Source organism: Electrona antarctica, assembly GCF_951216825.1.
Source record: "Electrona antarctica genome assembly, chromosome: 14".
In the NCBI taxonomy this organism is placed as follows: domain Eukaryota; kingdom Metazoa; phylum Chordata; class Actinopteri; order Myctophiformes; family Myctophidae; genus Electrona; species Electrona antarctica.
Genome location: NC_136795.1, coordinates 29,126,121 through 29,182,143, shown reverse-complemented (window position 1 = coordinate 29,182,143; position 56,023 = coordinate 29,126,121). Strand labels below are relative to the sequence as shown.

At 42.9% G+C, this 56,023-nt stretch overlaps 3 protein-coding genes across 4 annotated transcripts; 1 reads left to right on the top strand and 2 right to left on the bottom strand.

Moving 5' to 3' along the window:
- Positions 1-8,789: 8,789 nt before the first annotated feature.
- On the bottom strand, positions 8,790-12,813 carry LOC306936788 (transcription factor MafK-like). Its single transcript, XM_079520404.1, has 2 exons — positions 12,746-12,813; positions 8,790-9,898 (listed from the first exon to the last, which is right to left on the bottom strand). The coding sequence occupies exons 1-2, from the start codon at positions 12,779-12,781 to the stop codon at positions 9,437-9,439; spliced, it is 498 nt and encodes a 165-aa protein (XP_079376530.1). The 5' UTR covers positions 12,782-12,813; the 3' UTR covers positions 8,790-9,436.
- A 16,143-nt stretch (positions 12,814-28,956) lies between these two features.
- LOC306936167 (pyrroline-5-carboxylate reductase 1, mitochondrial-like) lies at positions 28,957-38,808 on the bottom strand. Of its 2 annotated transcripts, none has more exons than XM_079519651.1 (8): positions 38,635-38,808; positions 37,085-37,156; positions 36,904-36,974; positions 36,411-36,590; positions 34,072-34,293; positions 31,037-31,129; positions 30,445-30,608; positions 28,957-30,183 (listed from the first exon to the last, which is right to left on the bottom strand). In XM_079519651.1, the coding sequence occupies exons 2-8, from the start codon at positions 37,149-37,151 to the stop codon at positions 30,144-30,146; spliced, it is 837 nt and encodes a 278-aa protein (XP_079375777.1). In that variant the 5' UTR covers positions 37,152-37,156; positions 38,635-38,808; the 3' UTR covers positions 28,957-30,143. The 2 variants fall into 2 exon arrangements, with proteins under 2 accessions (XP_079375777.1, XP_079375776.1); XM_079519650.1 differs by having other exon boundaries at positions 28,957-30,193; positions 38,635-38,807.
- A 5,739-nt stretch (positions 38,809-44,547) lies between these two features.
- LOC306936721 (fascin-2-like) lies at positions 44,548-54,543 on the top strand (the record flags this gene model as incomplete). The annotated part of the gene is made up of 5 exons (XM_079520335.1): positions 44,548-45,373; positions 51,725-51,881; positions 52,011-52,132; positions 52,254-52,421; positions 53,507-54,543. 5 exons carry the CDS (start codon positions 44,548-44,550, stop codon positions 53,710-53,712), a joined length of 1,479 nt encoding a protein of 492 aa, XP_079376461.1. The 3' UTR covers positions 53,713-54,543.
- Positions 54,544-56,023: the final 1,480 nt, after the last annotated feature.

Below are 56,023 nucleotides of genomic sequence, written 5' to 3'. Positions count from 1 at the left end.
AGTTCAGAGCTGAGGGCCTTTTCAACCTGCAGTTTGTTCCTGTCCGAGACTAGCAGTCATCTGCGAACAGGAACAAGTTGCAGTCACAAGCTGAAGTCATGTCGTTAACATATATTAGGAACAGTAAAGGCCCTAGTATGCTCCCTTGTGGAACGCCACAGCTCACTGGGAGGGGGGGGGGGGGGGGACAGTGTTCCATTCACCTCCACCATCTGTTCTCTCCCCTCCAGGTAGGATTGCATCCAGCTCACTGATGTGCTATCGACATGACATCATAGATGGGGATTCCAAGCTAAATAGAAACTACAGGCTTTATCTTCCTGGAAAGTTAGCATGTTAAATAGAACCCATTGTTCTTGCATAGAACATTGAAATGACCAAACCTACCGAAGATGTCGGTGGTAGGCTGGTACGCTGGTTTATCTCACGTTTTGTAACACATTTTTTCACCTGGTGCCTGCCAATTACCTAAACTGTAATCTTGGGCACTACTCTTCCTCTACCTCTACCAACCTGGGGAGAGACCTGAACAGGAGCTCATCATTTATTCAGAACTCAGGGCATCCCCTCTCTCATCATGACTGCATTCATCCTCCTATGTGAATGTATCTCATCTCTCCAACACTCACACACACACACACAATAATAACAATGGTAATAATCTTTGTAATGTTACAAATAGTTATAGTATGGCCTATGATACTGTTATGTTAATGTTATATCAAAGTAGTAGAATATTCTAATAAGTACATGCTGCTAGTGCTAAAGTGAAAAGTAACAATGCAATTTGGGGTGCCATATAGGTGAAAAAACTACGTAGGCCTACGGGGTGCCCTGAGCCAAAAACATTGTGACCCACTGTTTTAGAGAACGCATCAACCTGTTACGAGTTGGGAGTGAGAATATGTTGCTCCTCTGTGTACTATGACCAGAGAATAGCATGTCAGATGAAATCATTCTGATTATAAAATAAGCCACATCTTGTAATAGTTCATTATTCATTCTTGAATAATTTCTATTCTTTCTTGATAGTGAGATATTTTATCATTAGTCAAATTCCGCTGGGAATTCTCTGTATGTTACAGGAAACTCTTAGAATTTGGTGATAGGGGATTCCTATAGCTTTTCTGTCACATTATGGCGTCATCTTGTGGAAAAACCCTGCAGGTGACCAGAGTAGATGTCTTTACATGTAATTTCCAGCAGAGGGAAGTACATCTCCACATATTGCAGCGCTGTCCAAAGCTAACTGCTTAATAGCAGAAATGTATCTTGGATGATTAATGACAATATTATCATCATTGTCCCACATGCTGGTAGTAAACATTATCAATAAACATCAACTTTACAAATAGGATGTCATTGTGTCTGCTATGAATATGGTGGCTAGTATACTGCAAACAACATTTGCATTACCTAATATGCCATCTGCTTTGTATGCACAAAAGCAGGGTAGAGTGATTCAAACAGAGCTTAAGTGGAACAGAGGTATGTATCTCCAACTCAATGCATATATCCTCATGCACCTCACATAAATAGACATGCCCTCTGCCGCCGTGACATTTGCAGAGTGGGGCACCATGCCAGGCGTTTGGCAGAGTAGGCATGGCGAATGAAAGGCCGGCCTTGCTGATGGGGATGGCAACATTAATTGTGGAGTGGGCTCATGGTCTGAGAACTGGGGCAGGCACCTGCTGCAGAAGTGGGTGAAAATGAAGAATGCTGTCCTAGATTGCCCACCAGATTACCTTAACCTAAGTCACCAAATTAATCAACTCTTCAGAGGCCATCCAGTTGTCTGGGGCAAGCATCCGAGGAGGCAAAGCACCATCACAGGTCAGACAAAGACCTGTAGGAGCATCGTCAAAGGGACCATCACAGGTCAGACAAAGACCTGTAGGAGCATCGTCAAAGGGATGCGATGCGCTGGCCAGCAGACAACAAAAGAAGAAGAAGACCCGAATGGAATACAGGCAGCTATGGTTCTGGAGAACTGGTCTGTATCTGCACAAGCCCTGTAGGACAGAGTGGTAAGATGTTGTTTGTCTTAAACCATCTGTCTCTTTGTCTCTCCAATGTGCTCTCATGAGATGTGTTTTGAATGTGTGCTGGGGTAGAAACATTCCTGAGGTGGGTGATGTTTGATGAGGTGTGTTGAGACAGAGGGGGCTCGGGAACCCCGGAGGGACTCGAGATGACTAACTCACTACTCTCCCCAATCTAGGACAGGCACACCTAGACATCCTTCATGACTCTAATGTTTTACTCGTGTCGGGCCCAAAATACGTCCACTGAGGTTAGCCAAAGTGGGTCGCCCGACGGCTTTTTTTGGATCACAGAAAAAGAAATCGTGCCATCTAAATGATCGCCGTCTCCTAAAACCCACCCTGGATGGCAAAAAAGCCTTCCCCGCCAGTTTATTTTTACAAGTATATAAACTGGGTCAATGACGCCACAGAATATGACAAAACCCAATTTAAACAGTGCTTAAAGCATCCAAAGACAGCAACGAGCTTGCAGTCCTTTTCAAAACATGTTTATTGGTCTTATAGAAAATAAAGTAAGCTGTATCAACAAACATACAATATATACATCAATAACTTAGACACCTCAGAGAATCACGTTTAAATCCACAGCTGTTACTGTATTCATACATAGGACTTATCTACAGATTGCAAAAAGTACAATAATTTAATTTATAAATAGTTACAATTAACTATTGTCTGTTTTCATACAAAGTACTGCAATATTTTATTACAACCCATACAGAAAAATAACAAAAATTATGTTTTACTTTATGTATAATCAGATTTGTATACCCTCGCAACACAGACCCACTCCATGGAGTAAAGAAGAAACAGAAAGAGCTGCAGTCATCGGCATCCTTTCATGAAAAAAGAGCCTACAGTATGTCTTTAGAGCGAGTTAAGTGCAGTAACTTAACAGTTAGTGCTGTTAAGTTACTTATCCTCTCTAATACATTGCTTTTAATCAACAAAAAAAGCCATTAACCAAATGAACGAGAAAAAAATTGTCTGCAGAACAAAAAACAGTGCTGATAAGATCAATTTTCCAAGGAAGTAATATTCGCACAATGAAACAGAAATGCAATGGATGTCGTTTCGACATACAACAATGACTGCTATAGCAGCCGATAAACCCCGATATTCCTGAACACACAGGTAAAAAAAAAAAGACAAAAAGCTATTGCAAGTGGCCCTTGTGTTGGAAACGGCTGTAGCCCCCTTATCACTCAATGCGCCAAAACTTAACCTCAGCGTTGCCCTATGGGCGAACATCCAGACTATAATACAGTATCGATTCTATAGAACCTCAAAGTCCTATCTATGGGTAGGGTAGCTAATTAAATACCAGGTAATTATCAGTGAGTACAAGCCTAAACAAAACTGCAAGCCTGTGTTTTCAGCTTGGAAATCAGTTCAGATGGCAAGTGACACTCAGGTGTCATTAGGTTTCTGTAACAGCTTATTGTACCAGTATGTTGAGTCCTTTCAGACAGAGTAGCCTAACCACGAGTGAACATGAAAAAAATAAACAACAAGGCTTCTCCATTTGGGGGTTTGTAAAATACGAGGGACAAAAGAAAAACACGTCTTACAAGAAAATTACAAAACAACACCGGAGTAATTATCATTATTAAATAACAGACTATATTCACATTGACAATATAGATTACTCACTCCTACACTGAATCGCTCTCACGTTTCCACTGAGTTGCATATTAAGGGTCACTTTTTCACAATGGTCATTATTACCTACTGTAGCTACATACTATACACCTGTTTGTGTTTGTACTCGTATTACTCTACTTGTGAGGACCAAAGTATAGTAGCATGAGAGAAATAGACATTGAGAGAAATGTCCTGGTAATCACAAGAGAAATGCCAGAAAAGTGTAAGATAGGCGAGTGATTTATGGAAAATAATAATAATAAATGCTAGGTTAGGCTTACAATTTAAATCCGGTTGGGGTTAGGATTAAATTAGGCATTTATAGGTAACGGTTAGGTTTAGGGTTTAGGTATGGACTTATGCCTTATACGAGCACTGTGTGGTGTCGGTGTGGTGCACCAGAAATAGCTGATCTAGCTAAAAAAAAAAGGAGAAAAAAAGGCAAAAACAAAATCACTAAAATGTTGATGTCCTTACAAGTGTAGTAATACAAACAAGTGTGCGTGTGTGTGTGTGTGTGTGCATGTGTGTGTGCGCGAGTGTGCGTGCGCATAATGTGTGTGTGCGCGTAATGTGTGGGAGAATGATCTCTAGTGGAGATTGAGAGATTTTGCTGATGGTGCCACTTGAACACCTTTAAAGACACTTAACAGAAAAGATTCACTCCACAAGACTGCCACGGCAATAAGGACGGCAACATCAACACTGGGCTATGTCAAGAAGAGCCAGATATACATCAATCAGATACATTGTTTTTTCCACAGTTAACCAGTCAATGTAAATAGCTAAGCAGGCTGAGAAATTAAAGGCCAACTTATGCTTTGCGGGTCAAGTGTCGGACGACACGCGTCGCACAACAAATGACGTCAAAACGACAATGTGTCGGAGGACCTCCATAGCCAGTGTTGCATCCATGGCACTCCATCTGCCTTCGGTGGCGCCCAGGTGGCACCCAAGGACAGTCCTTGGTGGCACCTAAACCTTAACCCTAACCTCACAAACACTATGCCTAAACCTAACCTTAACCTCACTGAAAATATGCCTAAACCGAACCTTAATCCTAAACATGACCTTAACCCTAACCTCAAACACTGGGTAAAGACAGAGTCTGAGTGTTTCGTACCCAACGCGTCATAAAATGTTGCGTTTGGTTGGGAAGACGAAGCAAGCTCCATTAGTAGATGCCAGAGAGCACATTCACTTCCGTGTTTACATTTTTTCTGGCAACGGTGTCGGCGAGTCGCAGACAGTTGTGAGACACGTAGTGCAACACGCCGTTCAAGACGTGATGCTCAAAGCATAAATTGGCCTTAAGGACGCTTCCACAGTCCACATACACATACAGTAGTATCAGTTGAACCCATGTGTTTGAGAGAGACAGTTTGAGAAAAGGCAGTTGCAGTACACAAAAAACACCCTTGATCTTAAAAATAAACCAACCCTCCGTCTTAAAAAATATGTAAGGGATAATATCTGGCTAGGTGGTCATTGTCGGGAGATAATTCACCGACAGGGAGTTTAACTACCGAGGCGAAGCCGAGGTGGTTACACTCCCTGAAGGTGAATTATATCCCGACAATGACCACCTAGCCAGATATTATCCCGCTTATTACATGGCTAACTAACATAAATTAATCCATTGATCCAAAACACAACAAAAAAAGTATTCCATAACTTCGCGCTGGCTGGGTCTGTCCAGCTGCAGGGCTGAAGCACTGTCGGAAAACAAGGAAGTGAGTTGAAATAGAATCCATTTTCGGGTCCAGCTGCTTCGTCTATTTCTCGCTCAAATGTTTTCAAAAACATTTTTAAGAGCAATGTTTAGCTGTAAATTACATTGTGTGTCAGTAGTGTGTGTGTTTACATGGCTGTTATGTTGGAAACGGCAGTAAATCAAGCGGGCGCAGCCGCGCAGCTGGTGGTGCTCAGAGGGTTTGATTAGGCAGCGGTCATTATACAGCGGAGCGGTCATTATCATGAGATAACTCACCGCTGAATTAAGCGATTGACCAATCAGAATCAAGCATTCAACCAAGCCATGTAATAAAAATAAATAAATCCTAGCATTGTGTGGACAGGCGGGAGAGTAATATTTGGATGAGCTGTATGGTGTTTATGTAATTACATAACGACTTTCACCTTGAGGTGTTAAAACATTTGACTGTTACACCCATCTTCTTTCTTAAGAGGGTCAGCAGAAAGATGTGACACTTGGCTCAGAAAAAGCATTGCTGGCAGCCACCACTGATTGTAATTATTTGTGGTCGTCCAGTGTTTCTTTCCCAGGGTGAATCTAAAGCCCTTCATGACGCACTCAAAAAGAAAAGCAACTAAAATGAATAAAGTGAACAAAAGCTGCCGTCCCTACTGACATGCTTCTAATTATTTGTTTGTTTGTCTGTCAGAAATTACCCATTTTGTCCTGAGCAAAACAAGTGGGAGCTTAGTGCATAAGACCCGGACACTCAGTCTGAAGACAAGCGATACACGTGTAATGCTGCACCTTTCAGCTACTTTCTTAAAATTGTTTTATATAACTATACATCCCCTCACAAACACAAATTATTATGTGTGACTAAAAGGTAAACAGTATAAAAAAGAAGAAAAGATTACAGTTAAATAAATAAAAACTCACAGCCACCAATTTCTGATTCTGAATCGCATGGCTAATTATTAGACCAATTTAGTACCCTACATAAATAACATAAAGCAAATGGTTTTGTTAAATTGTCTTCCCCTAGAAAAAACATACAAAGAATGAACACAAACCCAACAATAATAAGCAATAAGCCTTATTGATTAAATGAAGCCTGACTGCGTCTGAGACATACTACTGCACTGTGCATTTTTGGAACAAATCTTAGAGGGAACCCAGTGCAGAGTGCTTTGCTAACAGATAACAGTTGTAGGCTAAACACATATCCTGACATTACAAGAAAAGTCAGCTTACTGCACACACCCGAATGTCGTTTCTAGGGTTGGGATCCTTTAGGATTTGAATGATTCCAGTTCCTTAACAATTCCCTCTGAACGGTCCGATTCCTTAACGGTTCCCTTTAACAATAGCTTTAGGAGGTTCCAATTGCAGGTCTGTAACTCTGAGTGTACACATGGAACTACATGGATCCTTACGAGTCCATTTGGTTTCATTTGTGCTCTCTCAGAGTTATGATGGTCCTTGAACTTGAACTTTTAAAGTTTGAGAACCACCGGTATTGTAGTTGTATAACAGACGTGAAGTCCACATACAAGCTCAGACAGTGTGATAAAACCGGTTCCAAAAACGGATCCAAATGTTTTAGAACAGATTCCTGTTCCTCAATGTTGAATCTGGTTCTTCCAATTCCGAATCCCAACCCTAGTCTGTCTTCTATGATCATCTGATACGCTAAATTGTTTAATGGCAAAAATGATTTTGTATAACTAACACAGAGGAAGCCGGAGGATATCACAAAATGCCAATACGAACAAAGACAATTGACCTTGTTTACACCACCTAAGATTAGCTCTACAGATTGGTTTAAATAGCACAGCATTGACATCTATACAGTGAACGACACTGCCAACTTGTCACTTACACGTCACGTCACGCGCTCTACCCCACAGTACGCGCCTAGTCACTAGAAAAAAGCTATCAGACTTCAATAGTAAGCCACTTTCGGTACAATTGCAAAAAAGATATCACATGTTTTTTTTGTTTTGTTTTTTCTGGTTTTCTTTTTCTGTATTTCTATAAACAATGGAAGGAAATCTATGCGGTAATAAAAACCAAGAACTCAACATTAGACAAAGATTTCTAAGATACACACCTTAACAATTAAAACTGTAAAGCTTCTGTAAATTCTCTTTTGGAAATATTTGAATGACAATCATTACAAAAAATTAAATAAAAATAAAAAATAAAATAAAACCCCCTAAAAAAGTTGGTTTGCTCATATCTCTGTCGCTGATATTAGAGACAATGCTACCAGAACAGCAGAGAGAAAATCAACCAAACACACGTTCCCAAACATTTTGGGGGTATATAGCATATATATATAAACAAAACAACATGAACATCTTTTCTCTATGAGTAAAATGATGTTTGCGGATTACACTATCCCCACAAAACAGGAGGAGATTACTGTAATAACATTCAGGTTCTCGAGATTTGGAGAAGAATCTTGTCATATTGGAATGGCACTCGACTCGGCTCCAGAACACCACCTCCTTGAAACATTTCCACTTACCATAAATATGAAAGACCTCTTTGTATTGTCAGTGCATACGTATTATTATTGCATCTACTAGTCATATTGATAATGACAAGTTCATTAAAGTCTGTCACAGATGCATAAACAGAAATTAATGCTGGACTTGGGAGCATTATTTCATGTTTGTATAGTTAACAGACAAAGCGACGAAAATGTACAAATTGATCTGGTAATTGACTAGTTTTGGGTTCCTCAGTTTTAAAGACCTCTGTATCATCAACATCAAGAGTTTGAGACCATTTGTTACATGACTTACTTAGAGTCAGTGCATAATAACAAGCACAGGGCTGGTTGCGTTGAATTTGCCATGTAGAATGGAACGGTTAAATCGCCCCCCTTTCAGGCAGAAAAGTGTGCTAAACCCCCACTTTTCAGGAAATTGGGGAATAAAATGTGTTCCAATGTAGTTATTATTTAGTCCCACGATGTTAATACTTTTCATTGGTTAAATATTTAAAAACCAGGCACAGACACGCTTAACCAATATCAGCAAGGCATGCCCATTTATGGCATACCATTAAAAAAAAATGAAACAAATAAAACATGTTCAAAATGTTTCCTAAATGGCAGATCTTCTGAACTACCAGCTCAGCTAGCTTGTAGATTGCCAATTTTTGCTACTTTGGCGTGACACTGTCCCACATGTTTTAGTAAAAAATACGGCATTAATTTATGAAAAAACATTAAAAGATCAACTATGGAGGTGCAAGTTTTCTACCAAACAACAACAATACAGCAACAGCAACAATATTATTACAGGACTGCTGGCTGGTGGTCATTTGACTCAGTGCACAAATCCAGCGTTAGATCAAAAGAACAAAAATATTTCAAATGCTAATTATAAATACTACACACTGCGTACATGTATAGTAAGCACTTGTAGTGCCAATTAAGGAGTTTGACATTGAGAAGGAATTCAATAAAGAAATACAAATTGGGTTAAGGATTAGGCATCAACAATCTGTCATCTTTCGTCGATCTTAGAAAAATCTACAAAATTAAATATAAAAGCCCATGAGTGTTGTACGTTTACAATGACTGGCACACCTCCACTGATGCAGACCAATTGCTTAGAGTGAATGGTAACACCTCGAGAGTAAAACAGAATGAAAAATGTATCCTGTGCTCCGTTGTGATGCACTGACTCTTTGATATACTTATTTGTGCGCCGGCGTCGCACATCAGAAGTAGCAGATTGGCTATCTCTGGTGTCGCGACACCGCACACAACTAAGTATAAATCCGGTTTTAAGACCGATTCCTGCTTCTTGCGGTCTGTGCTGTGCAGACGGCACGCACCAGCCTCCCCGCCAACGCAGAGTCGTTTCATAGTCATTGCGGTCGGGGAGGAGTGTTATTACAAGGCCTCGGTGGGATGGGTGCCGCAGCTATTGGCCGAACCCACCGCGGTGCACGGTCCGCAAGAAGCATGGAATCAGGCTTTATTGGCTCATATAGCGTGGCGCGTGGCCGCTCCGCGCCCGCTCTCATACTACGACCTGGCCTCCGTTTTGGACTTGATGATGGTGATGACGCTGGTGGCGCCCAGTTTGCCCGGGACGAAGGGCCCTATGACCGACGCCCCCATGGGGCCCCGGGCCGCGTTGACAATGCCGGGGCTGCGGGCCACAGTCCTGGCGAAGCTCTGCAGGGCCTCGTACTTGGAGTGTAGCGCGTCCAGCTCCACCTTCATGCTGGCGTTCTCCGTGGCCAGCTTGTCCACCTCCTGCTGCAGCAGGGCCTTCTGCCGCTCCAGTTCCTCCTTCTGCGTGACGCGCTTCACGCGGCAGCTGGCGGCGTAGCCGCGGTTCTTGAGCGTGCGGCGCCGCTGCTTCAGCTGCAGGATCTCCTCCTTGGTCAGGCCCCGCAGGTGCTGGTTGAGCTCCCGCACCGACATGGTCACCAGCTCATCGTCCGTCAGACTGGTACCATTCTCCCCCGGCTCCCTCTTCACCTGAACCCACCACGGCCACACGCACGTACGCAAGCAGGCACGCGCGCACACACACAATAGGAGTTAGGGCTGTCACCATTACACGGTTTAAGTTGACGATTATATTGTCATGCAAATAATTGCGAGTAAAGACTCGTATTGTATTTCTGCCGTTGACAACTTGGAGCATATGAATACAAATTGAATTTATGTTTGGCTTTTAGGCTTTTTAATTAAACATTGCACGGGGCAGATTACTGATATAATTAATCATTGTTTACTTGAAAAATAGCGGAAATAGCAGATCTACAAGCTTACAACGAGTCATAAAGTGACACGTTGCCGGGGTTTGAATGGTACCAGTATGGTACCAGCCGGGGGAGAATGGTACCATTATGGTACCAGCCGGGGAAGAATGGTACCATTATGGCACCAGCCGGGGAAAGAATGGTACCATTATGGTACCAGCCGGGGGTTGAATGGTACCAGTATGATACCAGCTGGTGGAGATTGGTACCATGGTACCAGCCGGGGGTTGAATGGTACCAGTATGGTACCAGCCGGTGGAGATTGGTACCATGGTACCAGCCGGGGGGTTGAATGGTACCAGTATGGTACCAGCCGGTGGAGATTGGTACCATGGTACCAGCCGGGGGTTGAATGGTACCAGTATGATACCAGCTGGTGGAGATTGGTACCAGTCTGACGGACGATGAGCAGGCGTCTGTGCGGGAGCTCAACCAGCACCTGTGGGGCCTGACCAAGGAGGAGATCCAAGCTTAGATGTAAGCTTGTAGATATGCTATTTATGCTTTTTTACATGTATTTTTCGATTTGATTATGCAAAAATGATTGCGATTAGACTAATTAGATGAAATGAATAATGACAGGCCTAATAGTAGTCAGTACACGCAACTCAGTGTGAGCATATAGGAATGCTATAGGGTTGAGTGTACAGTATATAGCGGTAGTGCTATACAGGGTGAGAACAATACAAATACATCAACAATAAAGTATGCCAGTGCAACAACAACAAAAGTACAAAAGTTAAAATCTAAGGAATAAAAGTGTGCTTTAAGAAGAGATTTAAAAGACTCCATAGAATTGGCACTTTTTATCTAGAGGGGCTGTTCCAAAGCCTAGGAGCAGCAACAGCAAAGGCTTGGTCGCGCATACTCCTCAGGTAGCTGACCTCAGTGCCCTTTGCGGGGGTTTACTGGTGTAGGGCTCCAAAGGTTCTGACAAATATATAGGGGATTTACAGGTGAATAAAATAATCTTAAAATCTATTCACGCCACATGGAAAGGTAAGATTCACCCGAGAGAACAGAGAAAACATGATGCTGAGAGCCAGTGATGTAAATAGGTTTTCAATGTAATGGGTCCCGGGATGCACAGGTGGTCATTCAAATGAGTCCCAAAAAATTCTTATGAGTCCCAAAAACAATCACACCTGTGTGAAGTGAGTGGTGCAACTCCGTGGGGGGGTTCGCGGGGGGGGTGGGGGGGGGAGTTCCAGACCCCCAGGAATGCGCCCAGGGGGCCGGGCCGGGCCGGTTCCGGCGTGCCGTGCCGCGTCCGAAACGGTTGAGAAATGACAGTTACCGTGTGGCGGTCCCTCTACTGTACACTCTACTGTACTGTCACTGTAATGTATTGGCACCCCCCGAAAGCATCATATATACAGTTAATACATGCGTGTGTGTTTGTGTGTGCGTTAGGTTGCGCACAGATGGTGAAAAACAACCATGCTATTTTTGTGCTCATACCCAGACACACACATAGCTCCGTAAGGGAGTGGTTGCACCACTCAAAAATAATAATAAAAATTTTTTTATAAAAAAATATATATATAAAAATATCAAATAGGCCTATACAGTATATCTTTTTATGTAGGCTAGTAGTATTAGCAAGCACAACTCAGTAAGAAATACTAATAGTGGGCAACAGTGGATTTAACATAGCTTAATATACCAACCAAAAGTTGCAGTTGCAATTATTGTACTTAGCCAAAATGCAAATAGGTTTGCCATTGTGGATGTAAAATAATTTATTTGGAAAAGTGGAACTTAGAAGTCACTTGAGTCCCTGTCTACAGGGAAGAATGGCAGCTGCAAAAAAGACAGATTCACAAGCTCTCAACGCGTCGCGTCCTGCAGATGCGCCTGTCTCTGCAGCGCCGTTTACAACGTGTTGAGAGCTTGTAGATCAACGTGAACGAACCCTGACACCAGCGCTGCAAAAACAAACGCGTTGAGAACCCGCAGATGCGCCCATCTCTGCAGCGCCGTTTGCAGCGCGTTGAGAGCTTGTAGATCTGTCTGTTTTTGCAGCGCTGGTGTCAGGATTCGTTCACGTTACAGGCGGACATGAAGTGAAGTTCAATCAGTGCGTTGAATCAGCAGCAGCAACAAGCTAATAGCCAACACCACCACCACCAGTCTGTTAGCATAGCTTGTTGCTAACGATTTGTCACTCCGTCTTTTTCTTTTCTCTCTTTTATTATTTTCCCCCCCGACTTAACGGGTCGCGCATTGGGTTGTGATGAGACCCGATGTTGCAGCCTGTGTGTGACCGAAAGAGTGCTAGACTTCCACATAGAACAGTGTGTGACCGAAAGAGTGCTAGACTTCCACGTAGAACAGTGTGTGACCGAGAGAGTGCCATAGTCTTCAGTGCAGCCAGGATAAAGTTGCGTCCACAGGATGCAGAGGCTTTTGGTTTATTGCGTCCCATAACTATAAAGTGCGTTTTGGGACGCAAAACGCACCCTATTTACATCACTGGAGAGCTGCTATTTTTTTTTGGTTTTCATTTCATTTTTAATTGACGACAAGGTCAATGTTGTTAAATGAGTGGGTGGTTTACCTTCAAGGCTTTGTTTCCCTTATTTGTGGTAGTCATGCCCCGGGAGCCGCTTCCAACTGCACTGCTGGTGGGTCTGTGGACGAGAACACTCGTCATTACTGCAAACAACAACATTTCACTATGATGAGTTCTTCAAGTTACACCATTTAGACCTGGAAAGCAGATACATTGTTATACCTTTTAATCCGGAGAAAGTGTCATTTTTCCAGAAAACTTGGGTTAGGATTTGGGTTAGGTGAAGTGTTTTTAAAATCGGCCTCTAGGCCACATTTACACAAATTATACAAGAATACGTTCCTTCTGGTCACACCAAGTAGGTCAATGACTTCAGATTCTTGTCGATGGTAATTAAGAATAAATTAAAAAGCTGCATCCGATCGGTGGTGTGGTGTGCACGCACACGCACGCACGCACGCACGCACGTTGACTTGGATCACGCCACATGGAAAGGTGAGAATCACACGAGAGAAGGGCTTCCAAAGATGTGGTGCCCTGCCCTGCCTTTAGCCTTTAGACTGACGCGTACTGTTTTTCAACAGAGACATGGGAGATGGCACGGCCCGCTGGCTTCTGTGAACGGAAAGAAGGGTGGCATTTAGCCGCTTGGCAGTGGTTCACAGTGATTTCTCGGAAAACAAAACTCCAAGGAGAAACACTTCCTCTCAGGGCAGCCTCTGGAGGCAGCCAGCCACTGCAGATGACCTGGGATGGGACAACTTTAACAGTCAAAGAGGAGGTCCTTGAGAGGGTTCCAGGGGGGCAAAAATAAAAATAAAACGTCTATAGGTCGAAACATCGGCTGCATAATTGTCATCAATACCAATGTTGTCAATGTGTGATTAGAACCCCGTGAAGCAATGAAAAGGGTCAGAATATAATTGCACCGCTGCCTTTGCTACAGTTGAATACATAAATATCTGTAAAATAAGTACTATATAAAAATAATAATTTGAGCAGGAAATAGTGGTGTGACTGTGAAAAAAGACAGTTTCAACAGAAAAGGCAAGCGCAGGCCCGCATGCACACACGCACGCACGCACGCACGCGGACTGTCGTGCACGTATATAAATACACTTGCAAGCAGTGGTGGGTGTGGGTGTATTACTCTTTACACACTGTAAATGCTGTGTCAGCCGCCTACCACCGCCAGCCAAGCCAACACAATGCCTCGCTAAGCTGATTTGTGCCCAGCAGTGAGAGTGTGTGTGTGTGTGTAACATAAACAAACGCATGTGGGCTTTTACAACTTTGAGTGGGGGTGTGTGTCGTCCTAATAAACATCAGTGTCCATGTGTATATACTGTATCGTATCGCTACACTATGCCCACAAATGAACCCATTAAGACCGGAAAAAGCATCTCTGTCATTTTATATTTTAACCACTTTAACCATTATTTTATGCTTTGGCTATTCAAAAATAGCAGATATACAAGCTCATAGCTGAGCTTGTAGATCTGCTATTTTTGGAAGATTTTGAAACATTGTGGTACTTAAAATTCTTTGCTTTGGGGGTATCTGGAACAAAATATTTTGAGATGTGGGTCTGCAGCCAAATACATATAATTTTGGGGGTCCAGTAGAAACAGTTTTATTTTCTCTCCTTCCAGAAAACTGTTAGGAAGACATTTGTAGAATGGGCCTCAGGTCTGAATGGGTCATCGGCAACCCATTTGACACCACATTTATCTCTGCATCCCCAATCTACTCTGTAAAATCACTAGTGTTAACTCTAAGACAGGTACAACGGGTCCATTTGGTTCCATTTGGGTACACTCTCAGAGTTACAGAGGGACCCATAAGGTTCCATTTGGAGGTCCAAATGGAACCCAATGTTGAGAGAATCAGTGTATTAAAAGACGAGTAGTTGCTCCGAAGCGCAGCCAAAGATGACCGGGACACATTGCCATGGCAACAAAGGGGTGCTACAGGTGGTGGGGGGGGGGGGTCACCTGAGCCAAACGGAGAGAGACAGACGCTTGTTAAAAATGACCTGAATACGACACGATCACACAGGCTGGAGCGGGCGACATGCGGGTCAGATCTGTGAGCTGCATTCCAGATGCTTCCTCCCCAGTCAAATGGCCCTCGGGGTCCCTGCCGTACCAACGATTGAAATTCTTCACGTTGCAGACGGCCCGTCTTTAAAAGCCTTTTCACGTTCCTGCTGAGAATTTGTTTCCTTTTAAAAAAAGTGTGATATATTCATCCCCGCCCCGCCGGGCTTCGCTATGAATAGCTTTTACTGTCTGATAGTGGCACCTTATTCCTTCCTTTCACCAGCCAGCCGCTGTCGGTGACTCATTTCCAGTAAGGATTTGTACCACAGATGCAAAACATAATGGGATAATGGTCTGCCTGATGATGCACGCTTAATGGATAAATAGATGGGGAAAAGCGCTAATAGCTGGCATGAGAGAGGAAAAGACTACTGCTTGCACATTTCATACAGAGCCTATGATTTTCATGAGTAACTCAAAATTGTTTAAGGACTTAAAATAAAATAAAATAAAATAAAATAAAATAAAATAAAATAAAATAAAATAAAATAAAATAAAATAAAATAAAATAAAATAAAATAAAATAAAATAAAATAAAATAAAATAAAATAAAATAAAATAAAATAAAATAAAATAAAATAAAATAAAATAAAATAAAATAAAATAAAATAAAATAAAATAAAATAGCCAATCTACAAGATCACAGTGTGTTTCAGGCACGATGCATTTTGAGCTTGTACTATTTTCAAAGAATGTTTAAAAATCTGTAAACATTCCAAAAATAATCAGATTTTTGTTTATGACATGCCCAAAATAGGGATGCCAGGATTAAACTGTTCAAAAAAAGAGATCACACAGGATCTTGGGAACAGACCCAGCGGTGGTATATGGCCCTGCCACAGCTGTGCACCATGCTATAGGTGCAGCTCACCACATGACATGGTGAGGTGGGGGCAGTGGTGGAAAAGTACCCGCATAGTAAAAGTATCAATACTGCAATATAGAAATACTCAGTTAAAAAGTAAAAGTCCGGAATTCAAATTGTAGGCTACTTGGAGTAAAGGTACAAAAATATTGGCATCAAAATGTACTTAAAGTACTAAAAGTACAAAGTACTCATTATGCAGAATGTCCCATTTCAAGTTTTCAAATGTATGAAAATGTTTTGGAAATAGCCTATATAGATCTACAAGCTCAAAATGTGAGCTTGTAGATCGGCTATTTTCAAATTGTCGAAATGTACACAGGGCTGAAGTGGTTAATGTATGACAATAATGAAAATCTACAAAGTAACTAGTAACTAATGTTTTCAAATAAATGTAGTAATAGAGCAATACTACAAGTACAATATTTGGATCCAAGATGTAGTGGAGTACAAATACAAATACCTCACAATTGTACTTAAGCCATTCAGAGCGGGAACCCCTTTTGGTTTTTTAAGCATTATGTTATACTTTAGCTATTGAAAAATAGCAGATCTACAAGCTCATAGCGCGTCACCGAGTGTCGCTCTACAAGCTTGTAGATCTGCTATTTTTGAAAAATCGTGAAAATGTGGCGCAAATCTTTGAATATATATTCTTTCAGAGCGAACATTTTAACTCAAATCTTTGCTTCCGGGTGCAGGTCCCTGGAACAACATATTTTCAGATGGAGGTCGGCGGTCAATTACATATATTTTTGGGGGGTCCTTGACATGAAAATGTTTTGAGAACGACTGACATAGAAACAGGATTTAGAAGGCATTTGTAGAATCGTCTCAGGTCTAAATGGGTTAAGTAAATGTACTTAGTTACTTTCCACCACTGGGTGATGGGGGGGGCTGCCTGACTCCCAGATAGCAACAAGCATCCTCCAGCGCATGGCTGCTGTCTGCCTGCCAGCATACAGCAGCCTCCAGCGCATGCATGGCTGCTGTCTGCCTTTCCAGCATACAGCCGCCTCCAGCGCATGGCTGCTGTCTGCCTGCCAGCATACAGCAGCCTCCAGCGCATGGCTGCTGTCTGCCTGCCAGCATAAAGCAGCCTCCAGCGCATGCATGGCTGCTGTCTGCCTGCCAGCATACAGCAGCTTCCAGCGCATGCATGGCTGCTGTCTGCCTGCCAGCATAAAGCAGCCTCCAGCGCATGCATGGCTGCTGTCTGCCTGCCAGCATACAGCAGCTTCCAGCGCATGCATGGCTGCTGTCTGCCTGCCAGCATACAGCAGCCTCCAGTGCATGGCTGCTGTCTGCCTGCCAGCATAGCGCAGCCTCCAGCGCATGGCTGCTGTCTGCCTGCCAGCATAAAGCAGCCTCCAGAGCATGGCTGCTGTCTGCCTGCCAGCATAGCGCAGCCTCCAGTGCATGGCTGCTGTCTGCCTGCCAGCATACATCAGCCTCCAGCGCATGCATGGCTGCTGTCTGCCTGCCAGCATAGAGCAGCTTCCAGCGCATGCATGGCTGCTGTCTGCCTGCCAGCATACATCAGCCTCCAGTGCATGGCTGCTGTCTGCCTGCCAGCATACAGCAGCTTCCAGCGCATGCATGGCTGCTGTCTGCCTGCCAGCAAACAGCTCCCAATGACAGGGCATGGCACTGCCATGTTGGCAGTGCGACAGTCCTACACACAGCTGCTCTCCTCCACGCCTGCGGAGTCCGACCAGACATATCATACGTCACAGAGACGGAGAGACGCGCACATGCATACGCAATGAATACACACACACACACACACACACACACACACACACACACACACACACACACACGACACAAGCACATGAAGGGCGGGGGGCTTTAATTTCAGCTTATGTCTCTATCTCTGTTGCTGAGGGGGGGAAGAAGAAGAAGAAGAAGAAGCAATTGATGGTGTAGGTTAGAGAGCCTGTAGAGCCTTTTGATTGGAGCAGCCAGTGCAGTGCCCTTGCATTCGACAAGTTCACCTTCTTAACATTCACAATAGAGGACGGTGGGCCACACATGTCCTCGTCGCGCAGCGCACAAATGTATTACCTCCCCCTAAATAATTTTAAATCCTCTTTTGTATGTGCCAAAGTAGGGTGGGGTGGGGTGAAAAATCTGCAGCTCGGAAACGGGTGGTGTAGGTGTGTGTGTGTGTGTGTGTGTGTGTGTGATTGTGTGTGGAGGGCATGCATGTCTTTTGTACGCACATGCTGAATTTTTATGAATTGCCTGGAAGAACGCTGACAAATCAGTGCTGATTGCTTATGGAGGAGAGACATCACACCCACCACCAGGAAATAGAAAACGTGAAAACGCTGAGTGTGGTCACTCAGAGGGAGAGAGTGAGAGAAAGAACAACAGAGAGAGAGAGAGCAAGAGAGAGAGAGAGAGAGAGAGAGTGCACGCTAGAGAGAGTACGGCCTTGCGAAAATGCACTCTCGACAGATTTAGAGGAGCTTGAGAAGAACGGGTTGAGAGCGAGAGAAGAGTAGAAAAAATAACCCTGATCTCAGCAAGGACCACGACCAAGGCACCAATTAGGAAGTTGTGAAGTTGAACTAACACGATGAGAGCGACCCCAGCCAACCTCCAAACGTTATCCGGGTTGGTCTTCTACATCCATACTAGAGGGTGGGTGGCGTCTTCTACATCCATAGAGGGTGGGTGGCGAAGGTGCGATATAGGCCTAATAGGTGAATTTAAAGAGGGGGAGCTATGATAAGACTTGAGTCCCGCGTCGCGCCTTAACGATCTCCTCCTCTCTCGCAGGGCTGTCTCTCTCTGGGGGGGGGGGGGGGGTCTGCCAGGGATGGACACCATTAGCCCGGGGAGCCTTTGTTCAGGGGGAGCCATGGCTCCACACACCGTGTCCCCTGATGAATATTTATCATTGTCATTCACCAGCCCAAGGTGGGGGTAGGAGACCAGGGGTGGGTGGGTGGGTGGGGTGGGGTGGGCGCCATGAGCAGGGTGGCCGAGTTGAATAAAGATGCTCAGGAGGTAATTCTTCAAGGATACATGCAAGGCTCCTCCATCATCAGCCGTCTCAAAATGGAGGTTGTGTTGGGGGGGGTGGGGTGCTGTGTGTGAGTGTGGGGGGGTTGGTGTAGAGGGCTGGTGGGAGAGCCAGCTCCACTTGACAGCAGTGTAACAAGATTATCAGGGCCATAAGAGCAAACAAAAACCCCAGCAACCCCGCTTCAGAATCTAGATTACAGCAGCGCCTGTTATCTGAATACTAAACACAACTGGGCAAGGCATGTGGACTTCACTGAGGTGAGGGATGAGACTTGGACCACATATATAAGTATAGGTCTGATCTCATACTTGGTTGGATGCCGAAATTATAGCCAACGTACAAGGCAAGCTTACAATGCATATTCGCAATGCGTTGTGAGCTTGTAGATTGCCAGCAGGTGATGTCAGCACGCCTGACATCAAAACCAAGTATAAATCAGGCAATAGAATTAGGAACTGCATGCATATATTATTCATAGATACAAACACAAATGCATGCGCACACAAACACACACACACATGCAAATTTATCTTGTCACTGCCAATTCCTGAAAGGAAGCGGCCCATCTCTTGGCATCGACAGGTTCCTAATGAAGTGGATAAACTGGGCTGTGGAGGTGCATGCTGATGAAAGCGCGTTTTTAGCTGGTCGCACGCTCACACTCATGCACGCACGCGCACACACACACAATAACAATTCAGTTCAATGAAGCAAACAGTTGAATATATCATCCACCAAAACGTTACATTCATGCCTAGAAAGCAGAGCCACACCAGTATGCAGTTGGGTGGCTTAGTTTGTTTGGTCTCCTGCTCTGAGAGGAGGACCATGCAGCCTCTGCAGTAAATCCCAACTATCATTTAGGGCTTCATTTATCAGTTATTATCTTACTTGCTCTCTTTTCTAAACGCGTGACCTTGAGGACACAACAAGTGGAACAGGGCTGGGCACAGAGAACATGTTTAAAACGCTAGTTTCGTATGAACCACATAACAGCATGTTAACACAAGTTAACATGCTACTCTCATAGTCATAACCCATTGTTTTGTTTTTGTTTTTTGTTTCTAATTAAAACAATTGTTAACCTACCTACTGTACTTGCTGCCAGCACTGCTGAGATGCCGAATGCAGCCAACACCCACCCATGCATCAGAAATAGCTGTGATCAACATTTCATGCTTGATGAGACTGAGAGGCAATAGTTTGACTGCCTCCCTCCCCATTCTGAGCAGGAAAAAGATCGCCTAGATATTCAGATCTAATCAACCCTCCCTTCAGCTGAGTGAAGTCAATTATCAAGCGAGCTACATGTGTCGGGCGCCATTTAACTGCAAATTAAAATAAATCAGACTCCTCTATTAGCTCGAGAAAAGTTACTGGAAGGTGGGTGTGAACTATTATGTACAGACAAGGCAATGGAAGGAAGGAGACAGAGAGATAGATAGATAGAGACAGAGAGGGGGGGGGGGCGAGGGTGAGGGAGACAGAGAGGAGGAGGGAGGCTATTAACTACCAAGTATTCAGAGCGTGAAATAAGAGTGACAAAACGAGATAGAAGAGAAGGCATTCAGCAGCTTTTCAAAGGGAAATGTGATGCACTGTTAATAGTGGGGAAATACTAAGCCAACACCTTTGGCCACACTTAAACCCTTTACTTATCTGGCTGGGGTCCCCCCAATATAGGGGGCCTATATTTTGTTTTTGTCCTGCTATACTTGCCGGATGTGCGAATGCCCCATAATAGGGGCATTCGCAAACTCAAGGGTTCAGAGCAAAGATGAGAAGGGGAAAAAAAGCCAAACATAAGCAGAAAATAAATTAGTGTCCGTCTCTGGCAAGAACTGGATGCTGGAATGAAGACACTTTGATGTTGATCTATGGCGGTCATACCACATCCCTTGGGAGGGAATGAGTGGATGTTGGCATCTTCATTGCCTTTACCTTCCAGGTGTGTGTAGCACTGCAGTACGATTCAAGGTGCTAGACTGATCACTGAAGTCAACACCACAAAACTGACGTCTGTGAAAGTATAAATTACCACCTGCCCAATTCATCTTTGTTTTTTTTTTAAATAAATATCTTGGGAGATTACGGTACAGAAAAAAACCCCAAAAAACTTAAACCTACAATCTCACTTTCTAAATGTAGCTCATTATAGTTTTGGCAGCCACTGCCTGCTACTGTACTCTGTAAACTGTATTTTACAGTGCAGACATCTTTTTTTTTTACCAGGCATGTTTTAGGAAACTGACTGAAAAATTGCAATCCCTGTAGAAAAGTAGGTCTGCTCAACCATCATCACTGACATCTCACTATGCACACAGTCCTGACTTTTTTCTGCTTCATTAATTTAGTCTATATCTCAAGCCTTGTTTATTTGAAGAAAAATAAAAGACTACATTGTAAAGTAGAGTTGTTCCAATACCGATACCATTATGAAAAAAACTGCCTAAAAGGCTGGTATCGTATCGTTATCGCCGGGCAGTACGCCAGTCTATGCCATTCCCATACCATATCATTTATCACATGACGATATTTAATTTACAGTAATATTTTGAATTTATGTTGCACTACAGTTTTATACTCTTACTGTAAAATTTACATTGTTATTTTACTAACTTGTAGCTGCACTTTAATTATTATTAATGGATTATTTATTTATTCTGGGGTCAGTGGGGTCCATTTGGTTCCATTTGTATACTCAGAGTTACAGACTTGTAAGGGTCCATTTGAGAGCCACTATCCTAGATTTCTTGCATTGCAATTGCACACTCAACTCAACTCAAACTTTATATATATATAGCACGTATCAAAAATGGTCGACCAAAGTGCTGTACAGATTATTGGCATCGTGCTTATCGACCGATAAGCAAGTTATAGCTATCGGAATCGGTATTGGGAAGGAGAAAATGGTATTGTACATCTATTGTAAAATATTCTATAAAAAACTAAAATACACACTAGTTTCATTTCATTTTGTGATCATATCCAAAGCCAAGTAAAATATTTTGGGCTGAATACTGTACTACATTGCAGGCTACACTCGTGCATCTCTTAATAGGAGATTAAATTCATACGATTAAACTTGCAAACGCTACATGCAAAAACATCAAAACCGCTGCTGAAAGCCACGTATATTAAATATCTAGAGTCATGAGGAGCAGGATTTTCTAAGATTGATCCGTCTGCATTTCTGCACAGGTTGAAGTTTGTATAGTAATATTGTCCAAATCTATGTTGAAGAAAGTGTATAACATGTGATGTGTGTTGATATTTGATACTCACTGACAATAAGTCAAACGTAGTGCAATGCACTGGCATACTGTGCAACAGTAATGCTTAATATGTGCTTCACTAAAAGTACGACTGGCATTTAGGAGAAAAGCGCCCATTAACAACTCAAAACCTAAACCAAAAACAGAACACTTTATAGGCAAAAAATGTAAGTGATAGCCACTCTAAAGAGTACAATTATTCTCTCTTTAATTCATTAAACAGGGTTTGACATCATTAAAGAGTTACATCCGTGACACAATGTTTTGGCTTACCTTGCCCTCATCGTTCATTACAGATTACAACCTGCATTACAGCTGCTACCTCATCAATATGTTTGCATGAGCTCACCAATGCATTGCTCACCAATGCATTGCTCACCAATGTACTGCATTAATAAATATAACATTAACTATCACAAGGTGCAGAAGACTTCTACAGCCTTCAGCTTGCACAAAGTTTCCTATATTTATGTATTTGCACATAACTTTCAATTTAAATATTAATATTTTAGCTCCAAATAAATGAATAAAAAACAGATATGAGCAACCATTTAAAACTGGCCTCATTGGGTACATGTGCAGGCATTTGTCCTACATCCAGGTGTAAGAGAGAGAGAGAGAGAGAGAGAGAGAGAGAGAGAGAGAGAGAGCTTCATCACCATCAAGGGGCAACTACTTAAAGGTATCCTTAGAATGTACAGGTTTAAACAACTGGACCATTTGGTTACATTTGTACACTCTTCAGTTACGGTATGTTAAGTTGACAGACACTGATAATTTTACAGTGTAGATATGAACTAGAATAGGAGAAGCTTTCCACTGCATCTGCCTGCAGGACTTGATTAAAAAGGAGAGGAATATCTCTGGATACATCAGCCTAGCACTGGCAGAAGGACCAAGGGTTGCAGGCAACCCACACACACTGGCAAAATATCCATGAGCTTCACTACACCATGTGCATGCATAAATGCCCATTGGGTATGCCTGGTGGCTCAGCCTGGTTAGCGCACAGACCATATGCTCCTTGTGTGAGTGCAAGGAACCCAAGTTCGAATCCAACTCCCTTCATCAATTGCCATGCATGTTTTCCCTCTCTCTGCCCTTTGGTTCCCTGTCTCATAGTCTACACTCTCCTATCTAAAAAAAGAAAGTAGGAAATACATGCACAAATAATATGTTTTCAAAAATAAATGAATAAATAAATAAATGCTTATTTCATTGATTGACCTACAGGGTACAATGCAGAGTATTCAAGCACATAGCCCGGAGCAATTTCAGATATTTAAATGCAATCTCAGGGAAAAGTTAAGTCAATCTCTCTTTTTCTTTTGTATTCTGCATATATTTGTCAAACATAATCTATCATTTGGATTCTTCAAACACTTTCTACGCTATACTAGTATTATTATGAATCAGGGCAAGATCTCTTACACTGCAGTGTCTATCTGTGATGAAGAGCCAGGAATAGGTCTAGTAAATACAACGTTACAGAATCAATGCCAAATCCAGTGGTTTACTATGAACAGTACCATTTCAGTTTTGTTGTTTGTGTGTGTGTGTGTGTGTGTGTGTGTGTCTCTTGTACAGTATGTAGTGTTACGCTTACTTTTCTGTCATTTGATGTCTTGTACTATTGTGTTGTCTTGTACATTTTGTAATTGACAAATAATCTAAATAAAGTATGTAAAAAAAAAAAAGAAGAAGAGTGAATTGAATATAGTCATACCGGAAAATATTAAATATGACCATTAGTTTTAACTTTACATATCCGAACCTACTTTTGAATTAATAACTATGTCACTCTGTGCCACTGAGAGAAGTCCTTTTTACAAGAGCAAATCTACACTCTTTTCATTTACTCAAATATTTACACTTACTCAGCGTTCCATGACCTAAAAAAATGTCACAGACCAAGACATTTTTAAAATGGAAACTCTGAAATATCAGTCACTACTGAATAGGGCAACCATTTCAACCAGATCAACTATCTTACTGAAGTTAGAAAGAAGTCTTTACTCTGCAGTTTAAAATATAGGCCTATCCTCAGCATGAAAGATCACATGCGACACTGGTCAAATGTTTGCCTCTTGGGTTTACTCCATGAAATGCCAACCTACATATCAACTGAGGTCCCTGCTGAATCAAACTCTTAAATTTAGCTTTCGTTTTGACTTAGCGTTTACGTGTGCAAGTGTGCTAAGCTCACACGCGTCTGTCATCGGTGACAGTCAAACATGTGGCTCATGCGTCAAACAAAGCTTAATAAGTAGGTTACATCGAAATCTGTGAACCGCTCTGCTGTGTTGTTCTGTTTAGGCTGATAGCTAATGTGAATTATGGGGAAATGTGACACGAATAATCAATACACCGAACTCATCTTAACCACGTGAGGCTCGTGAGCCCTGCTAGTGTAGCTATTTAGGGCATGTCATAACAGGCACACATTCAGTAAAAATAGCAGATCTACAAGCTCACAAAGGGTTGCGTAACTTGCGTTGCGTTGTGAGCTTGTATTCAATTTGCTATATTACATACAGTACATGACGTGAGCGGAGAGATTGTAAACATCCGAGGTCTGACGTCCAGGATGCTCTATTTTTACCTGACAAACGGAAAGGTAACAAACAGTGTTTGCTATATTATCTTCATCATACATACAGTATATACCGTAATCCTCCTGGAGCCAGTAAAATAAGGGTGACAGCATGATTGTGTCCAGACAGCACTGATGAATGCAGCAACGGTAGCAGATTTTCCTTTCAAAATCTAGCTTGTTTGTACTAATTTCTCCAAAGTTGCCTATACCGCACCTTTTTTTCCAAGTCCGATCACAAATTCAACACGCATCGTCCTTGCACAGTGTCTGGATGAAAGTATTACTTTCAGAAGTGAGGCAGGCATATTGCAATGTTGCGCAATCATAATCCGCACTGCCCTTGCAAGGGGTTTCATCACCAACATCCCCTCCTCATTGGGAAAAAAAAGAAAGAAAGAAAAAAAAGACCCTATATTGATCCTTTCCTCCGGGCCTTCCCCATTTCCCCATGCAGCTTAAGCAGCAGTTTTGTGCACAAACGCCACACTTGTTTTCCTTTCATGGGAGCTATTAATTGTGCTCAATAGGCATAACTACTCCCAAGACAGACCAGATGTATATTGGCCATACAGACAGAGGTATTGGTGGCCGCGGTGTATACCACGCTCTGCCGTGTGTTGCCTGGTGTTTCATCAACCTCACGCTTTCCGTTTCCACCCTCCACCGCCTGCCCACTCTGAGCACCGATACTGAATCACCTCTACGGCATCTAGCCTTATTTTATCTTGGGCTACCTCAGCGCGGAGTGCCCATAAATCTCAGAGCTGATCTCCACTCCCTCTGTCTCCAGCCCCACGCTGCTGCCTGCCACCGCCCCCCACTGCGCTCCTACATGGGGCCCTCATCTGTTCTCGTTACCTGCAGGGAGGGCCACAAACAGGCATTACGTTTTATTGCAAAGCTGGGCTCCTGCATAGGCAAAATCTACAGTTAATTTAACTCTTGAGTGCAAGCAAATGGACCCCTACGGGTCCATTTGGGTACATCTGTACATTCTGTAATGTAGTGCTGCTGGACTCGTCTGTCTCTCTAAAACACACTACATTGCCCCCGTTGCATGAACAGAGATGATGCAATGAGTTGAATATACGAGCAAGAATTGGTAACTTGGGTCTGTTTACCGTGGGCTTTTTACTCAACAGTTATTCCAAGGTGACTTTTGGATTCCACATCAGATTCTACATGGATAATTCATTGCCTGCCCGGCACAAGCTCTCAGTCTAATAGGGATACCAATTTGAGCCAGGCCATACAGTGAGGCAATGTCTGCTCAACCAAGATACTGTATATGAAGTGATGAGTGCAGTGATATATGCTGTATAGTATTACAAGCAAATTGGTGGGACAACATTCAGCCAATTATACAATACATAAATAAATAACAGTCTATTAGCACCCGCAGTTCAAAATACTATTATGTGTCACTTTCCATATCATTGTGCTTTGATTTGAACTTCTCATGCATCTCGTGCTTAAAAATAATGTGACCCAATTTAAACTGCATTCATTGTAGGGCTCCATTATCATGATATAAGTGCACACACACTGCTTAGCGTGCATTTTTCGTTAATAGAGTTGACATAATTTGCTGCTGCTGACAACTAAGCATTTATGCTGCAACTACATTAAGACTATCTGTTGATATACAGCGCGACAACGCCGCAATAAAAACGCACAAGACATGCTCTCTCTGCACGGGGAGAGATGTAGATCACGCTATGAATGCGTGATGGCCATCACTTGATGCTCCGTGGCTTTGATGACTATAAATCAACACGATCACAATCTATCTTCTCGGTGACAGACAGGCAGCAGCTTCGGTGATAAAACATCGATCTTTTATACGCCGAGCAGACCTTTTGTCCAGTCAGTCAGAAGGCTATATGGTGCCATCCATCTGATCCATGTTTCGGGTGGATTCTTAAAAAACGTCTAAATAGATTGTGATGATTCAGCATTGTAAAAAAAATAATAAGCAATGTAAAAAAAATGAATACAAATTAAAATATATAATTAGCAACCAGTAACATGATGTACCGGCTGAGCAGGGTACCGTATAATCGCTTTGGCATTGTTACAGCAGTGGCTAAATGAATTCTCACTTCAGGTGAACCAATTCCACAGCGCACACTGCAGCCGAAACCATCATTTCTACACCATGCCCTTGCCTTTATAATTAACAAACCCTTGCATGCATTTCTAAAAACAGCACATAAATGATCCCATACATTATAAATGCTGAATTTAAAATGGATCATGCACATATTTTTTTCATTCTTGATTAAAAAAAATGTCAGACAGAAACCAACCTGATCTGTCGCTACAGCGCTGCTTGCAGGGCTCTCTCTGCTGCTTCCCTTGCTCTCTCTACTACACACGCACACGCACGGTACGCACGCACGGCGGGGTGATGAAGCAGCAGGTTTGAACACCGACTGAAGAGAACAAGTGCATTTAGTTGACAGCGAGCCGCGAGAGGATCAAAGACAACGGACACGAGATCCAAGAAGGTCTGGGGGAAATCAAGAAAATGCTTTTTGTTTAAGGTCAAATCCAATTGAAAATCGAATTATACTAAGATCCCCAGACCCAAGAACTTATTTCAATGCACGCAGCACGCATGATAGTCTGGAGTGGGTCTCTGGACATTCCCACCGTGGACATTCCACACCCCGTCTTCTTAAACAATCACAATGACACAAAAAGCTTAGTGACACAAAACGCCCCCGCCCACAAAACAAGCAAGGAAATCCCCGTGCTCAGCAGCAGCTTCTTCTCCAGCGTGGTGGTGGTGCCGATAAACAAGCAGCAGCAGCTGCAGATCTACAAGCGCATAGCAGCGGTGCATCGCGGTGCGCTATGAGCTTGCAGCTCTGTTGTTGTCGTTAAACTGTCTGTACGACAGTCACAGACAGTCAAATAACTGGTAGGGGGTATGGGCTGAGCACAGAAATTAAGTCTCGAGTGGCCACGAAGTACGGCGATCTCGCTAGTCTAAAAAAAGAACAGACAAGCTTGTATATCTGTTCTTTTTTAGACAAGCGACGACAATTAACCCTCGTGAGTCGTGCGACATCATGGAAGGCAAGCAGACAGTAAACAAACAGTAGTTCTCTGGCGAGCGCAAAAAACGCGTGCACACTCAGCACAAACAAGCAACAAGAAAACACCACGTTTGATGGACTCACCTCCCGCAACTTGATAGAAATTGGGTTTGGTAGTTCTTATCGTCGGCGTGCCGTTGTCGGTCAGTGCACTGTCAAGCAGACGTCAACCACCAATAGCAGTCATATAAACTATTAGTAGCCTACTATACTACCAACGAGGTACACGCTTCTTCCCCTCCTTGTTGTTGTCCTGTTCCACTCTGCCACCAGACGTCATGTTTGGTCACGTGCTTCATTCATCAAGGACCCCCCCCCCCCCATCGGAAGTAAATAAAACATAAAATAAATGTGGCAATCTAAAGTATAATAATATTAATAATGTACCGGTAAGCTAGACTACTGCACGCCGCAGAGAGAACTGCATGTGGGGCTCTGCTGGTGTGATCATGTGTGTGAAGTTGTGAACTGTATTGTGTGGACCCAGACAGGCCAGACTATACACTTTCACAAAATAATCATCAGTCAGCAAATCTTCACAGCTCTGGAGCCATAGTATAGTTTGTTTTACAGACTTAAAGGGATATTTCACTTTCAAAAAAACGTTTGGTCATTTCATCGTCTACACAGGCTTATGTGAACACCACAGACAGTTTAAGTTGCTTGATTCAGTATTTAGATATTTGATATTTATTTTGCTGCCCCGCCCCCTCCCTATACAAACCCATTGTAACTTCTAACTCCATTTTAACCATTTTCTTGTGACTGATATTGTCCTTCTAATACACGAGGGGGCGGATTTTCATTTACTGTTTTCATTTCATTCTCCTCATTATTTTCCAAAAACAATATTTAAAAATAAATGAAAACAGTAAATTAAAAACCACGGCCCCTCACGTATTAGAAGGACAAAATCAATCACCAGAAAAAAGGACTGGTGTTTTTGATGAATCTATCATGGTTAAAATGGAGTTAGAAGTTACAATGGGTTTGTATAGGGAGGGGGCGGGGCAGCTAAAATGAATATCAAATATCTAAATACTGAATCAAGTAACTTAAAAATTGTCTGGGTGTTCACATAAGACTGAGTAGACGATGAAATGACCAAAAGTTTTTTTGAAAGTTAAATATCCCTTTAAAATATTCCCCACTAATCTCATTTAATATACAATTTAATATCCACGGTCCACGGAGCAGCACACTGCATGTATAGTGGCTCTGTGCTCTCACTTTGCACAGTCTTCTGTAGTGGAGGTTTACAAAAGTAATCACTCAGCTTCTTCACAGTTATGGAACTTTATAAAATATGCTATTGTGTAGTTTGTTTACAGACTTGAATATTGTAATTGCAGAGAAAACGGGACTGGAGTGAATAAAACGCCACCGCAAAACAATTCTGAGGTTAGTGCTGCACAATTAATTGAAAAAAAGATTAGAGATCTAGATTCAGACACATGCAATCTCACTTTGTGAAGAACTAGTTGGCTGTCCAAATCATCTTAGTTACTCTTATGTTTTTGTTTATGTTTGTATTGTAAATATTTTCATGGAAAAATCTAGAATCGTGTGAGAATTGTGATCTCAATTCTTGTGGAGGAAAAGTTGGAAAGTCGAGATTCACATTTGAGCAAGAATTGTGCAGCACTAGCTGAGGTAATCGCCTAAATGCAGACATCACAGTCACGGCCTTTCACAGTGAACATAGGAACAGAGACTCAAATCTATGACTTCAGAAATAAAGTGACATACAGTGTCAGAACAACTGATAGTACCTGCAGGAAGAGAGACAGTGTAGTTTACTAATTAACCTGACAGAGGGCAGGAAAGCATATAATTACTTAAAAAGGTTTTCCTGCCTTCCAGGTATCAACATCCTGAAGTGAGCACTACTTGTGATCTGCATTTAGTTAGTTTATCCCTGGAAATGCAATATATTTTCACTGATACCTTACAAGTCAGCAGTATGAGGTTTGCTCGCCAGCATCAGTGACTGATCGGGTTGGGATCCTTTAGTATTTTAACGATTCCGTTTCATTAACGGTCCGATTCCTTAAGGGTTCCCTTTAACAATTCCTATATGGGGTTACAAATGGACCCTTACAGGTCTGGAACTCAGATTGTACAAATGGAACCAAATGGACCCATATTTGTACACTCAAGAGTTATGGTGGTCCTTGAAATAAGAAATGTTTGAGAACCACCGGTAGTCCGGTATTGTAATTGCACAGCAGACGTCAAGTCCACAGCAGACGTCAAGTCCACAGACGGTGTGATAAAATGGTTCAGTTCCAAATGTGATGGAACTGATTCCGTTTCCCAACCCTGGCGATTGACAGAAGTGCTCAGTTCTTCTTGGTCCTTGTTGGCTTGTTACTGTTGAACAGGCTGATCCCACTGGACCGGACCCCCACATCTGCCTGTGTCACTCCTGGCTGCTGCAGCACCTTGTCCAGAGTGGTCTTCTTTATGGCAGCCGCTGAGATATTGTCTTGATCAGCCAAGGACTGAAGTTCCCTTTTCAAAGGTCGAGGAGGAGAAGGAGATGGACACAAAAGCCAGACATCAACTGTCAACTGCCAGTTACCAATGAAAACAAGTCCAGTATACATTTCTTTGAGTATAGCTCCACCTGCTGCCGGAGTAGGATATGTGAATAGAAATGTGCATTAAATGGCATAACAATAATTGAACTCCTTTTAGACACGCAGGTGACTAAAAATACGATTGTGTGTTCCTTTGTGGTCGGATAAAACTTGCGAGCCTACCTAGTCCTAATGCAGGAGGCCTCTACAGCGTTGATCAGAAGGCTGCGGAAGCCACCGCTCTCCAGGACATGCAAGGCGTGGATGGTGGCGCCCCCTGGTGAACACACGTTGTCCTTCAGCTGACCAGGGTGCTGATCTGAGTCCAGAAGCATCCGAGCTGCTCCCTTTTAGACCAAACACAAGGAGTCATGTCAGAACGAGGCCCGTCACAATTACTACATAAACGCCTAAATTAGTATGTTGAAAGATAACAAAATGACAGTTTGCAAAAGTACAGAAGAACAGTTACACAATAATGCTAAAAGGATTTTTTTTAAAAGCCCTCAAGGCCTGTCTCCATTGTATTTCCTCTGTATTCAATTCATCAGGAATTTGATTATTGGTACCTGTCAATTCTTTGTAAGTTATTTGCCATATCCACTCTGTGTTTTTTGTTTACGAATGTCTAAAAGGTAAACATAACCCGCCTGCGAACCGTGTGTGTGTGTGCATGGTGTTCATATATTCAAACGGGTATAAGGACTAGTCAACTAAAATGACATGATCATGACAGCCCTAGGAGGATAATGCTGTATAATGACAATGCTCTCACCAGCATTGCCTGGGCTGCAAGCCTTATAGCCAGTCTCCTGGGCAGGCCCATTTTCACACCACCATCGGCGAGAGCCTCTACTGCCGTGAATGCCTACAGTACAAGACCACAAATAATACAAACACAAACAAGGAACCTATCAGACAACATGTAAGGATGGTATCCAGAAAACATAACAGTATTCATTCTAGAATGATAAGATAGACTACTAGAATGTCATTCAGGACACACACACACACACACACACACACACACACACACACACACACACACACACACACACACACACACACACACACACACACACACACACACACACACACACACACACACACACACACACACACACACACACACACACACACACACACACACACACACACACACACACACCCACCCCTTAACCCTTAGAAGATGAAAGACGCCAATTGGCGTCTTCATCAGAATTCCGTAAATGATCAATGACGCCAATTGGCGTCTTCACAGTTTTTGATGAATCTAAACATATTAATATGCTCCGAAGCGCTGTTTAAATTCCTGAGCTTATATTCCAACTACATTACCCAGAAAACCCGTGTCATGTGACACACGTGTACGTGTTGCCATTGGAAGCTGGTCCCAACCCCTGTAAACAGTGGGGGCAGAGGGAGTTTTCATAGTTTTCATTGTTTTGCCTGTTTTGCCGTCTCGCCCGAGCGATTTTCTAGCAGAAAAAGTTGAAAGCAGTACTATTTATTTGAGCGAGTTTTGTGGTAGTAGTATTGATCCATACGCGTCCCAGTCGCCTTCTCCAGGCGGAGTAGCCCTGGTCCAGTGCTTACAGCGAGACTCGCTGCTCCCTCCCTCCTTTTTTCATTGTCTCCCCATCGTCGTCCGATGAGCTATACCGGGAAACCATTGAAGAAGACGATCAACCCGGAATGTTTTGAGGTAATCTTATTGTAGAAAATGCCCTTCTATAGTGATCAGAAATCATAAGATGATCGCTACAAATAGATGCTTGGATAATTACTACTACTAGTCAGATCATGACGCCAGAATGACTCACCACGATGGCCCCCAGGCATTAGCCAGCACCAAAGGTGCTGGCTAATGGTGTTGGTCGGTGCATTGGTGCTGGCTAATGGCTGGAGGGAGGGTTGGTGTCGATTGGTTGGTTGGTGCAGTACAAATGTATCGTAGCAGGCATGCACGCATGGCAGTACAAGTATTTTATATTGTAGCGTGCCTTATAGGCGATCTGATCTTTAGAGTAATGTTCGCTCCTTTTATTTACTGTCTACAAAGACGGAGAACAAACATGCATCGTTTACTGAAGCAACGCGTGGTTCGTTATGATGACCTTGCTACAAGGATCGGAGGGGGGACGGGGAGTGAAGCTAACAGTAGCGTATTATATAAGATCTGTATGACGTTTCATTGACGTCTGAGCTTGCACGATAATTGCATTCATTGTATATTGTATACAATCATGATTGTACATTGTTTAGTGTGTCTCCGTGTGATGATGATGATGACGATGATGTCAGATAGCCTACGTCCCCCGTCCCCCCCCAACTGGCTATTGGCCGGGCTGACTACAGCTAAATGTTTATTTTTATATATTTAGAACTGGCATCAGATGAGGAGGAGGAGGAGGATGATGATGATGATGATGATGATGAAGACGAAGAGTCAAGACTGCGATGGATTTCTCCGACACTGAACCGGATGCATTCATTCATTTCAGTTGTTGTTTTTTTTTAATTTAGCCTACACACACACACACCGTCAAGAACAACTGGAATGCAGTGGTTTGGGGACACTGGGGAGTTTGGGGACAACTGTTTTGTATGTAGGCCTATTTATTTTCTGTAATATTTATTATAATTGTATTATGTTAGTAGTCGTAAAAAATAAAAGACAAGCTTTTACAATGAGTTAGACCTGTCATGGCTATTTTGTTCACTATTCTGAGGTTTATGGTTTGACTAAGCGAGTTTCAACTGTGATTTACTCTGTAACGGTAGATGGTAAGAACCCAATTTTTTTGTTATAATACAGTATACATTCAAGTCTATATTTTGATACATATCATGGGCACAAAGTCATATCAAAACAATGTCCTTGGATGTGTTTTTTTATCAAAACTGTTTCTTCACAACAGGTTTTTGAGATACATGCATGAATAGACACGGTACTGGTAAGACTATGTAAACATGGTATATATCAAAATGTGCGTTAGAATGTCTAATTTTACCCCAAAAAAGAATTGAGTTTATATGATGTTCCATTTCAGAGCTAGGGGGACTTTTAGCTGGATAGGTCAGATTGATCATGACTGACCATGCTATTTATAGATGGCAAAATATCTACAGTGGTACATGTGAGAAACTTTTTATTTTATTTTAATTGAACTAGACAACTCACCCTTTAAAATGAGATATTGCATGGCTATGTACGCCCAGCAGAAAAAAAGTTGTTTAGAAAATAAAACTTCAACCGGGCATAACTTTTTTTGTTGTCCTAGAAACACTACCCAGTGTAAATGCAGGCTCTTTTAAAAGGCTTTCAACACAAAAACTAAACATTTTATCAACTCAGTTCATTTTTTTCCTGGAAGCAGACAAGCCAAGCTTTCTCTGAAGGTCTTTCGTTGTCACACATTCACAACAGAGAATTTTCAATAAATCATTCAAAAACGCCATTCTGCCATAGAGAAGTCTAAAAACTATATAGAAATCCATGAAACTCTCAAAGAGTTAAAGGGTAGAGAGGCCGCCTGGTAATCAGTTTGCCTCCCCGGTAAACATGTTTGTCCTTGAGTGTCCTTGAGCAAGAAAGACACTTAACCTCTAACTGCCCCCCACACCAATCTGAGCAGCTGGTAGTTCCCTGGACAAAATATTTTGAGATGGGGGGTCCACGGCCAAATACATACCGTATAACTTTGGGGGTCCTTGACACAAAAACATTTTGAGCACCACACTGATGTAGCGAAACCGGTAAGACATTTGTAGAATCGGCCTCAGGTCTTAATGGCTTCATTGACTCACGTAGGCGGGGCCACTGCCACTCAAGCCAGTAACGGCATCGATCAGGTCCTCCTCCACCTCGGTGCAGTAGCCTACACTGGCCATCAGCTGCTCCAGCAGTTTGCCATCCTCCACGTCAGCATGGGTGCCTGTTGCATACACCGTGGCTCCCTCTTTCACCACCACTGGGGTGTTGGTCATGATACGCATCACCTTCGGAGCAGAGCGATACAGTTCCAACTTCTGCAGGGAAGGGGTGAAAATTGTTACAACAAGTTACAACATTCAGTAGCAGCCTTGGAATTGCAGTCGAAGATGGCTGGTGTTCACATTATCAGCAACAAAGTGACAAGGCTAAAAGTCACTTTCAATGGAAGTGAACTACACCTCCCAAAATCTGAGTAAGGAAGCTGGCATCTCCGTTCACGAAAATATATTTTTAAGGGGTGCTAGCCCCTTCTATAAACAGCTTTTGTCCCCACACGTCTCAAGATTTGCCATTGACAATGAAAGGGGAATTCAGGTCAAAGGTCCGCTAAATCTTGTCCCCACACGTCTCAATATTTGCCATTGACAATGAACATGAGTTAGACTTTAATATATTAGCGCCCCTCACTTCACACAGGTGTGATTTTTATATTTTATCTAACCATAAATGCACGAAGTCTCTGTGTGTGTGTAAGCTACGTAACTCGGCAACCGTTACCCCAACCGACTTCAAATTCGACACACGCATTCCCCACCACCACAGGGGCTCACGTGCCTGGTGTCGAGTCGGTTGGACCCACGGTTCCAACACAGTCCAACAGGCCTTTTTTCCCTTCATTTCTGCTAAGCAGCAAGCTATATGCTTCGATGATTTCGATTTATATTAGGCTCAATTTGCATGACTGTAAAGACGAAACGGAAGTGGGAACTCGGGAGGAAGACTTACGCTTTATCGCTTACTCATGATCAGAGCTTCCGTTCTCCAGACTATGTGACGGAACTTGGGAAGCATTTGAAAATTGCGAGGGGCAACAATCCATGCGAGACTACTGCATGCATGACAACTTACGAGTACGCTTCTGCTTGGCTGCCACTCTGTCTCGCTGCACAGCGGCAGCTACAAAATTGAAATGTTCTCAACTTTGCCATGCCACTTTTCGCTGGCTAAATATACACAAGCTAAATACCGCTGCTGATATGACTGAATTCAGCATAAAAGTTATCCACGCATTAATTTACTCCCGTGTCGACTACTGTAATTCCCAATACTCCTGCCTCTCAAAAAAATCCATCAACCGTTTACAACTCATTCAGAATGCTGCAGCTCGCCTCCTAACAGGCTCCAGAAAATTTGACCACATTACCCCTATTCTGGCCTCCCTACATTGGCTCCCTGTTTCTTACAGAATTTATTTCAAATTACTCTTCTTCACATTCAAAGCTAGATCCGGTCTTGCTCCAGCATACTTATCTGACTTACTCGACCCTTACGAGCCAGCTTGTGTATTGAGATCATCCGGAACGGCCCTTCTGACCATAAAATCAGGCTGCAAAAAAAACTGTAGGTGACGGGGCATTTGCGATCCGGGCACCGTCACTCTGGAACGCCCTGCCCCTGGAGATCAGGCTTGCCGAGTCTGTGTCGCATTTTAAATCGCTCATAAAGACTCATTTTTACAGAGCTGCATTTAGCCCATCACCCATGTGATTATTTTATTTTGTAATGTTATCTTCTATTATGTTCTATCGACAAATCTCTTCTATTGTATTCTATGCCTTTTTGATCCATGTTTTTCTCTATATATTTCTGTTAAGCACTTTGTGACTTGTTCTTAAAAGGTGCTATATAAATAAAGCTTTATTATTATTATTATTATAAGCCGGATGATGATCACATTATATTTTATGTAATGCAAACAATCATTGTTTGGCATGTGAGAATATCAATATAACAGACAGCCATCTTAACCGCACAGAGAGTTCCTGTGTTCCATGTCAGAGAGGATCCGATACAGACAGGAACGAAAGACTGGTATTTCATGTTTGTGATGACTCTGCATGAGGCACAGCTCAAATTAGACGTTACACAATAGTTCACTTAAGTTAACCACTTGACTTATACCTTATTGTATGTCAGATTGTGAAAATAGCTGAGCTCACAAAGCGTCAAATTTTGTAGTCCTCCCAGGGGTCTACAGTGCACTTGCCTGGACCCTTGCAGTTGCAGCGCATCCAACACATTGTGTTGTGAGTTCGTAGATCGGCAGCAAGCGGACCCCATCTGTTTTCAGATGGGGTCCGCTCGCTGCAGCCGAATACAGATCAATTTGGGTGTGACCATGACGTGAAACTGAGCGAAACACTGGACTAACCTTTTCTATGGAGCTGATGGTGACGCCCGCAGCACAGGACACGATGAGATGACGATCTTCAATGTCTGACCCGATCTCATCCAGGACAAAAGGAATGATGTGGGGCTTCACGGCCAAGAAGAGAACGTCACTTTTGGAGACCGTCTCCTTGTTGCTCGTGGTGAGAGTAACACCCAGTTTCTGTATGAAGTAATTGTTATTCTATGTTAATTTCTTCAGTGGACAAAAAGGTGAGCCAAAGAAGCGCTAATACAATTTTGCACACACACACACACACACACACACACACACACACACACACACACACACACACACACACACACACACACACACACACACACACACACACACACACACACACACACACACACACACACACACACACACACACACACACACACCCTTTAACATTATTGATAAAGTGATGAAAAAAATTGGGTAAATCAATAGCAATTGTTGTCCTACCATCTCTACTAAGTAGTAAAGTACCCACCCGTAGCCCTAACACGTTGGGCAGGTCTGCATTGGGGGAGCTGGCAGTAATTCTGTGGGTGGCAATCACGCCTTCAGAGGAAGAGGGTCAATTAATGCAATTATTGGAAAAGACAAACCAGCATCAGAGTCTAGATAAAATATAATGATGTGATGATGAAGTATTCATGGCTCAAACTAACCTGCAGCAGTGAAGCCTCTGACCAGAGCATGGGTCAGCTGACCCGCTCCTATGAACCCCACACTCATCCTCCCTGTGGAAGGAGAAATAAGAAACCAGGTCCAGGTCTATGAAAACATAGGCCAAAACTAAAAGAAATAATGAACATATGAGCACTACTTTAAACCTAGAGCATCAGTCTCACTCCCTTTCAGAACGACAAGCGGCCTGGAAGAGAATTTCCCATTACTTTTTCCCAAAGACGTTTCAGAAAGTATTTATTTAAAGACCTTTAAGGCTCGGACAAAGCCAACTCGGCTCCTGACAAATCATGACAATAAACAATAAACATATTTTTTTGGGCCGAACAAATAATTAGAAAGCAGAAAAACTCTAAAAACAAAACTGCCCTTTTTTCTTCTTTTTAATATTATTTGTTGGGCCCAAAACTTTTTGTTTATTGTCAGTTCGAACCCGGGCTCCCCCAGAGTTAGTGTTGAAGTGTCCTTGAGCAAGACACTGAACCCCCAATTGCTCCTGATGTGCTGGTTGGTGCCTTGCATGGTTTCCGCTGCCATCGGTGTACTATTTGGAAATAGTCAATCTACAAGCTACATGAATCTTGGGGAAAAATTGGGAAATCTTTTGGAAACATTAACAACATAAATCTGTTATGGGGGTCCCTGGCACAAAACATTTTTAGATGTGGGGTCCCCCGGTCCTTGGACAAACGAATATTAATTTGGAGGTCCTTGACAAGAAAATATTTGAGAACCACTGGTTTGAACAACATTAGCAATCCCAAATAAGCAACTAAAACTACCAATATTTTCAAGCAACTTTACAGAAAAACAAGCTGTCTCTTATAATAAGCGGACATGGCAACCCTGAGGATGATCTGTCTTGAATAAACCAAATTGAAAAGCAGCAAACTTGTGATGATGCATATGTATATATACACTTCGTCGTACGGCAGTGCAGTGTCTGTCGCCGACCTGGAGCTCACAGTCACAACGCGTCGCATTCGGCAAGCGACACCCTCACCACCTTCGTGCATTATCTAGAACGTTATCACTTAGCCCCATATGTGCCCTCTCCCTACGCTCATTCTGTAGCTACAGAATGAGCGTAGGGAGAGGGCACATATGGGGCTAGTTATCACTAACACGTAACACTAGTTGCAACTAGCCCGTCTCCGGACCCCCCGGGTTGAGCTCCTTTGGACCCCTAACCCGTCAAAATGTCAGAAACTTTAACGTAGGGTTCCAAAAGGAGCTAAGTTGCAACTTGCATGTGCTCACATCAGCAGCAAGGGTTATTATTCGTTATCAAATGGTAGAAATTATGATTTGCAAGTCGCCACATTAACAAATTATTAGTTACTTCCTGCCTGCCTGGAGTTAAGAAGACATAAGAAACATAGTGACAGCATAGCCCCATATGTGCCCTCTCCCTACGCTCATTCTGTAGCTACAGATGAGCGTAGGGAGAGGGCACATATGGGGCTAAGTGACAGAAGAGAGCAGAGAGCACTCAAGACTCAAGAGTAAATAACAGCAGGGCTGCACTTACAGATATTATCACGAAGAGCCTGTCAGTTGTGTTATTGTTATTAACCACAAAGTTACTTCTGCGGACTGCGGTGAAAAAACAACACGATGATGTGTCAACGTGTCCTCGTTGTCTCGCGCTCTGGATGGCGTGTACCTGTTGTGGAATTTAGATCGACAGGTGAGGAAACCAATGAATGGGTAGCTTTGGTCAACACGTAGGAGCGTCTGGCCAATCGCCATGCCGGTGCACCATGCGCATCCTGTTTAGAGCGGATATGGAAACTGGATCTGTGTGTGTGGTGATGACCGGAAACAGTAGGCGGGATTTAGATCGGATATGAGCACTCAGCAGTAAATAGAAACCAAGCTTTCCTCGGGTACTGTGTGTGGGAAACATATGGGAAACATCATTGGGAAACATGAATGTGCCAGAGAGTTTGGTAATGTGCCAATACCGCCATCTACTGATAGCATTCATAAAAAGCAGGATGTTTTCATTAATCCTCCACACAGTCACTGTCTGTACTGTACTGTAGTGTACAAACAAACTAGCCAGGCTATCAATGAAATGCTTTGCTATCTCCCGACGCCTTCGGCTGGTGGAGACAAAAATATCCCTGGGAAGATTCATCTGGCGTTCCTTAATTGGTTCTTCCACACATGAATCTTCCAAACTAGTAATTAGTCTGTCTGGCCAATGCCAGTCTATCATCATGGACAACCAATGTATTTGTTGCACTACAGATTAGCCTACCTTTGAAACCTTCGGATGAGATTTAGTGCAGATATAGTTTTGGAATCAACTATTATGCTAAATTAACCTTGAAAAACAGAGTTTATAGTAGATAGATATAAATGCGGATTTTGAGGATGGCGTGACAACAAATGGTCTGGTAATTATGTATTGCATAATTATGTTGTGCATCCAGTCAAGCCAGATAAATTAGTTGAATGAAATCACTTTCCATCATACTGATACTGAACTGTAATACATAAGGCCTACCACATGATGGCAACACAGTCCAGGTTTGTTTCAAACACCAGGATTTGGCAACAATGCAATATTGTTGAGTCCTGCCCAATTAATGCTCTGCAATGCTGAAAATAGCAGATCTACAAGTTCACCATGCTTGCGAGCTCATAGATCTGTTCATTGTCTCCACCAGGCCGAAGGCATGGGGAGAGAGTATGTTTTGCACTCCGTCCGTGTGAGTCCGTCCTTCCGTCCGTCCGTTACCAGCTAATCTCCGGCACCGTTAACCCAGTCGATGCCAAACTTTGCACACACACTCCCTGGATGCCAACGATGAACCTCTGCCCCACATTTTCCAGAACGGCCTGTTATAGCGCCACCATGAGGCAGCTATAAAGGACAAACCTTTGACCTGCATTTTCCGCATCTGCCTTTTATAGCGCCACCAGGAGGCCGACTTTTGTAAAACACATTTTTTGATATTACTCCTCCAGATTCTGTCCAAAAATCTCACAAATCGTTACACAGTATCTCTATGGTCATGTGCTCAAGTCGGATCTGTCCGATATTTCATATTCCATCCTAATTGGCTATAATTGGCTTTCACAGTTTGCAAGATTGTCCCGTTTTGAACAAAGCCTCAAATCATGAACGCAGCGTACAATTTACGTGAAATCTTTCACACATTTTCTTACTAGGCTGAGGAATATATCCCACCCTTTTCACATTGGCCTGTTATAGCGCCACCAACAGGTTGATTTTTGCAAAACACATTTTTGGAACAAAATGCCTCAAATCATCCAATTGCCATCAAAGGCGTATGAAGAAATGGCACCCTTTTCACATTGGCCTATTATAGCGCCACCAGGAGGCCACAACCTGACCTGGCTTGGTGGAGACCTGTGCCCCGAGGGGCACTTTTTCTAGTTTGGCTATAAATCTGTTTTAGGAGTCCTGGCAGGTGGATTAGAAGTACGGTATGGACACTATAGCAAAGCTCTGTCTTCATTGACTAACATGACACACAGAACATCTGTGTTTCTAGCTGTCAAGAGAGTATGCCTATATACAGGCTATGCGTTTTGTGTCTTCATGATACTAGCTGTAACATGTGTTCTAACCAGGCTTTAAACATGTTTTCCCCCATTGTTGGGGGGGGGGGGGGGGGGGGGGGGGGGGGGTTAAGTGAGCTTTTATAGGTAAATGGAAGCGACTTGATTGGAGGTGGCTTCATTGGTTGTACAGTAGGTGTGGTCCTGCTCCTGATCGTATGTATAAGCTCCCTTAGTTGTATAGTCATTGCATACATGTATACAGCCTCCTCAGAAGCTAGTGTGACAACAATACAATGATCAAATTAGTCACAATAAACCAGTAAGACGCCTGAAGGGCAAGGTCGCGTGCACTGGCCATATATGGAGCGTGTCTTGAGTGTACAGGGTTTGATAAGGTCAGATCAACATATGGAATGTCAGAACAGGTCAGCTCCATATATGGAGATCTAAGGGTGTCTTGAGTGTACAGGGTTTGATGAGGGTCCAGGTAGGGCCTTAATTTTCGGGCCTGTTGAGAACTAGTTTTCGCCGGCTGCCGGGCGTGGCTGCACAAATAACTTTGGGGCAGGCCCGTCTAGAGTTTAAATGGACAGGTATCAGACAAAAAGGGAGACATCGAAGAGGAAGGATGGATGGGGAAGGATCAACATATGGAATGTCAGAACAGGGATCTCCATATATGGGCTTAACTACTATGATATGATCCCTGATTTACTATCATCCCTGATGATGTCATAGTGATGTCACTAGACCTATGTCATAGTGATGTCACAAGACCTGGGCACAATATATGGGGGCTTTCCCCATGTATGGGGATTTTGAGTGACAAGGCTTTCCCATGTATGGGGATATTGAGTTACAAAAAACGCAAGGTTTCATAAATGCGACCTTTGGTCGCAATTAAAATAGCAGCAATCAAAAAACAGTCTAAATAGCATGTGTTGCAAAATAGTATAGTATAATATAATAAAATAAAAACAACTATGGATTGTGTGTGTCTCTCTCTCTAATAGTGTGTCTGAGAGTCACACTCTGTATATAGTCCAAATCACTGTTTTGAGTTCCGGACTCTGAGTCTTATGGCCTTGGGGATTGAAACTGTCCCTGAGCCTGATAAATAATGGGGCCTGATGCTCCGGTACCATTTGCCAGACTATAACGGAGTAACAGAGTAAACAGTCCATTATTAGGGCGACTGGGGTCCCTGGGGGTCTTCTGGGCCTTCACCCTATACTCCGTCTTGTGATAATGGGTAGAGCATCGTCCGTACCAGGCAGTGACACAACAACAAATCTAGAGCCTTGTTTACATTGTGATCCATTAACCAACCCAACACACAAATGAATTTGGCTAAGTCCAATTTGAATGTTCGTTCGTGGAGCCAAGCTAAGCCTTACTAAGCCATGTGGACATAGGACATATCTCCTGTTTGCATGAGGCAACTTGATGTACAAGTACACCCCCTGGACATGACGGTAGTATGTTGCAGGCACTTAACCCAAATCCAATCCTTGATGCTGAGTGCCAAGCAGGGAGGCATTGGGTTGCATTTGGTGGTATGATCTGGCCGTGGATTGAACAACGAACGACCTCCCAATCTCAGGATGGACACAAAAGTTGGTACAACATTTCACTGTGTTGTGGCTGCATTTTTACCCTCAAGCATCTTGAACTTGGGGGGGGGTGTAGTTTGACAAGTACTTGAGAACTGCATCTTTGATAGCTGTGAGACATCATAGGCTCATCATGACGTGCTCTGGGGGTTAGCTGAGACCTGGGGTACGAAGCAATCTCACAATCTTATTTTGGGAGGTCTGTAGAGTGTTGACAGATATCTACATTATCAATCTGCTCATATATTAACCTCTCTATAACCTTCCAGGAGGTACAGAGGATGAAAACAGGCCGGTAGTTGCCAAGGTTCTAATTTGCTTCCTTTTTTATACCGAGGGGTTACTCTCGCAAGCTTAAATTCTTTTGGGGTGTGACACTGACTGATGGATACATTTCATATGTGGGAACAATGGGAGCAATAGAGACAGCTGTGTCTCTGAGGATCCTGAGTTATTAGTGTGGCCAGTGGCTGTGGTGGTTACAGGGCTCTGAGCTATTTTTTCTTTTTTCTTTTGTTTAGCAAATCTTCGTACCTTGGTGAATTTAAAGTAGCCACAGCATAATAATCCAAATAGAAACTTTAATTTCAATTGGCCATATGGGGTCAGACTTATTCACTTGATTGAAACTACCAACTGATTGGTCCAATACCAACATATCTTAGACAAGTATTTTTTATAAAATATCAAATGCTGTGCCTTACTATACAACTGGAGCTTTGAGCAATTACTATCACCTCTTGAGTTTATCATGGGTGTTAACCCGACAGTGGCCAGGGATCACTTTACCAATTCCTCCGATAGTGTCATGCCAATTAGAATTAAGGCACTAATCCCAGGCCACCACACTTATACAAAATATACAAGGAGGAAATAGTCAATGAGTTCACCTATAAGATGTAAATTGTAGTTTGCATTGCACACTCTTGTGGCTTTCGTGCTTCGGATGTCGAGGTTCCTTTGACCCCCACCCCCCCAGCCCCCCCTTTGGCACACTATCTTTTACACCCTGGGGACTTTAGTGAATATGGTCTTTAATGCTCTTAGAAAGGTTGATCTTGCTGTGTGCCATGACAAAGGTCACGGGTGGCCTGTCCTCTGTTTAGCGGATGGCTGACAGACAGACAGACACCAGAGAGGCTGTGAGGATTACAATGAATACTGAATGGAGAGTTAGGGAGAAGTGGGATGAGTAATGGTTTTCAGGGTGAAACTCAAGTCAAATGCAAATGTTCTGCACATATGTAAATTCCAAATAAGGAACAGTCAAATTGCACTCTGCCAACCTCCATATGACTCCACAGATTTCAACAACTCTGCAGCCAGCGACAAACAAAAAAACTTTGTTAAGACAATAGAGCCAACCATTTCTTCTATGGAAACCCTTCTACAGCTCTAGGAAGTATAAATGATCAGTAAGCCCAATTTATGTTGAACTAAGTGAAATAAGCTCTTTGTGAATGAGATTCAAATCTTTGCACGCAAGATTTAACTCTTGCAGGAACCCATGTGATTCAAGCCAAGCTTATTTAATGCCATTATTGACCTTTGGAAAACCCAATCAATATAGGACAAAACCTGTTTGATCAGGGAGTCCATAGAGGTGGACAAGCAGTGGGGAGCGACCAAATGTGGCTGTACTATCTGGACATTTTCCAATTAGGCTGTGGCTCGCCAGCAGATCAGACTGAGGATAATCCTTGGATTGGATCGAGTGGCTAGTAGTATACGGGACCAAGATAATGTGAGTGAGTGCCAGAGGGGGACCCGTTTGACAAATGAGAGTGTCACCATGAGTTATAGGGGAATGAGGAAGTGGACGAGTAAGGAGGAGGGAAGGGAGCGGTGTGCAAAGTGGCGAGATGTGGAAGCGATAGCGAATGAAACTCTCACGAGTGTGAGAGGAGAGAGGCAGGAATAGGGAGAGCTACTGTATGGTTGGAGAGCTGGTACGTGACGTCAGCGGCTTGTTGGATTGAGGTGCCGTGTCCTGCTGATTTTAATCCCATCTGATTAGGGAAACGAGAGCATGCATGTGCCTGTGCAAACCATCAGGGGAAGAGAGAGAGAGGAGAGCTACACAGAGGAATACTGAGCGTTCCATTAAGGGAGATAAGTGGGGCTAATTTACAGCTTGAGAGACAAGAGGGGGGTGGGGGTGTCAAATATTTTGTCCTTTTTTTGACCCCGTTCCATGCACATTTCTCCCCTTTTGCCCTTCTCCTCGTTTGTCCGTAACAGTTTTCACTTCACTTTCACTTCCAATTTTGAAGTGAGGAACGGATCAAAGCATGCCCACAAACGGACTGAACAAAGCCCTGAAGCTGCAGTTTGGCCTCATCAACCATGAGAACCGCTATCTGACGGCAGAGGCCTTCGGCTTCAAGGTGAATGCCTCAGGCTCCAGCATGAAGAAGAAGCAGATCTGGTCACTAGAGCACAACGACCACGATGGACAGACGGTGTTCCTTCGCAGCCACCTGGGACGGTACCTGGGCTCAGACAAAGATGGGAAGGTCAGCTGTGGGGCAGAAAGGCCTGACGCCGACTGCCGCTTCCTCATCGTGGCACAGTCGGATGGTCGCTGGGCTCTCCAGTCAGAGAGCTACTTGCGGTACTTTGGTGGCTCTGCTGACTACCTGTCATGCTTCAGCCAAACCATCGGGGAGCCCGAGCTGTGGTCCGTTCACATGGCACTGCATCCGCAGGCCAGCCTGCTCAGCATCACCCGCAAGCGCTACGCCCAACTGTCCAAGTCGGAGGGGGAGATGTCGGTGCAAGGCAACATTCCCTGGGGGGTGGCATCTCTGGTCACCTTGGTCTACATGGAGGGGAAGTACAGCCTGAAGACCTGCGATGGCCGCTTCCTCTGCAACGATGGCAAGCTGGTGAAGGAGAACGCTCCCGCCACCGCCTTCACCCTAGAGCTCAAATCTGGCAAGCTGGCCTTCAAGGACTGTAATGGGAAGTACTTGACCCCAATTGGCCCCACCGGCACCCTGCGTTCCGGCCGATGTTCTAAGCCCGGAAAGGACGAGCAGTTTGATTTAGAGGAGAGTCATCCGCAAGTTGTATTCCAGGCTACCAACAACAACAGATTTGTCTCCGTCAAGCAAGGTAATAAGCCTACAGACCTATGGGAAAAGTTGTGTTTTTTAGTGCAATCACTTGTCCCTCTTGTGTTCCCGTAAAATGGTTTAGTGTGGAGGATTAGATCATCACAAAAGTGATCGATTGGCACGCTACACCGCTTTTGTTTCAGCCCCTGTGGACAAAGGGTTTTGGTGGCTTTGCAAAAGCGTGGCTTTCACAATGGGATACATTTTAAGACGTGTGGTTGAAGCATAAGTCCACCACTAGCACTTTTCAACCTATCTTCATATAATAGATCCTAATGTTTATGATAAAATAGCACAATTATTTTCCTACTCGATCTGCCTCATAGGAGGGCTGTGGACAGTTCAGAAACCCGTCTTCCAGTGACTTCATCGTTAGTCAGATTTTCTTTTAAAGGTATATTCAGTGATTTCACTTCATTCAAATATCACTTATTTTTTCTTTTTTTTTGGATAATCCTCCCTACCATAGAGTGTGCTGACCATATAAGGAGTTCCTCCCTGTCCCCAGTGAGCCCCTGGCGTCAAAAAACCCTAGTTTCAGTTTTGGTGGCGGGTGGCAAAGCCTTCATCCAATCAGGATGAGAGGGACTTTCCTCCAATCATGATCGAGTGGGGGCACATGCTGTTGGCCTGTTGCACTTCCCCCCACTGTAGAGTGTGTGCATGTGCACATTTTGTTACCGGGGCGGACTGGGTGGTTTTCCAAATCACCCAAATCACTGAATGCTCCTTTAAACAAGATTATTGGCCCAAAGCCCTCCATTATTTTGTGAGGACCAATTATATGAAGATAGGTTGAGAAGTGTTGAGGTCATTCTTTAATTGCTTTCAAATAATTGCTTTGACATTTTCCCTCAGATGTTCTCAAAATGTTGTATATTGCAGTATTGCAGTCTAGTACAAGAAAGTGGACCCCACAGCTCAAAAAGGCCCTCTCCATTTTGACACATTTTGGAAGTATCTTCAAAATGAAAAGAATGTCATGCCAGTCAAAGGTGACAGCAGCTGCTGTCAGTGTGGAGTTGAATTGCTGTTTGCGCTTATCAAAAACAGGGTGATGTATCTCTTTTAGGAAGGTAGATATTACCAATCCCATGTAATTTACCTCCACATAGCAAGAGACAAAGTGAAAGGTGTAAATAAAGTATTGAAGGCGACTGAGTCAGTAAACTACCTCAATGGTGTAATTTTATTTCTATGAAAGTCAAATGAGGGTTGTGAAACTTATTTTATATGTCACGGGTCATGCAGGCCTTATCGGAACAGTACAACTCGTAGGCATCACTCAAGATCAGCTGCCTTTTCATGTACTGGAGCATAACGTATCCCCAACTCTACAGCAGAGGTGGCTGAAGCTTAATGGGTACAGAGGCCGCCTGGTAATCAAAAGGTCACCTGTTCACTATGTGTCAAAGTGTCCCTGAGCCAGGGACAAATTAGCCATTGGGCCAGTGGGGCCATGGCCCAGGGGCCCTTGGCTCTCAGGGGCGCTTCGGTGAAATTGGACCGCGCAGTACTAGGTTTGACACCCTGAAAAGGGCTCCTGGGGCTTTTCATTGGCCATTGATTTAGTTAGATTTAGGTAAACAAGATGATAAAGAGCTAAATCTTAAAAAGACAAAAGAGTGGCCGCACACACTGATAGCCAAAGTGCCGATTATTTATTAGGATGCAGAGTAGGAACCAACGTTTCGGCAGATCCAACTGCCTTCTTCAGGGTATATAAAACAAGATGATAAAAACACGGAAAAACACAAAAATGTCGCACGCACGCGCACTATAAGGGCCCTGCAAAAATGATGGGCCCAGGGGCCCTCGTGGGGGTTAATCTGTCCCTGCCCTGAGCGAGACACTTATCCCCCCCACCCACGTACCCACCCCATCATAATCTGAGCAGCAATCAACTGGGTGAAGTAAATCAAATCAAACAAAATTAAATCACTCTAATAATCTGGTCCATTATCCACTGCTTCATCATACATTGTTTTTCTCATTTGCATTTAAGAAAGCTACAGTAATTGGACCCAAACCAATGTAGCTGTTGGGATGGTGTATTTCTGGCAGTAGCTAGGACTGCTGAGACTGGATTATTATTTTTGCATACACTGTAAAAACAAAACAAAAAAAACAATCCACAGAGTAGAGATGAAATAGCACTAGCATGTTCTTGTTTCTAGTAGATGTCATGCACTAAATGTGATGACCTTCAGAAGTATACAGTACATTAGCACAAACACATTCTAGGGCTAAAAGTTGATATGGAAAGTTGACTAATGGAAATGTCATTATGGATTCAACTTGTCACTCACAAACAACTGAAGAATTATACACATCACAGTCAGTGGCATACTCGATGTATAGCCTAGCATTAAGCATAGCAGATTCGCAAAGTCACTCACAGCACATCAAATTGTATTGTTGTGTGCTCTTTTCAATGCGTGAAAGCATTGTATGACAAAGTATAATCCTAGCTGTTGACAGTCATTCTGAGTCAGTAATTGTGGATAATGGGCTTTGTCATTTCCACTGTATGTCCACTGAAGATTAAGTGGAGCAGAGCTGACTCCAAGGCAGCTCTATAGTGGGGTGCCACTTCATTACCACCAATGAGCATCAGACTTGCACCATTACAAAGTAATACCTCTCAAACTTCATCCCCAAAGTGAGAGTGAAGTTGGTCTCTAAAATAAGTGGTTTCTACTATGAATAATGTAAAAACCTGGATGGTAGTGGACTGTGGTCGTTAAGCCTATGACAGAGCAGCTAAAATGGACCATATGTCCAAGGGGTCACCAGACAGATCAGTTACTATAGGACCAGTGTGAGCCTGGAAGATCTGCGGTGTAGAACAAAACGGTAAATAGAAAGAATGATGGAGGGTAAATAGCAGGAATGATGGAGAATACCAGAGTTTGTTAAGCAGCAATACAATTTGAATCATTGATTGTAAAACACAGGTTTACTGTGTCACTTGTAGGTCAATCTTCTTGCTTAATTTTTCCCTGGTTTTGGAGGACTAATAAATTGTTTTTAGATGATCGTGTTTTTCCTTTTGGTTGCTTCCTTTCTGTTTTTAAGGAACAATGTACTGGAAGCTGCTTAGAGAGGCCTGTAGTGCATATTTGCATTTCACCACAGAGGGAATTACAGTAAGAGAAGGAACAGAACAGGATGGGTGGAGGGGTGCCTGAGGGGGATTAGTGTTGTAACAGGCTTAAGACAAAGTCTGAAGGATATTTCTGTGGCAACTAATTTCAACCACGGCAGACAGTGTTCATTTTATGAGGTCATGAATTTGCCACCTCTCCACACACCACCACAATAACACGAATAAATATACATTCATAATCTACTGTATAGTTTTTACACTGGTTGCAGTTAAGCAGTCTATAGTGATACGTTTTAATTAGATTTGGGATATTCATTTGGTGCATTAGCTTTTGGGTTTCTTCTTTCTTCTGGATAAATCATTCTCTCATATGAGCTGTGTATTAGAGCTGTATATCTGAGAGTGATTTGGAAACTAGGGATCATTGAGATATGAAAATGCCTCAGTAAATCGAGGATTCAAGTAGTGATAAAAGAGGGAACCTTCACCGCCCAGGAAGCAGGGATAGCTTAATACTTCAGTGAGGAGGTACAGCAGTAGTAAATTAATTCAGGCTTATGATGGTAGAGACAGCTGCAGAAAGACTGCTGACGTGTTTTAGCCTGCTGGGGGGTCGATCTTCAGGGCAATGAATCGAGAACGACTGAGGGATTGATTTAGTCAAATGTGATTTTTTTTTTGGGGGGGGGGGGGTCACAATTTGAATTTGATTAAAACAAAAATGCTGTTCCTTTAGAAGCCAACTCTACTCAAGGTATAACCACAGGTAATTGCACTTTACTGTACAAAGGGGAAATTCAGAATCCAATTCCATAGTGTCCTGTCGTTTTAATGGAACTATTTTGAGTATAATCGCTGTGTAATCAAAGCTCATTTAGCTTGGTGACTATTAACCACCACCTTGCTAATGAGCTCATGAGTTAGTTCATTGTTGTCGTGATATGGGTTGGCTTTATAAAACAATCATGATACATGCTCATTGATAGTGGCGTCAGTCGCATGGTTCTTGTCTGCTTTCTGTGGACTGTATGACTCAAAAGTTGAATATTATGTCCTGTCTATCAAATTCATGTCTCATAGATGTTATATTCATTGTGTCTTTATACAGGGGTCTGTGCATAATTCCGACATCCCATTATTCTGACCATTAGGTAAGGTTAGTGTGAGGTTAGGGTTAGGGGTTAGTTATAATGGGGCCAGTTGTACCAATGGGACGTTGGAATAATGGGACGGAATAATAACATGGCACCCTTTACACCCAGGTTTGTGTTAGGTCAGCTGCACATCCCCAAACCGAATCAGATGCTGCTGGATACAGAAATACCTGGAATAGAAACAGAGAAATCCATAAAGTAGCTCATGTAAAAAAAAAAAAAAAAAAAAGAACTTTAAAGGACGACTTTAGTTTTTTTCAACCAAGGTTCATGTTTTAGGTTGTTATGAGAGAAAGTAAAAGATGAGTGTTCATTTTTTCATTTGCTGCTTTCTTTCGTTTTAGGGATTTTAGCTGTTTTTGACAGGGGGGCGGGGGCATTCGAGCATGGGGCTAAATATGTATTTCTTTACAAAATGTTATAGCGATTACTTTTTAAATTCTTTACTATAGTCCTACTAGACCCCAATAAATTACATCTGGCCACAAAAGATCACAGGATCTATACTGAATGTGAAGGTAGCCTACTGGGGGAAGCACTGTGTATCATAGGCATATGCCAGTTTGACATTCAATATATCCTGTGATATTCTGTGGCCAGATGTAATTTCCTGAGGTCTAGTAGGACTATAGTAAAGCATAAAAAAAGAAATCACTATACAATTTAGTAAAGAAATACATATTTAGCCCCGTGCTGGAATGCCCCCGCCCCCCTGTAAAAAACAGCTAAAATCCCTAAAACGAAAGAAAGCAGCAAATGGAAAAAAAAAATACACTCACCTTTTACTTTATCTCAGAACAACCTAAAACATGAACCTTGGTTGAAAAAAACTAAAGTTGTCCTTTAATTTGCAAACTGGTCACATTTTGAGCACCACAGGCTCCTCCGACTTGATAATTGAGAAATGGTTGCTGCTCATCATGTATTTATGTATTACATTTAAAGTTCTGTGAAAAGTTTCTGAACTCGACTCATTGCTGAGGGCTCGTGGAAACGCACCTGGGACCTCCGGGACTTCCGGACTCATAGGCTCAACAAAGGCAGCTACACACTGACACACTGTAAGACTATTAAAGTGGTCGGGGGTCATCAGATCGTTAGCTGTCGCCTGTCTCCACCTTTACAATAAATCTCTGTAAAAGAATACCAGCACTCACGGAACTGTCCTTTAGGGCACATTCATTCATATATAAGTTGGCATGGTATACTACAGAGCAGACAGCGTTTCATGGTATACTACAGAGCAGACAGCGTTTCATGGTATACTACAGAGCAGACATCCAGTGAAGGCAACTGACGCTGACAACACACACTGTTTTGTTTAGGACACGCCTGAACCGCCTTTACCACATGCAAATGTCTATGCATAAATTAGGAAGAAATGCCCTCCTTCGCCCTTTTTTTCTTCTTTTTTTTCAAATAGTAAGCATGACATTGTTTCAATTTCTTACAGAAATAATACAACCCTTTGTTCTTATATTTTCTCCCACAACTCCCTTCCACCCCTCCCCAACCGTCACCATCCATACACCATCCTTCCCCCCACAAGGCCAGACATAGAAACAACAATATATGTATAAAACCTATAAGTTGGGTACATAATGTAAAAAATTACATTCAAGGAAATAATTTCGTATCGCTTTTTTTTATCACAGAATTGTTACCACCCACCCCTAACCCAAACAGAATTAGAACGTCACCAGACTTATCAGTAGGCTGAGATCTCTGAAAGTCTGCATGGCTACACCAGACCAGTCCAGTGTATTATAAATATGCTTCCCAACATTATATGCCTATGCATAATGGGTTTTCTCCCCAAAATATGGAGATGATCTGACATAATCGCTGCCGCCCTTTCCCCCTTGTTAAGTTGTTGCCACGGTGCAGCACTGAAGGGTTGGGCCATCCCAAACATGGCCTTCCACCTGGCTCCAGGCTAGCCTTCAAGTCCTGGTGTGTTTAAATGTCATTGTCCCTGGTCACTATGGCAATGCCTGATAGTGTAAATGCCATTTGTCTTCATTTCGTCTGTTGGAACATGAAATAGTTGCTTAGCAGCTGTCTCTTTATTTCCAATTTTGCTCAGGTGTGAGCATCTCAGCCAACCAGGACATGGAGACAGACATGGAGACTTTCCAGATGGAGATTGACAAGGAAAGCAAGAAGTGCATGTTCAGAACTAATGGCGGGTCCTACTGGACTCTTGTCTCTCACGGAGAGATTCAATCAACTGCTACAGACAAGTGAGTTGCCCTTAATGGTCAGCTTGACTGACACTTACTTGGCATAGACATTTTCTTAACCTGGCTTTTTCTCACACCTCTTTGAACTCTGTATTTTCCCTGTTCCTCCATCCACCTCTTTGTGTCCAGAGAGAGAAACACAATGTTTGACATTGAATGGCGAGGTCGCAGGGTGTCACTAAAGGCCAGCAATGGGAAATATGTAACCACGAAAAAGAACGGGCAGCTCTCAGCTGTCAGCGACACAGTGGGTGAGTGCTCAAAAGACCAATGTCCCTCCAGTCTATGTAATCATCTTTCAAATCAGCCAATGTTGAGGGACCCTGGGTGGATGAATGATTTTCACTCTGTGTTTATGTGTGGCTTTTGCAGGTGGCGACGAACTCTTTCTGATGAAACTTATCAACCGGCCAATGCTGATCCTGCGCGGAGAGAACGGCTTTGTGTGTCACCACAAGAACGCCAACACACTGGATTGCAACCGATCCGTCTATGACATCTTCTCATTGTTCTTCAGTGATGGTGCTTATCACATACAAAGTCAGTGTTTTTCTTATAGTCCTGTGCATGCTTGTATGGGCATATCATTGATATGCTCTCTTAGGACCCTAACAGTCATTTTGTTTTCATTCGCCCTACACATCCCACCCAACACTCCCTGCTGATACCTGCCACCCCAGCTCGTAGGAGTACGTGCAGTGACCAATATCGCCCTCCCTGAACGGGGATTGGGAGTATGATATATGATATAGTACTTAATTTTCAGTTTGCACTGAAATTTGTCTTCCGGGCCTTGTATGCAACACATATTCACTCATTTGACATAACACAGACAACGGAAAATAAAATAAAATTACACATGTAAAAACATATAAGGCAAGAGCAATGTCCACAGCTCAGTCTAGCTGGCCAAACTCCTGATTAAGCCTCAAAGTCGACTGATGGAAAAAGGACCTTCAGTCTGACCTTGGCTTATTGTATGCTGGAACACCATATCTCCTTCCTGAAGGCAGCAGCCTATACTCTCCATACAAAGGAGGTGCTATTCCTTGCTGCTAACCCTAGGATCCTGTTATCATACGTGGATGTATAGAGTGAAGTGAAGTGTTGTCCAACAATCTTTGAACAAAATGTTCAGTTGTTGCAGCAATTGTGACTTTAAGGCTACAGACAAACATCCATACCAGGTGGTACTACAGTACTGAAGAACACTCATAATACTCAGAACACTCAGAAGTGAAAAACAAAAGAAGAATCCTTCTACTAGCATCAAAAGATCTTAAAAGGCGAAGGAAATAGATTCTTTGCTTTGCTTTTTTTACACACTGATTCAATCTGATCTTTCCATGACAAAATATGTTCTATTACTACTCCTAGGTATGTATATGCACATATATACCTGGTTGATCTGTTCACCATGAATAGTAATGGGGGATCTGTGTGTGGTTCACGAGAGGGTAATCCCTCCTTGACGCCATTGGTAAAACGCGAGCGCTCGCACAGGCCAATTGTGTTCGTGCAGAGTGCAGACGCTCGACAAAGCCGGATGCACCACGATGGAGTGGATTTTGTTTTTGTAGCTAATGAATAATATGTATTCTCCTAATCTCTTAATCTCTCCGCAGGTGTAAGTGGAAAGTTCTGGCACGTCTCCAATAGTGGCATGGTGTGTTCAGACGGTGACAAGCCTGAGGACTTTTTCCTTGAGTTCCTGGAACACGGGCGTATCGGCATCAAAGGATCCAATGGCAAGTACCTCCGTGGAGATAAGGGGGGCACGTTGAAGGGTGACGGTGCCTATGTGGATTCATCGGCTCTTTGGGAGTACTGACCCCACCCACTACCACCACGAAGCCATGAGATGGAGTGGGTGGAGCATGAGAGGCGTGGGCAGACTCCACCCCTGTGGAAACAGCTCAGATGATACAGACTAAGAGGGGAATGTTTCCACGCCGTTGTGTATCATTTAGCTTCCGTTCTGGGTGCCCATTTTGCTCTTGCTCTTCTTTTTTTCTATTTTTTCCTTTTTTTACTGGGAAGAATGTCAGAAGTGAAAACTAGAAAATAGAAATCTATGTCAGTGTGTGTTTCTTGTGAAATCTGTTTAATGTTTTGTTCATAAAAGTGACAATGCCAACATCAGTGGACACAATCGGATGTTCAGTTTCACTCAGACTGTAAAGGCATTGTACAATCCTGTTTGAGCCACATCTCCTTAAAATTCACAGGGTTGTAGCCAGTATCAGAGCACAAGGAAAGTATAAGGAAACATATGCAGGCTATATCCCCTTAAAGCATCTGTTTTTGTATCAACCACTCATCTTAACCACTCTAAAGCAGCACTATGTAGTTTGGGGTATCAGTGGCAACGTTGGACACAAGTAACATGGAAGCCAACGTCTTTCACTTCATTACCCAAGAGTCTCTGCAAGCATGTCCGTCAAGGACGCGCTGTGATGGGCTAGTCTTCGCTTTGACTGGCAGTTCTGCCTTGGTGCCTTGGCAAATGGCAGGGTGAAAGTCAATCCCTATGCATACATAGTAATGCAGTCATTAATAGCAATGCATTGATGCAGTCCCTAGCAGGGAAAGCTTTGTAAAGCGTCCTTGGGTTCATGAAAGGCGCTATATAAATTCAAGCTATTATTATTATTATTATTATTATTATTATATAGGGAGCCTTTTCACCCCTACGGTGTGTTTGTGTGTGTGGGTGTAAATGGCTACTGCATGTGCAAAATGGAACCATAACTATAACTAAGACTTAGTTATAGCTATAGTGTGCTTATAGGACTTATTTACTAAGTCCTATAAGCACCTTAGCACTACAGAGACATTTGTACAGCATTCAAAGGGGATTCAAATCCAACACTGGACCCTTCAGGGGTCCTTGAGGGGTGGGGGTGGGTGTCAGTAGAAATACAGCTACAAGCTACTGTACAAGCTTACATCACATCGGGTCGTATCAATTTAGCAGACCTTGACATGAAAATGTTTGAGAACGGTGTACATTTAATATAGATATACAGTAATTAGATGTAGGCTGCTGTCGAGGTTACTTCCCCGGTTCGAGCCTGGGCTCCTCCAGAAAGTGCCCCTGAGCAAGACACTTAACCTCCAACTGTTCCCTGGAACGCTCCACTGGTAGAGAAGTCATTTCCCCTTGGGGATCACTACACATCCTCCTTCACTGTATATATTATACATGCAGGTCTGATTTCTATCAGCTATCCACCAGCATATATAATATGATGATATATAATAATATAACGGCGAAATATTATTACAAGAGATGAGAAAGAAACTACAGGGGACCATACCAAAATCAAATCTGTATTTAATTAAATGTATACATTTTAAAACTTTAATCTTTGTTAATATACCGTGTGTAGTCGGCAAACATTGCTCTGGTGTTTTCCCAGGGGCCTTACACCATCTTGCACTATAGATCCCCCTTTCTCATATTATACTCTACCGCCTATTGAACCCCGGCCTAACACCATTCATTCTCATAGATTTTGTGTTGTTTTGTTTTTGACAACAACCCCATTTCTTATCTGTTTTGTTCCATTGGTTGCGCCCAACCAATCATCTTAGAGTGGATTGGGTCAAGTTGGGCAACAGTATCAGTCAATGTGTGCAGTAAAGCCTAAAGTACAACCTGAACACATTAGGCCTACACTACACACTATCAATCCTGTAGCTTTTTATCAAATATGTCCATAATATTAAACACATTCTGCAACGGCTGAATGTGCAATTGAACTAAATGTTTTTGTGGACTTTATGAATGTCATATGAGGAGTCATAGGAGTAGGAGTGTCATAGGAACTGGACTTGATAGACTTGAATGGACTAGGATAATATACAATTTGTTTGTTCTTTTGCATACTGGATCAACTTTTAGCGATATAGAGTTCAGACACATTTAAGAATGTATTTATTTAATAACTTCTTTGTTTATATTCTGATGATGATTTTTGAAAATGTTGATCATAATAAAATCGTCAGATCTCTATGTAGTCTGATTGTATTCTATTAGGACTGAATGTCAGACTATTACATTGGACATCTGTATCATAGGATACTTGATAGGAACTATCTTGAACTTGAACCTTAGCATCCCTATTCAGAGGAGAACT

Bases quoted from the DNA above. Each gene is read 5' to 3' on its own strand.
- LOC306936788 (XM_079520404.1), bottom strand. From the start codon at position 12,781: ATGACTACCACAAATAAGGGAAACAAAGCCTTGAAG. The intron at 9,899-12,745 runs GTAAACCACCCA...TGGTGGGTTCAG, and splicing joins AGGGAAACAAAGCCTTGAAG to GTGAAGAGGGAGCCGGGGGA.
- LOC306936167 (XM_079519650.1), bottom strand. From the start codon at position 37,151: ATGAGTGTGGGGTTCATAGGAGCGGGTCAGCTGACCCATGCTCTGGTC. The intron at 34,294-36,410 runs GTTAGTCCAGTG...CCTTCCCTGCAG, and splicing joins CCATCAGCTCCATAGAAAAG to AAGTTGGAACTGTATCGCTC. The intron at 31,130-34,071 runs GTGAGTCAATGA...CTTGTACTGTAG, and splicing joins GTGGCAGTGGCCCCGCCTAC to GCATTCACGGCAGTAGAGGC.